Source organism: Nerophis lumbriciformis, linkage group LG26, assembly GCF_033978685.3.
Source record: "Nerophis lumbriciformis linkage group LG26, RoL_Nlum_v2.1, whole genome shotgun sequence".
Classification (NCBI taxonomy): Eukaryota; Metazoa; Chordata; class Actinopteri; order Syngnathiformes; family Syngnathidae; genus Nerophis; species Nerophis lumbriciformis.
In genome coordinates this window covers 21,946,586-22,018,674 of record NC_084573.2, presented here as the reverse complement: position 1 = coordinate 22,018,674, position 72,089 = coordinate 21,946,586, and the positions used below count along the sequence as shown (strand labels likewise).

Genomic DNA, 72,089 nt, shown 5'->3' with positions numbered 1-72,089 from the left:
GTGGTGATCCGCTCCACTCAGTGCAATTCATTTGGCAGGAGCAATCAACTGTCAGCGCATTTAATTCATCTTACCTCACTGAATACCACTGATTATCACGCGGTTTTTTTTGTCATACGTGTAGCTATGATAAAGGACACATGTTTTGGCGTGTTTTATTAGTCATAGTTTGCTTAACAGTAATAGAATATTCTTATATGCTATAAGTGACCAGACGTCCGAGATTAAAACTGGGAATATAATCCCAGAGAAGGGGGAAAAAAACGGTCAGCTATTTTTGAATTGAAGAAACAATATGATTAGGTTATATAAACATGCCTTTATCCTACATAAACAATGTATGAATACATTAGATATCTATATATCTTAGGGATCTACCATTTACCATTTCCATGATCACTAGTGGTAATGGTGTGGCTATGTATGTGTGTAGTGTGCATATGTATGTATATATATATCTATAATTTATGTATATACAAGTTCATTAAGTTTGTACATTGAGTGAACAGGTAGTTCTAGCTCAGAGTAATTAATGATTTAAAGAAAAGGGGTGGGATTAAATAAGTGTAAACTTCTTCTCACTCCTTTTCAAATATGTAAAAAATAAAAATAAAAATAAAAAAAGAACAATGCTCATTTGTTTTTGTTTTTTTCTTTTCCATTGTTTTCATTTTGTTATAATGTCTGTTAAGGCTATAGCACTGTATTGGATCAGGCTTGCTCTTGTTTTTATGCATATTTGAAATAAAATATATCAATCAATCAATCAATCTATAGCATAACCTTGAGACCTCCGAATTCGGGAGACGGGGGGTTGGGGGGGCGTGGTTGCAGGGGCGGGTTTGAGGTGCCGGCAGCATACCCCTTCCCCTTCAAGCTTTTCTGGATGAAATGAAATTCTTTTTTCCAATCATTTTGGAACTTGCAAGCGTATTTCTTCTTCTTACTCATCATTGCCATGTCTCTTCTTCGTTCTTCTGCTTTGTCTCCTTCTTGTTGTGTGTGCAGTTGTGCACAGAGCTCCAAAAGCTGTAGATGTTATTGTAGCGTCCCGGAAGAGTTAGTGCTGCAAGGGGTTCTGGGTATTTGTTCTGTTGTGTTTATGTTGTGTTACGGTGTGGATGTTCTCCCGAAATGTGTTTGTCATTCTTGTTTGGTGTGGGTTCACAGTGTGGCGCATATTTGTAACAGTGTTAAAGTTGTTTATATGGCCACCATCAGTGTGACATGTATGGCTGTTGACCAAGTATGCCTTGCGTTATCATTAAACCAGTTAGAAGGTCGTACAACATGTCAGCATTTCTTGACATCTTCGAGTAAAGACTTTTGTTAAACCCTTCCAACGCTACATTGTTATGTGACCGGGCCAGTACGCTGTTAAATGGAGGAAAAGAGGATGCCTGGACAGCATGCGGCTGTTAAGGGGTGAAGGTTTCAGGTGAGAGAGGATGTAAAAGGTAGTGTCTTTAAGGCACGCCCCCAATATTGTTGTCCGGGTGGAAATCGGGAGAAATTCGGGAGAATGGTTGCCCCGGGAGATTTTCGGGATGGGCACTGAAATTTGGGAGTCTCCTGGGAAAATCGGGAGGGTTGGCAAGTATGGGACCTCTAGACTGTATCGCTGTTGCTGCAGCAGCAGAGTTTATTCTGTCTTGACACTTTGTATTGATATTTTCTATTACATTCTTCCCTTAAATGATAATGTTTACAGTGATTGTTATATATGTATTTTTTATGTATGTCGCTTTGGATAAAAGTGTCTGCCAAATACTTAAACATAAACACCTGAAAGTCTTTATATCAGCTAAAACCACCAATCTGTTTCACTGGATTCAGAATAAAACCAAATTCTGTCTTACCCAACAATGTTAGTATTTGAATATTGTTACTTGAAGACTTATTCCTGGTTACAATTATACTGTTAAGAAAGTATTGTCTTATACTTTGTAACTTTTTGTCACCCACATCTGCGGTCCTCTCCAAGGTTTCTCATTGTCATCCCACTGGGTTGAGTTTTTCCTTGCCCTGATGTGGGATCTGAACCGAGGATGTCGTTGTGGCTTGTGCAGCCCTTTGAGACACTTGTGATTTAGGGCTATATAAATAAACATTGATTGATTGATTGAAATCTTACTTGTGAAAAGTAATCCCCCGATTCCTATTTTCAACAGTCCGCTCATTTGAGCAGGAAAACGCTGAACACCAGCCCGACATCTTTGTTTTCTACCTGTCAACTGTCAGTTTAGGCTGTAGCCTCCTCTCCAGTACACCTGAATAGGCCTTACCGGGAAGGCTGAGGAGTGTGATCCCACGATAGTTAGAACATACCCTCCGGTTCCCCTTTTTAAAGAGAGGAACCACCACCCCGGTCTGCCAATCCAGAGGTACCGCCCCCGATGTCCACACGATGCTGCAGAGTCTTGTCAACCAAGACAGCCCCACAGCATCCAGAGCCTTAAGGAACTTCGGGCGGATCTCATCTACCCCCGGGGCCTTTCCACCGAGGAGCTTTTGAACTACCTCAGCAACCTCAGCCCCAGAAATAGGAGAGCCCACCACATATTCCCCAGGCACTGCTTCCTCATAGGAAGACGTGTTGGTGGGATTGAGGAGGTCTTCGAAGTAATCCCTCCACCGATCCACAACATCCGCAGTCGAGGTCAGCAGAACACCATCCCCACCATACACGGTGTTGATAGTGCACTGCTTCCCCTTCCTGAGGCGGCGGATGGTGGTCCAGAATCGCTTTGAAGCCATCCGAAAGTCGTTTTCCATGGCTTCCCCGAACTCCTCCCATGTCCGAGTTTTTGCCTCCGCGACCGCTGAAGCCGCACACCGCTTGGTCTGTCGGTACCTGTCCGCTGCCTCAGTAGTCCCATGAGCCAAAAGAACCCGATAGGACTCTTTCTTCAGCTTGACGGCATCCCTCACCGCCGGTGTCCACCAACGGGTTCTAGGATTACCGCCACGACAGGCACCAACTACCTTGCGGCCACAGCTCCAGTCAGCCGCCTCGACAATAGAGGTGCGGAACATGGTCCCCTTGGACTTAATGTCCAGCACCTCCCTTGTGACATGTTCAAAGTTCTTCCGGAGGTGGGAATTGAAACTCTCTCTGACAGGAGACTCTGCCAGACGTTCCCAGCAAACCCGCACAATGCGTTTGGGCCTGTCCGGTCTGTCCGGCATCCTCCCCCACCATCGCAGCCAACTCATCACCAGGTGGTGATCGGTAGAAAGCTCCGCCCCTCTCTTGTGTCTCTCGTGTCCAAAACATGAGGCCGCAAATCCGATGACACAACTACAAAGTCGATCATGGAACTGCGGCCAAGTGTGTCCTGGTGCCAAGTGCACATATGGACACCCTTATGCTTGAACATGGTGTTCGTTATGGACAATCTGTGATGGGCACAAAAGTCCAATAACAAAACACCACTCAGGTTCAGATCCGGGCGGTCATTCTTCCCAATCACGCCTCTCCAGGTTTCACTGTCGTTGCCAACATGAGCGTTGAAGTCCCCCTGTAGAACAAGGGAATCACCCGGGGGAGCACTCTCAAGTACTCCCTGAGTGAATCCAAAAAGTGTGGGCACTCTGAGCTGCCGTTTGGCGCGTAAGCGCAGACAACAGTCAGGACCCGTCCCCCCAACTGAAGGCGGAGGGAAGCTACCCTCTTGTCCACCGGGTTGAACTCCAACATGCAGGCTCTGAGCCGGGGGGCAACAAGAATTGCCACCCCAGCCCATCGCCTCTCACTGCTGGCAACGCCAGAGTGGAAGAGAGTCCAGCCCCTCTCAAGAGAACTGGTTCCAGAGCCCTTGCTGTGCGTCGAAGTGAGTCCGACTATATCTAGCCGGAACTTCTCCACCTTGCGCACTAGCTCAGGCTCCTTCCCCCCCAGCGAGGTGACGTTCCACGTCCCAAGAGCTAGCTGCTGTAGCCGAGGATCGGACCGCCAAGTGCCCTGCCTTCGGCTGCCGCCCAGCTCACACTGCACCCGACCTCTATGGCCCCTGCTATGGGTGGTGAGCCCATTGGAGGGGGGACCCATGTTGCCTGTTTGGGCTGTGCCCGGCCGGGCCCCATGGGGAAAGGCCCGGCCACCAGGCGCTCGCCATCGTGCCTCAACTCCGGGCCTGGCTCCAAAGGGGGGCCCCGGTGACCTGCGTCCGGGCGAGGGAAATCTGAGTCTCGGTTCTTGTATTTCCATAGAAGTCTTCAAAATATATATATATATAAAAATATATATTTATCATTCTATTTTAGTTACTTTATTGAGTTTACAACCCCCTGGTGCTGATTTGTACTGTTTTTGTACTTATTCTGATTATTATTATTTCTCGATTGTTTGTAAATGTTGCAGTTTATAAATAAAGGTTTATAAAATTTAAAAACAATAAAAAATTCCCTCCATGTCCCTTTAGGGGCTCCGTATAAAGCAATATATAATAATGCACATATTAAAAAAAAAAAAAAAGTTGCAGGGGCTCCATAAAGGAAGGTGATATTTGGGGAAAGCTGCGCCGGTGTTTGTCTAATTCACGGCGGATGCTTGCATTTGCACCGCCGGGGAGTCTACGCTGTTAACGCAACTTCACACACAGACACTTCCGTTTAAAATGTATTTAAAGATTTAATTCTTCCAGTTGAAGCCGCGCTTGACTCGGGAGTGGATTATGCAGCCGAGCCTGTCACCGGCTGCAGGCGCGGGGAATATATATACACACAAAAAATACCCAAAACAATGTTCTACCGCCGAGGCAAAACGCCGCTCAAATGTAAATAGCGGGGGGAGAGACAGGCGAGGTTTTGTGTTTTTAAAGCTTCAAAAAAGCGCCTCCACCCTGCGAGACACCGGAGACACGCAGACACACGTCGACATGGCGGGCCTCAGCGGGGCTTTGATCACGCACCGGCTTTTATGCGGGATGACTGGCGAAGGCACCAGCTGCTGTCACTACAAATCTGCGCGTCGACTTCGGGGAGGCGGGAAAAAGAGGGGGGGAAGTAGGGGAGTCTGCGCTTTCATCTCGTCCTCCCCGGCCTGCGCGCGCACCTGCTCGGCTTGTGCGCCACCGGTGTTGGCGTGTTGCGCACCTGTTCTGCACCATGAATTGATTAACGTGGACCCCGACTTAAACAAAGTTGAAAAACTTATTGTGGTGTTACCATTTAGTGGTCAATTGTACGGAATATGTACTGTGCTGTGAAATCTACTAATAAAAGTTTCAATCAGACTTGCCAACCCTCCCGGATTTTCCGGGAGACTCCCGAAATTCAGCGCCTCTCCCAAAAACCTCCCGGGACAAATTTTCTCCCGAAAATCTCCCGAAATTCATGCGGACCTGAGTGACGTGTCGACAGCCTGTTTTCACGTCCGCTTTCCCACAATATAAACAGCGTGCCTGCCCAATCACGTTATAACTGTAGAATGATGGAGGGCGAGTTCTTGGTTTCTTATGTGGGTTTATTGTTAGGCAGTTTCATTAACTGCCTCCCAGCGCGGCAACAACACACAACAACAGCAGTCACGTTTTCGTCTACCGTAAAGCAGTTTGTCTGCCGTAAAGAGCAATGTTGTGACACTCTTAAACAGGACAATACTGCCATCTACTGTACATGCATATGGGACAATAACATCTACGGCTTTTAGAGAGTGCAGTGCACAACTGTGCACACAACAAGGAGACAAAGCAGAATGCATCATCAGAGAGGGTGTTCAGCATGGTTAGAAAAATAGTGTCAGAGAATAGAACAAGAATGGACAATTCAACCCTTAACTCAACAATGAGTAGATGAGTGTTATGTGTAAATAAATGAACACTGAAATTTGAGTATTTCTCTTAATTATATATATATATATATATATATATATATATATATATATATATATATATATATATATATATATATATATATATATATGTATATATATATATATATATATATACATATATAATAAAAAAAAAAAAAAAAAAAAAAATATATATATATATGTATATATATATATATATATATATATATATATATATATATATATAGCTAGAATTCACTGAAAGTCAAGTATTTCTTATATATATATATATATATGAAATACTTGACTTGGTGAATTCCAGCTGTAAATATACTCCTCCCCTCTTAACCACGCCCCCAACCACGCCCTCTCCCACCTCCCGAAATCGGAGGTCTCAAGGTTGGCAAGTATGGTTTCAATTAATCAAAGGTTCACTTCCTATCAGTTGGTAGCCTATTGGCTGTCTATCAGAGGCATCTTTCTTATTAGCGGTGCTTTGATGTCCGTGTAGAACAGACCTGGGCAAATTAAGGCCCGGGGCCCACATGCGGTCCGTTAAGCTTTTCAGTCCGGCCCGCCGGACATTCCCCCAAAAATTTTTTTAGATCTTTAAGATGGAAAGTGTAGCTGCCATTATGATGTGCAGTGATGTTTTCTAATGACCGTTAGTCTTCAACTATATACAAAGTATTTCAATGGTTGGAATCTACGCTTATGGATGATATATCAGTTAATATGGTAATCTAATTAGTTACTATGGTCATCTAATTAGTTACTATGGTAATCTATGTCACAGCAGCTCAGATGAGGCACCAAGCAGTGTGGGCGGGAAGCGTTTCCACAGAGGCAGGAGGAGCTTTTCACAACAAAGTTCTAAAGTTTAGTGATATATCAGATTTTAGGTGGGTTTATTTTGTACCCTTCGCGTTCATATTTCACTGTTTGTTGCATTTTTGTTGCATTTCACTTGATTGTAAAATATGTCGATCGAAAGGGGCTGTGACATTCATATTTTGTCAATATTCAATGTTTTATCATTCATAGAAAAATTTAAATTCCATTTATCCATCCATTTTCTATCGCTTATTCCCTTTGGGGTCGTGGGGGGCGCTGGAGCCTATCTCAGACCTGGGCAAATTAAGGCCTGGGGGCCACAAGCGGCCCGTTAAGCCTTTCAGTCTGGCCCGCCGGACATTCCCAAATAATTTTTTTAGATCTTTAAGATGGAAAGTGTATCTGCCATTATGATGTGCAGTGATGTTTTCTAATGGCCGTAAGTCTTGAACTATATACAAAGTCCCTTTTCGGGCATGATGTAAAATGAAATGATATGAAATTGTGTGACGTATTATGCTGTAAGTGTGTTCATGTTCGAAATAAACTAAAGAAAGAAAGAAAGTATTTCAATGGTTGGAATCTGCGCTTATGGATGATGTATCAGTTACTATGGTAATCTAATTAGTTACTATGGTCATCTAATTAGTTACTATGGTAATCTACGTCACAGCAGCTCAGACGAGGCACCAAGTGTGGGCGGGAAGCGTTTCCACAGAGGCGGAAGGAGCTTTTCACAACAAGGTTCTAAAGTTTAGTGATATATCAGATTTTAGGTGGGTTTATTTTGTACCCTTTGCGTTCATATTTCACTGTTTGTTGCATTTTTGTTGCATTTCACTTGATTGTAAAATATGTTGATCGAAAGGGGCTGTGACATTCATATTCTGTCAATATTCAATGTTTTATCGTTCATAGACAAATTTAAATTCCATCACGTTTTTTAAGGCGGTCTGTCATAACGTTTTTAGCATTCAATCAGACATTATTGTGAAGTTTTGTAGTATTAGTGTCCCTAAAAATAGATATACCAGCCCCCAGACACATTTTTTTCTCTAAATGTGGCCCCCCGAGTCAAAATAATTGCCCAGGCCTGGTGTAGAACCACCTCAACAGGCACAATGTGTTGATACAATGTTGATTATACATACAGTCGTGGTCAAAAGTTTACATACACTTGTAAAGAACATAATTTCATGGCTGTCTTGAGTTTCCAATAATTTCTACAACTCTTTATTTTTTTGTGATAGAGTGATTGGAGCACATATTTGTTTGTCACAAAAACCATTCATGAAGTTTGGTTCTTTTATGAATTTATTATGGCTCTACTGAAAATGTGACCAAATCGTATACATACAGCAATGTTAATATTTGGTTACATGTCCCTTGGCAAGTTTCACTGCAATAAGGCGCTTTTGGTAGCCATCCACAAGCTTCTGGCAAGCTTCTGATTGAATTTTTGACCACTCCTCTTGACAAAATTGGTGTACTTCAGCTAAATTTGTTGGTTTTCTGACATTGACTTGTTTCTTCAGCATTGTCCACACGTCAGGACTTTGGGAAGGCCATTCTAAAACCTAATTCTAGCCTGATGTAGATCGGACCACAGAACTTTCCTCTAGAAGGTCTTATCTTTGTCCATGTGGTGTCAGAAGAAACAAAAATGTAGCTGTTTGGCCACAATACCCAGCAATATATTTGGAGGAGAAAAGGTGAGGCCTTTAATCCCAGGAACACCATCCCTACCGTCAAGCATGGTGGTGGCAGTGTTATGCTCTTGGCCTGTTTTGCTGCCAATGGAACTGGTGCTTTACAGAGAGTAAATGGGACAATGAAAAATGAGGATTACCTCCAAATTTTTCAGGACAACCTAAAATCATCAACCCGGAGGTTGGGTCTTGGGCACAGTTGGGTGTTCCAACAGGACAATGACCCCAAACACACGCCAAAAGTGGCAAAGGAATGGCTAAATGAGGCTAGAATTAAGGTTTCCGAATGGCCTTCCCAAAGTCCTGACTTAAGCGTGTGGACAATGCTGAAGAAACAAGTCCATGTCAGAAAACCAATAAATTTAGCTGTACTGCACCAATTTTGTCAAGAGGAGTGGTCAAAAATTCAAGCAGAAGCTTGCCAGAAGCTTGTGGATGGCTACCAAAAGCGCCTTATTGCAGTGAAACTTGCCAAGGGACACGTAACCAAATATTAACATTGCTGTATGAATACTTTTGACCCAGCAGATTTGCTCACATTTTCAGTAGACCCATAATAAATTCATAAAAGAACCAAACTTCATGAATGTTTTTTGTGACCAACAAGTATGTGCTCCAATCACTTTATAACAAAAAAATAAGAGTTGTAGAAATTATTGGAAACTCAAGACAGCCATGACATTATGTTCTTTACAAGTGTATGTAAACTTTTGACCACGACTGGACACGTCCTTTAAAACTGACTTCTAAACAACGTTGAAATGTAGTTGTATTTGTAAATTGAGACAACTTTGATGTCCAATGTTGGATCCACGTTGTTGTTTGGGAAATGACCAAATTGTAATGGTCAAATCAACGTCACAACCTGACATTGAATAAACGTCGTCACAAAGCATGTTGTGTCAACGTTGTAGTTGTTCAGTATTGGTTGAAAAACGACCAAATTTCAATGGTCAAATCAACGTCACTGTGATGATCTGTTGCCCGGATCATGTTTGTTTAGTTTTCGATTCCCTCCATTCCTGTTTCAACACCCCTGGGTTTGTGTTTCTTGGTTGTCATGGGTGCTGATTATTTTCACCTGTCTCTGATTACTGTTTGGGACGCTCACCTGCTCCCGGGCACTAATCAAAGAGCTATTTATTTCTTGCCTTCTGCAATACTCGGTCTGGCGGTCTTATTTGCTTCCATGCGACACGTTACCTTTTCAATTTCTGCGCTTGTTTTCCTTTTGCTAAGCTTTAGCTTTGCTCCCTGTGATTTTGTTTGCATCCTGTCTGATTTCGTGGACAATAAATCATTGTCTCACCTGCACCATTACCTCCGGAGTTCCTGCTGCACCATTGAGAGAACAATCCACGCACCACCATGCGACCACGGCGTGACAGTCACAACCTGACATTGAATAAACGTCACTTGCACACGTCAGTTATTTGAAAACAACGCAGAAAAAGTTATGATGGTAATTTCAAGAACAGTCATCCAAGAACTGTTGAGCTGCTAAGAAACAGTAGTTTAAAAGTTTGCTCTAATCATTTTTCTTTTCCTTATTCATGTCAAGACGTGGACTCTGGCGGCGCAAATTACTGCACGGATTGCTTTCCCGAGATGCAAACGAACGTGACTGGACATGGCTTGGAGGTAAATACATGATTTAATTTTACTATACAAAAAAGGAACAAACAAAAAGCGCGCACAAGGTGGAGATACAAACTTGACTATGAAACAAAACGAGCACTTGGGCAAAACTATGGAGGTGAAACAAATAAACACTTACTTTGACAAGAGCAGAACAAAAACCTATGTGGCATGGCATGAAGCATACACTATGGAATAAGCAGGGCATGATAATGACAATGTCGCCAGGACGACCAACAGAAAATGACAGGTTTAAATAACAGTGACATGATTGGCACCAGGTGCGTGAGTCCAAAACGTGAAACAGGTGCAACTAACAGGTTGTCATGGAAACAAAACAAGGGAGTGAAACAGCAGGAACTAAGTGTCCAAAAACCAAACAGCACATGGCCAAACAAAAACATGATCAAAAGACATGACATTTCAGTGTTTGATTTGGTGAAGTGAAGTATATTTATATAGCGCTTTTCTCTAGTGACTCAAAGCGCTTTTACATAGTGAAACCCAATATCTAAATTACATTTAAACCAGTGTGGGTGGCACTGGGAGAAGGTGGGTAAAGTGTCTTGCCCAATTACACAACGGAAGTGACTAGGATGGCGGAAGCGGGGATCGAACCTACAAACCCCGTTTCCATATGAGTTGGGAAATTGTGTTTGATGTAAATATAAACGGAATACAATGATTTGCAAATCCTTTTCAACCCATATTCAATTGAATGCACTACAAAGACAACACATTTGATGTTCAAACTCATAAACTTTTTTTTTTTTTTTTGCATATAATAATTAACTTAGAATTTCATGGCTGCAACACGTGCCAAAGTAGTTGGGAAAGGGCATGTTCACCACTGTGTTACATCACCTTTTCTTTTAACACTCAGTAAGCGTTTGGGAACTGAGGAGACACATTTTTTAAGCTTCTCAGGTGGAATTCTTTCCCATTCTTGCTTGATGTACAGCTTAAGTTGTTCAACAGTCCGGGGGTCTCCGTTGTGGTATTTTAGGCTTCATAATGCGCCACACATTTTCAATGGGAGACAGGTCTGGATCACAGGTAGGCCAGTCTAGTACCCACACTCTTTTACTATGAAGCCACGTTGATGTAACACGTGGCTTGGCATTGTCTTGCTGAAATAAGCAGGGGCGTCCATGGTAACATTGCTTGGATGGCAACATATGTTGCTCCAAAACCTGTATGTGCCTTTCAGCATTAATGGCGCCTTCTCAGATGTGTAAGTTACCCATGTCTTGGGCACTAATACACCCCCATACCATCACAGATGCTGGCTTTTCAACTTTGCGCCTATAACAATCCGGATGGTTCTTTTCCTCTTTGGTCTGGAGGACACAACGTCCACAGTTTTCAAAAACAATTTGAAATGTGGACTCGTCAGACCACAGAACACTTTCCACTTTGTATCAGTCCATCTTAGATGAGCTCACGATTTTCGCCTTGCATAGGAGAGTTTTAACTTGCACTTACAGATGTAGCAACCAACTGTAGTTACTGACAGTGGGTTTCTGAAGTGTTCCTGAGCCCATGTGGTGATATCCTTTACACACTGATGTCGCTTGTTGATGCAGTACAGCCTGAGGGACCGAAGGTCACGGGCTTAGCTGCTTACGTGCAGTGATTTCTCCAGATTCTCTGAACCCTTTGATGATATGACAGACCGTAGATGGTGAAATCCCTAAATTCCTTGCAATAGCTGGTTGAGAAAGGTTTTTCTTAAACTGTTCAACAATTTGCTCACGCATTTGTTGACAAAGTGGTGACCCTCGCCCCATCCTTGTTTGTGAATGACTGAGCATTTCATGGAATCTACTTTCATAACCAATCATGGCACCCACCTGTTCCCAATTTGCCTGTTCACCTGCGGGATGTTCCAAATAAGTGTTTGATGAGCATTCCTCAACTTTATCAGTATTTATTGCCACCTTTCCCAACTTCTTTGTCACGTGTTGCTGGCATCAAATTCGAAAGTTAATGATTATTTGCAAAATTTTTTTTTTTTTACCAGTTTGAACATCAAATATGTTGTCTTTGTAGCATATTCAACTGAATATGGGTTGAAAAGGATTTGCAAATCATTGTATTCCGTTTATATTTACATCTAACACAATTTCCCAACTCATATGGAATCGGGGTTTGTAGAAACCCCAAGTTGCTGGCACGGCCACTCTACCAACCGAGCTATACCGTCCTCAAAAACACTTTCCAAAAAAAGAACGGTTGTCTTGTTGATAAGGTCAACGTTTATAATCATCATAAGAGGGCATCATGAAAAAAAGACATTTTAATGTCATGCATTTTATCTGCTGATTTTGACCAGGTCAGAAAAGTTTGTTTTGCAAAAAAGGTCCCCTTTATATGAAATTATTATTTTTTTCCTTTTAAAAGACATGACATGTTAATATTGTGCTGTTTTTACAAAATACCAGTTACAATTATTTTAATTATTTTTAATGGGAGACATTGCTTTGAGATACAAGCTGGTAAATTGAGGTGCTAGTGTATTATATATACACAAGTAAAACTAAAACAAATGTGAATATGATGCAAAGGTTTATACCAGTAATTAGATTTAGAAGGTGAAACTAATATACACGACATAGGCCAGGGATGTCAAACTCGTTTCCATTGAGGGCCACATCGCAGTTATGGCTGCCATGTAACAGCGAATAATATGAATATGCTTCTGGATTTCATTATTAATTATATACATTGTTTTAAGTAGATTTTACAGTAAAAACTTTACATTTACAAAATTGTACTGCAAAATATAGTGTTTTTTTTTTTTTTTTAAACATTTTACGGTAAATGGAAAAACACTACCACTGTTTTTTGGGGGTGGGGGGGTTTACCGAAAAAGCTGGCAGCTTAGTTGCCTGAATTTTTGTGTTAAATTTACATTGTTTTTTTGCAACATTATACAAGTTCTTTTTTTTATTCTGGCAACTTAGCTGCCAGCTTTTCTACCGCTAAAACAAATGTGCCGATCACCATTTACACTAATACGCCGTTAAAAACAACAACTGGTAGATTTTACAGTCAAAAACTGGCAGCTCAGTCAACAGAATTTTAACACAAAAAACAGCAGTCGTTTTTTTTTCAATTTACAGTAATGTGTGGTAAAGAACAACGTAACATTTATTGTCATTTTTATTAACTTGATGGGTAGTTTGCTGTAAAGTTAAGTATTTTTTATTGATTTTTATTTAGACAAAAACATGTTTGGAAACTATGAAAATATACTGTAATATGTGTTGCAATATTGGATACTATTAAAGTTTAAAATGCATGCAATTTCAAGCAGTACATATATTTTTTCTGTCAAAATGAAAAAAATCTATTACATTTAGTGAGAAAATATTAAGTACTTTATTGACACATATCATTTCCAGGTGTTTGCGGGCCAGATAAAATGATGTCACGGGCCAGATCTGGCCCCCGGCCTTGAGTATGACACCTGTGACATAGACTCATGACATGCAACTCAAGATATATTTTGATGATTGTGATTTACGCTTATCAAAATCTTGAAGTAAAAATTGCAGAAAATTTTGGGTTTTCAAAAACTGTAAACCATGATCACAAAAATGATATACTTGACATACTGTATTTCACGTTAGTTAATATCACATGTTAGTTTCACATTTGAAGTAGGGTTGTACGTTATACCGGTACTAGTAAATTACCGCGACACTAATGAATTATAATCGGTACTATACCGCCTCTAAAAAGTACCGGTTCTCTGTTTATTTTAAAGGGCACCGTCGTCACGTCGTGTCATTGCTGGTTTCACGAGCAGACGAGCATGTTCGGCAGTGCACACACACAGAGTACTTGCAAGCAGACACAGTGTGTAGACAGAAAAGGGAGAATGGACGCATTTTGGCTTAAAAACTAACCATAAAGGTGAAGTTATAACACTGAAACGCCCTCAGGAAGAGGTGCTTTAAAACATGGCTAGCTAGCTAGCGGCTAAAGTCCATCCGCAGTCGGCAGTGTTTTAGCTACTTCTAAATCACTAATCCTCGCCTCCATGGCGACAAATAAAGTAAGTTTCTTACAAGTATCATCCCTGCAGGACGAGGAATAGCTAAACATGCTTCACTACACACCGTAGGAGGATACACTGGCGTCATCGCTAACAAACAGGCGCACCTGAATGTAAACAAATGGGTGGATCTACACCTGAAATCCACTGTAATGATACCAAGTACAAGAGTGTATCTAGTCGATACTACCATGATTACATCGATTTAAAAAAAAAATTCATAATATAATTATACACTCAGGAAATATGTCCCTGGACACATGAGGACTTTGAATATGACCAATGTATGATCCTGTAACTACTTGGTATCAGATCGATACCCAAGTTTGTGGTATCATCCAAAACTAATGTAAAGAAGAATAAGTGATTATTATATTTTAACAGAAGTGTAGATAGAACATGTTAAGAGAAAGTAAGCAGATATTAACAGTAAATGAACAAGTAGATTAATAATTTATTTTCTACCTCTTGTCCTTAAAATTTTTTACAAAATAATAGAATGATAAATGACACAAAATGTTACTACATATGTCAGGAGCCTTTGTTTGTTTACTTACTAATAAAAGACAAGTTGTCTTGTATGTTCACTATTTTATTTAAGGAAAAAATTGTTCTTGGATTGCAATAAGACAGCACGGGGTTAGTGCATGTGTATCACAATACGAAGGTCCTGAGTAGTCCTGAGTTCAATCCCAGGCTCGGGATCTTTCTGTGTGGAGTTTGCATGTTCTACCCGTGACTGCGTGGGTTCCCTCTGGGTACTCCAGCTTCCTCCCCCTTCCAAAGACATGCACCTGGGGATAGGTTGATTGGCAACACTAAAAATGGTCCCTAGTGTGCATACTTGCCAACCCTCCCGGATTTTCCGGGAGACTCCCGAAATTCAGCGCCTCTCCCGAAAACCTCCCGGGACAAATTTTCTCCCGAAAATCTCCCGAAATTCAGGCGGACCTGAGTGACGTGTCGACAGCCTGTTTTCACGTCCGCTTTCCCACAATATAAACAGCGTGCCTGCCCAATCACGTTATAAATGTAGAATGATCGAGGGGGAGTTCTTGGTTTCTTATGTGGGTTTATTGTTAGGCAGTTTCATTAACGTCCTCCCAGCGCGGCAACAACACACAACAACAGCAGTCACGTTTTCATCTACCGTAAAGCAGTTCGTCTGCCGTAAACAGCAATGTTGTGACACTCTTAAACAGGACAATACTGCCATCTACTGTACATGCATATGTGACAATAACATCTAGGGCTTTTAGAGAGTGCAGTGCACAACTGCGCACACAACAAAGAGACGAAGCAGAATGCATCATCAGAGAGGGTGTTCAGCATGGTTAGAAAAATAGTGACAGAGAATAGAACAAGAATGGACAATTCAACCCTTAACTCAACAATGAGTAGATGAGTGTTATGTGTGTGTATATGTGTAAATAAATGAACACTGAAATTCAAGTATTTGTCTTATATATATATATATATATATATATATACATACATATATAAGACAAATACTTTATTTACACAAATACTTATATTATATATATATATATATATATATATATATATATATATATATATATATATAGCTATAATTCACTGAAAGTCAAGTATTTATTTTTTATATATATATATATATATATATATATATATATATATATATATATATATATATATATATATATATATATATATAAAATACTTGACTTGGTGAATTCTAGCTGTAAATATACTCCTCCCCTCTTAATGTACCGTAAGATTTTTTGGTAAAATAAAGCCAACAATGACATTTTATGTGGTCCCCTTTATTTAGAAAAGTATCAAAAAGTATCAAAATATATTTTGGTACCGGTACAACCCTAATTTGAAGTTGAATTGCTGACATGAATGGACTTTTGGGGCAATGTGGCTCAGGTGGTAAAGCGGCGGGCTCGCAACTCGAGGGTTCCTGGTTCGTATCCAGCTTCCGCCATCTCAGTCATGGCCACTGTGTCCTTGGGCAAGACACTCCACCAACCTTGTGTGTGAACGAATATGATGTATAATGCAAAAGCGTTGTAGGTATAGTAAAAGTGCCATATATTAGGGCTGTGAATCTTTGGGCACAATTCGATTCTTGGGGGTAACAATTCAATTCTCGATTCTAAATCAATATGTTTTTAATAACATTGTTTGCCAGTTATATGATTAACTACATTCCTATATAAAATAGATGAACAGCTTTAATACATTTCTACTTAAAAGAAAACTGTTTTTGTTTAATAAAATTCTACCCAAACATTTAATAAAGTATAATACAAATAAGACAACAAGAGAAGTATCCCACACTTCTCTTTTCCAAAGTAAATCTGTACAGTAGATGGGCATTTACATCAACAATATGATTTGCTTGAGTGGCTAAAGAGGACTGTTATGATCTGTTGTTATCTGTTGGAATTTTGCCTAAAGTTCACCATCATTAGGAAAGACATGACGACGGATGGATTTAAAAAAAATGATTTCTAAATATTAAATACATGTGATCAAAAGTCTGCTTACAATGAGCCTACGGGAATTGTTCAATTCTGCCTATAGAGCTCCTAAAAACATTCAAACACTTCAATTAGTGTTGTATATACATTATACGTATATAAGTATATATGATATGTAGTGACATTTATAATAACATTTAATATTTACGTGTTTTGATCATTTGAAGCATACGCGGCACATTCATTAAAACATCACAACGTTTCCTTTTTTTCCCCATCACTGATTATCACAAAAAACATAATAAAACATCACTTACTGTACAAGGTCTGCTGTCATTATGATGCAGACTGCTGGGATGTTCATATATTCCCATTTAGGTGAAGAATGTCTCATAATCCTCACTAGCGCTTTTGGGGTTGTTCTCGTCCTAAATGGCTGTCAAAGTGTACCAACTGGTTGGATTACCTACTCAGACATCTTCTGTCCAGGTGAGAGGCATGATTTACGATCTGCAATAAACTTGAAGGCAGCAAGGAATCGAGGAAGCAGTAAACCACTCAATGATGTAAACATCGGCACACGCCACTGTAAATAGTTTGTCTGCATTAGCACTTATAATACTGATAATTGGTCAACATTCAAGTCATGAAATGTAAATGGAGTATTGTTGGCGCTTTTTATCGGATTTTATGGGCGAAATCGTGGAGCTCCCATTGGCTCCGCTGTTTATGTTTATATATTATTTAGAATGCATTAAAAAAAATCTACCATAATGACTGTGAATGATAGGCATAATTCCCTTTTAAAATAAAAAATAAATAAAATAAATAAATCAAAATGTATTTTTAAATTTATTTTTGTTTTTTTTAATCGATTAAAAATCGTTGTTTGAAATGTTTTTGAGTTGTTTACGTTTATTTAATATTTAGAATGCATACAAAAATATCTGCCATAATGACTGTGAATGATAGGCATAATTCCCCTTTAAAATAAAACAATAAAATATATATAATTTTTTTAATTGATTTTTGATTTTTTTACACAAATAAGAATCACAATTTAGTTGAAAATCTATTTTTTTTGACAACCCTACTTTATAAATGCAGACTTTTTACCACTTACTTTGACACGATATTCACCTGAATTACATACTGAAGTTCTGTAATGTTATGCAAAAACAAAGAAAAAAAACAAGCGTGCACAAACAATGCTTTGTTTCAGCCCATCTGTGTCCTGCAAGACAAACACAATTAAATTTACATCGGTAGACCTTCAAGAACACAGAACCACAATCATTTAGAGTATCTTTGGTGGATTTTTCACCCTTCAAGCGCATCCTGATGCACTTTTTTTTTCCCCACACTTGAACGCATCCTGATGTGTGCGCTTCATTAAAAAGGCATTTCCTGCAGGGAATTTCGTCCTCTTCTGCACTCGCATGTGTTGCTGCCGCATCAGGTGGGTGTTGGACCAGGTGGATTATGAGGAGCGGTAATTGGCTGTCCAGAGAAGCTGTCCATGTACACAGTATGTGTGTGTGTGTGTGTGTGTGTGTGTGTGTGTGTGTGTGTGTGTGTGTGTTTGGAGTTCATCATGCTCCTATAACGGGCAGTTAGGCCCGCTGGATGGACCCGATCTCCCGTCGGGATTGTAAATGTTATTGATCAGTGTCATTAGGAGACGTCCTCATTAACCGTCTCATACACAAAATAACACACGTAGTGTTGGGGTGGGGGAGGTCACAAAGGTTGTGTGCAGCAGCAGATTGTTTTGTATGTATACCTGCGTGTGTGCGCCGCCGTGTGTGTGTGTTTGTGTGTGTGTGTGTCAGAGTCTGTCAGCCGTCACATCTCGTGTCAGGGCGAGAGGCGAGACATTAACAACTTCTGTCATTCTGCTGACAAAATGGTGGCAGAAGATTTCCCATGGTGCCCTGATGACTGCTGGCGTTTGTCAACAAGCCCTGTCACCGCCGCCGTGAGGGGAGGGTGGAATGGTGATGGCGGATGGGGGTAGGTGAGGGGTTGGGGGGAGCGGGGGGGGGGGGGGGGGGGGTCTGTGACAGGCCTTGGACCTGTTCCCATGAGCACGGTGTAGAAAAAGACAGAGTGTGTGTCAAGGTGTGCGTAGAAAGGGGGGGGGGCATACATCGACTGCAAGGAAACCAAAATGAGCTGTCACTGCAATTCCCAGGATGCTTTGCTGTTTAGCATAGCAGCAACAGCAGCTATGAAAAGTGTAAGTGTGTGTGTGTGTGTGTGCGTGTGTGTGTGTGTGTGTGTGTGTGTGGGGCGGTAAACCGATGAGCTAACGCTGTCTCTCTCTCTCTTTCACACACACACACACACACACACACACACACACACACACACACTCTCTCTCTCACACACCCGGATAATTAAGCAGAGCAGAAGCTCCCCCTGACGCCAGGCAGGCCTCATCTGCATTTTGGCCTCCGGCGCGCAGTTAGGAGCAACGCCGGATGGAGGGAGGGATGGAGAGAAAGAGAGGAGGAGGGAGAGAGAGAGGGTAAGGAGCCAATTAGTCAGCTGGATGGAGGAGTGACTGACAGCAGTCTTGACACAGCGCGCTCTGACATGCTGCTACACACACACACTCACACTCCTGCTCATGCACCTGCATCCGCCAACCGCGCCCCCTACTGGGTCAGGAAATGTCCCATGGCACTGTCCCATGGCACTGTCCAATGACGGCGCTCGCTGGGCTTGATGTCACGCCTCTTTAGGAGCTAAAAGGGTGGGAATGTTTCGCAGCGTTTTGGTTGGAAAAAATATGTGATTTGTCTTTTTTTCTTGTTGTTTACCTTTCGACTGAGAACTGTCAACATAAAGGGAGGTACAGCAGCTTGTGATGGGGTGACTGAAGCACCGTGAAAAAGTCAGTGGTGGGGTGGTCGGTCTGGACCGTCAGGAGCACTGACCTACACAACCTAAATTATATTATTTATTTATTTTTCACAAGAACAAGAAAGTTTGATCATATTACGCCTGTACAGGCTCACCTGCACTGGCTTTCTGTGCACTTAAGATGCGACTTAAAGGTTTTACTACTTACGTTTAAAATTCTAAACGGTCTAGCTCCATCCTATCTTGCTGAGACTTAGACTTCCTTTTTATTGTCATTCAAATTTGAACTTTACAGCACAGATAAGAACAAAATTTTGTTACATAAGCTCATGGTAGTGCAGGATAAAAAAGCAATAAGGTGCATACTGTGTGTGTGTGTGTGTGTATATATATATATATATATATATATATATATATATAAAAAAGAAATACTTGAATTTCAGTATTCATTTATTTACACGAGTTAAGAGTTGAATTGTCCATCCTTGTTCTATTCTCTGTCACTATTTTTCTAACCATGCTGAACACCCTCTCTGATGATGCATTGCTGTGTGGCACGCACACAGGTGCTTTCATCAAATGCACTAGATGGCAGTATTGTCCTGTTTAAGAGTGTCACAACATTGCTGTTTACGGCAGACGAACTGCTTTACGGTAGACGAAAACGTGACTGCTGTTGTTGTGTGTTGTTACTGCGCTGGGAGGACATTAATGAAACTGCCTAACAATAAACCCACATAAGAAACCAAGAACTCGCCCTCCATCATTCTACAGTTATAACGTGATTGGGCAGGCACGCCGTTTATAGACCTTAGTCCGCCTGAATTTCGGGAGATTTTCGGGAGATAATTTGTCCCGGGAGGTTTTCGGGAGAGGCGCTGAATTTCGGGAGTCTCCCGGATAATCCGGGAGAGTTGGCAGGTATGGCCATATCGCAGTTATGGCTGCCCTCAGAGGATCTGGTCTCACTTGAATGCCGACTGATGGGATGTTCATATCTTCCCGTTTTGATGAATAATTAATCCTAATCCTCACTATGGGTTAAAGAAATGTGGGTCCAAATGAGAATCTATTTGTGTCTTTATCGCCATTTCCCGGTCCAAGTTGACCAACTTGGGGAGGAGATCTTACCCCAAGTGGAGGAGTTCAAGTACCTCAGAGTCTTGTTCACGAGTGAGGGAAGAGTGGATCGTGAGATCGACAGGCGGATCGGTGCGGCGTCTTCAGTAATGCGGACGCTGTATCGATCCGTTGTGGTGAAGAAGGAGCTGAGCCGGAAGGCAAAGCTCTCGATTTACCGGTCGATCTACGTTCCCATCCTCACCTATGGTCATGACCGAAAGGACAAGATCACGGGTACAAGCGGCCGAAATGAGTTTCCTCCGCCGGGTGGTGGGGCTCTCCCTTTGAGATAGAGTGAGAAGCTCTGTCATCCGGGAGGAGCTCGAAGTAAAGCCGCTGCTCCTCCACATCGAGAGGAGCCAGATGAGGTGGTTCGGGCATCTGGTCAGGATGCCACCCGAACGCCTCCTTTGGGAGGTGTTTCGGGCACGTCCGACTGGCAGGAGGCCATGTAGAAGACCCAGGACACGTTGGGAAGACTATATCTCCCGGCTGGCCTGGGAACGCCTCAGGATCCCCCGGGAGGAGCTGGACGAAGTGGCTGGGGAGAGAGAAGTCTGGGCTTCCCTGCTTAGGCTGCTGCCCCCGCGACCCCACCTCGGATAAGCGGAAGAAGATGAATGGATGGATGGAAGTTGACCAACTTCTCGGTTTATGGCCACATCCTTCTACTATCCAGGTGAGGGGCATGATGTATAATCTGGAATTCACTTTCACCAGCTCAGATCAATGCGCCGCTAAAAATAGGTCCTGAATAATAACAATGTCGCCAATACTTGTTTATTATTCAGGTCATGAAGTGTAAATGGAGTATTGTTGGCAGTTTTTGGATGTTTATTTAGAGGGCTTTGTGAGCGGAATAGAAGAGCTCCCATTGACTCCATTGTTAGCAGATTTTCGCTAACTTTAATTTAAAAAAAAAGAAACATTTTGTGTATTTGTCTTACTTAAAGGATTGTGAATGATAGGCAATATTCCAAAAAATGAGCACTTCCCCTTTAAGGAGTGCACCAAACCCGGGAAGCTGAATACAAAATAACACATCGTCTACGTGGGCACTTACTGTGGTTACTTTTAGCTAGTAAATCTGTATGTTGCTTTTCTCTTGTAAATGTTAATGATGACAACATGTAACATTTACCTACGTCGTACGATGACGTCACATGCGATTTGCCCTCGTCATTTCACGTCACGTGACGTAAGGAAGTTGACAAGAAGCCTGACTGGGACGATTGAACGCACCTGCAGTCCAGCTCGATCATTTCTATATCCTTGAACGTAATTTCATGTATTTTATCATATTCAATATTTCATTATATTATTCAATATATGTATATTCAATATTTGACAACCGTTTTTGATTGTGTAAAACATAATAATCGAAAGGTTGCGTGACCGCATTGCTTACTAGCTAACCACACCGTGTTAGCGCTAGTACATTCTTCTAATTTCATATTTTACGGAATATTCAGAATTCTTACACTATGTAAAATATATAACCCAAACATGATAAGTTGTTATGGAAAATGGATGAATGAGTTTCTTGGCGCACTTTCGTCAAATCTGCCAGGCGGGAATTGTTAATAGAAATCATGTCCAATAATGTTTATTCAACCGTGTTCACACGGACACCTTTTCTATTAACCTTTTTTAGTTAAAACAATATAAGTTGTGTTGGGTTCGTTTCAGGAATCATCCTGTCCAAATTAAAATGACTCCACACTATGTAAACCAGGGGTCCCAAAACTATGGCCCTCGGGCCGGATTCAGTCCGCCAGCTTCCAAAATGCGGCCCGCGGGTAGTCCCAAGTTAAAAAAAAAAAAAAAAAAAAAGTTTTTAAATAATTACAAATATTTAAATATAATTTTTGTTAATCTGTCCTTTCTAATCCATTATCTACCGCTTGTTGTCTCGGTGTCTCCTAGCCACTCAGGCAAATCATATTGTCTAAAAATGCATTTTCCCATCGATAACGTGACATCGCGCTCAGAATATATATATATATATATATATATAACCCGGCCCCCGGCCACATTTTTTTTAACCCAATGCGGCCCCCAACTCAAAAAGTTTGGGGACCCCTGATGTAAACCCTCATTTATCGCTGTTACTGACTGTGGTAAATTAATTTCTGCGAGGTAGGAATTATTAATTATACAGACAAATATTTTCGTAGTTAGAGCCTGAAAAGCACGTTTACAACCCTTTAAATACATGCTTTAACATGAAATAACACCCTCATAGTTATCTATATACTATTTAATCTAATATAGTAATGCTTTTTGAGGCTGAGCCCTTCAGTGGCCACAATGCTGAACAGTGCCCTCTGATTGGTATTTATATTTTTATTTCATTTAGATATGTTCATGCTTGAATGCTTAATTTAGGACAGAAATATGTAGAATATGCTATTAAAAAAAACAATCAAGCTGGAGTTATGTAGTGCTAAAATGGAGAAGAACAGGTGTGCATATGATATGGCTGAAAACTATCGATAGTTATTGATATTTTTTTATGAAATATTGAAAAATATACAAAATGTAAGCATTTTAATTTAAAATGTGGGCTTCCTCTGATTATAATCCCCTCATCTATCAAGGCAAAGAGTGAAAGAAACAACCACGGAACACTCAAACATTGTAAGCAAAATGCTAAAATGACATTGAACACTTAACAATAATCTTCTAAAAATAGGGAATATATAAGAAACACTTAATAAAGCTATGGGGTTTTTCAGGGCTGCTGGATCGAACTAACATATTGAAATTGTTGATGTCACGATCTGTTTCATGTGTTTTAACAAAATAACAGCAGGAGCAAACCACCTTAACTTAACTCAAGCTGCAGAAAATGATCAAGACAAAAGGCGGCATTGCAGGAACCAAAATAAGAGTTTTGCTGGATTCACTAAATCAGGTACAGTCCAAGCTTTACACAATAATGGCCAAATACATACACAAATGTACAACATATAACTTAGAACGACATTTATTAACATTTCTTGATTATGCTGTAATTGATTGATAGCATTATTTCATTTATAGTTTTGAAAACATTTTCATCTTTTTCTACTCTTAATCCTGTTAAGGCTTGCAGGGAGATGGAGCTTATCCCAGCTGACTTCAGGTGAAAGGCAGGGTCCACTCTGGACTGTTACCAGTCCTTCACAGGACACACAGACAAGTAAGCATCCACACCGAGGACATTGGACAAGGTTCAGGTCACCATAACAATGCAAAGAATATACCATTGAGAATACATTAATGTATTTTCTTGCGTCTTATAGGAATATGTTGAAAATAGACCAGATGTCATCTGCTGCTTGATAAAGTATCTTGGAGAACCAACTGCTGAACAGAAGAAAGATTACCAGGTAGATTTATATTATTTTATTATAATGGCCCTTTTTTCACTTTTGTTTACTTTTACTGTATAAAACAACAATACAGAAACATTTAGAATCAAACATCAGTCATCATAGCTACCAGAAATTCAGCCAGTATGTTAGGTCTAGCTTGTGCAAGTACAAATCAGTGCATGATGAGCAGATTATTGTGGGGTGACATCATCTATGGCAGTGTTTTTCAACCACTCGTGTGCCGCGGGAGATGATGTCATTTCACCTAATTGGATTAAAAATATTTTTTGCAAACCAGTAATTATAATCTGCAAATATGTTTTGTTGAGTGTCTGTGCTGTCTATAGCTCGGCAGAGGAACCGTGTAAAACTCTTCCATATCAGTAGGTAGCAGCAGGTAACTAATTGCTTTGTGGATGTTGTGTTTGTTGTGATCACAATATGCAGACGACAGCGGGAGGCAGCGTGCAGGTAAAAAGGTATCTTATGCTTAAACCAAAAATAAACAAAAGGTGAGTGCCGCTAAGAAAAGGCATTGAAGCTTAGGGATGGCTATGCAAAACGAAACTAAAACTGAACTGGCTGCAAAGTAAACAAAAACAGAATGCTGGATGACAGCAAAGACTTACAGCGTGTGGAGCAGCAGACGGCGTCCACAAAGTACCTCCTCCGTACATGACATGACAATCAACAACAAAATAGGAAACACTACACACAGGAAAACACCAAGAAACTCAAAATAAGTCACGGCGTGATGTGACAGGTGGTGACAGTACACCTACTTTGAGAAGAGCTATAGTGATGCATGCTTGGTTATGGTTTGAATTTATATCCAACAATTGCGCAAATTACTTTTTACTGTCAGTAACCGCTGCTGAGTTTCATTTTTTTGTTTTCTGTTAGTGGTGTGCCTCAGGATTTTACCAATGAAAAAAATGTGCCTTGGCTCAAAAAAGGTTGAAAAACACTGATCTATGGGTCCATTCTTCCTCCCCAACGGTTATCATAGTGGACCTTTTTAAAGTACATTTTATTCAAACAATCTAACCAAATAGAGATGCACAGCTCTAAAGTTAACTAACTTTGCATCTACTCTGGTCTATTCAGGAAATAAATGTAAATGTGTTAATAAATGTATATTCTTGTGTTTACAGGGTGACAGCACTGAATCGCTCCAAGAGGAGTATTCTGCATTCAGTGGCAGGACATCAGCCATTAGCCTTCACTCTGCTACTTGGAGACATCACAATAGTGTTGGTATTTTCTTATCCTTGTGTCAGGATGGCATTGGTGCCTTTCTGACATCACATGTGAGACTGTGTGCTGACTGTGGTTAGAGAAGACCATCAAGTGTCCATCTCCTTGTTTTGAGTGGACACAGCAGGTAGACGTTGTCCATGCTGAGCCTCATTAAGCTAGACATACACTAAACCAGTGGTTCTCAAACTTTTCTCACCAAGAACCACCTCAGAAAACACTTGGCTCTCCAAGCACCAACATAATGACCAACATTAAAATACAGTAGCATAGTAGACCTAAATATGTATTAAAACAAGGCAGAGGTTTTATTCAACACGTATATTACCGTATTTTTCGGACTTACCTTTCGTTTTCTAAAAAATCGACCGTGCGCCTCATAACCCGGCGCGCCTACTGTACGGAATAATTCTGGTTGTGCTTACCGACCTCGAAGAAATTTGATTTGTGTACATGGAGTAATGATAAGTGTGACCAGTAGATGGTAGTCACACATAAGAGATACCTGTAGACTGCAATATGACGCCAGTAAGCAACACCAAAACTTTAAATGTTCCACTGAAAATAAAGAACATTACACACGGCACTCAAAAATCTGTCAAAATGTTTTAGTATGACTTTGAAGCCGCACCGCTTGATTGATTGTCGGCCCATTACGCCTACCGTAGTCAGAGATACAAGTATTACTATGGTGTGTGTATAAGGACCGCAAAATGGCACCCATTAAAAGACATATTTCACAATATTATGCAAAACCAACTTCTCTTACCTTCTGGTACCTGCTGATGTGTCTTTGAGATCTGCATAAGTCCTGAAAATGTGCGCACGTCCGCCACTGTAGTCTGTCCCGATGCCGTAGTCGATAAGCTTCTTCTTTTTCAAGTTCTAACTTCTATCTTGCTATGGAAGCGCTAAAAACTGCCAGTGTAGTGGGTTTGCATAATTCACAGACGGAACTTTAGTTATTAGAGCGTTCCGGTAGGACGGTTTTTCACGGGATACATTTCCGGCGATGTTGCACTAGTGAGCCACGGATGAGGAGCTGCTGCTCCGTTGTTGTTTTAAGTCAAGTCTGAATGTCATTAAAACAGTTAACTCCATCTTTTGACACTTCTTCCACTCCCGTCCTTGCACGCTTCACCGCTACAACAAAGATGACGGAGAGAAGACGCTGCCGAAGGTGAGCCACATAAATAAGACCGCCCACAAAACGGCGCATCCTGAAGCGACTGTCAGAAAGCGACTTGAAGATGATCTGTAAAACATAATCTATGCAACATTTTGACCAAGAAACCACCATTACATGTTATGTAGACCACAAGGAAGTGTTTTACATTAAGAAAAAAATCATAATATAACCCCTTTAATGCGCCTTACAATCCGGTGCGCCTTTTGCATGAAAAAAGACCTGAATAGACCCGCTATTAGCAGTGCGCCTTATAATCTGATGCGCCCTATGGTCTAGAAAATATGGTAGGCATTTTTGGCCACTGTGTGACTAATGCGTATTAGTCATTGACCATTAGTTTGAACAGTAACACTGTTTGAATATTTATTAAGTGATTCTTTGGGGTACCACTAGATGGAGCCCGTGTACCACTAGTGGGACGTGTACCACAGTTTGAGAATCCCTGCACTAAACATTTACATCTACTACATTTATGCATGTGTTTGCATCTTTAAAAGGTAGATGGATACATGATCATTCGGTGCACAGTTATCTGTACTTTGTGCACCCCTGCTTTTGTTCATCAGGGTACGGTGCGTGTGGCGGCAGACTGTGGGCAACCTTGAATTTATTTGAGTTACTTCACGTCGCAGGAAAGCGATGGCGGTTGAGGAAAGAAGGAGAGTGTTGTTAATCTTATCGTGTCGCAGCAATGCAATGATTTGTTTTTGGATGTGCACAACATGTGACGCAGATTTGCGGGCCGTGACGTTGCATTGGTTCATCAGTGGCCTAGTGGTTAGAGTGTAAGCCCTGAGATCGGTAGGTTGTGAGTTCAAACCCCGGCTGAGTCATACCAAAGACTATAAAAATGGGACCCATTACCTCCCTGCTTGGCACTCAGCATCAAGGGTTGGAATTGGGGGTTAAATCACCAAAAATTATTCCCGGGCGGGGCACTGCTGCTGCCCACTGCTCCCTTCACCTCCCAGGGGGTGGACAAGGGGATGGGTCAAATGCAGAGAACAAATTTCGCCACACCTCGTGTGTGTGTGACAATCATTGGTACTTTAACTTTAATCAGTGCAGAGCATTCCCAGGTTTCGGGGAACGAGCCAATGGGTGTGCGGGCGTGTTACAGGTTTACCTACTTATTGGTCACTCCGGGACAAAGGGGCACCGATGTGTGTAAAGTTGCCGATTAGCTAAGGAAGTGTGTGACACGTGACATACTGGCGGTCACTATAAAGGGGCGTTTTTACCTGCACTCAATGTTGGTGAGAAAAGTAAGTTGAGCTGGGTAACCATAATCTTTGTTGAACGCTTTGGACACAGCTATTGGATGCTTACTGTAGTAGTTATTTCCACTAATTAGTTAGTTATTGTCTATAAATCATAGTTTTAATACAACCACTTCAGAAGTGATGACACGGTAATGCGTATTAGTCATTGAGTCGGCTGGGTGTCAACTCACAAAGTAGAACCACCGTGTTGGTGCCCCGTCACCATCAACTTCTTTATTGATGTCACAATACAAATTTAGAGTAAACATTACTTCCTGTTCAGCTCGCATACCTTCAAATTAAAGTACAGTTACAATTACACCATAACTGTTCACTTATACTGAATATTCCTTGAAATTAACGTACACATTTCACATTTCTTGTTATAACAGACATTATAATAACACACAATGAATAATGCCTTTTGTAGCAAATTGTGCTTACACTTAAGACTAGGGATGTCCGATAATATCAGGCTGCTGATATTATCGGCCGATAAATGTTTTAAAATGTAATATCGGAAATTATCGGTATCGTTTTCATAATTATCGGTATCGGTTTCTAAAAGTAAAATGTATGACGTTTTAAAACGCCGCTGTGTACACGGACGTAGGGAGAGGTATAGAGTGCCGTCCGGGTCACATAATATCTACCGGCTGTTCTCATCACGAATTAATGCAATGCATAGTTGGTCAATAGCCATACAGGTCACACTGAGGATGGCCGTATAAACAAGTTCAACACTGTTACAAATATGCGCTACACTGTGAACCCACACCAAACAAGAATGACAAACACATTTCGGGAGAACATCCGCACCGTAACACAACATAAACACAACAGAACAAATACCCAGAATCCCTCGCAGTACTAACTCTTCCTGGATGCGGTGCGCCTTATATATGAACAAAGTTTTAATATAGGCCATTCATTGAAGGTGCGCCTTATAATCCGGTGCGCCTTATAGTGCGGAAAATACGGTACTCATGTGAAAATGACACAATCTAGTTTTCTAACCAGTTTGCTTCCTTTAAATTTCATATCTTAACACACTTGCCTGCTAACAAAATGTACAAATGTGTAAAATAACAGTATATTGTTTTTCTAGAATTGGTCTTTGTCGAAAAAAAGAGCATAACTATTGAGGCTTCTAGAAATATTGACATTCAAATTGACAGCAAACATGGGGAATGAAATACAAAAATGTTAAACTTACATTTACAATCATTGGGATATTTGTCAGAATGTCTATGTGGAAGGGGGGGCGTGGCCTGCGGGCCTGCAGCGAAGCAGGGTGTGCCAGGACCGGCCTCGAAATCAGCGACAGGTGCGTAGATGGCCCACCTGGTCCTGGTTATCTAATCACCTGTCGCTCTGTTATAAGCAGCGGCCAGGAAGACAGAGGAGGTGGAGTGGGAATTGAAGCTGGTGGAGAGCGAGAGCAAGACGGACAGTCACGAAAAGACGAGTGCTGAAAAGCAACAGAAAGGCTTTATTTGGAAAAATAAAACTTAATTGTGAATCTGAACTGGGCTCTCATGTCGATGCTTGGTGGTCCGAAGAACCCACTGGGGGGCAACCTCCACAGTCTAAAGTGGAAATTTTAGATGGAACAAACAACTTTTCCCGAGATAAGTTTTGTGTCCGTCTGTTCTCATAGGATGGAAAATTTCGGATGTCCGTGAACATATCATCCAATCACTGATAGGGATGCTATTCAGACTCCACCTCCTGTATGATGAGGTGATAGTCACTTGACCGTCCTCATTCGCAGTCTCTTTGAACATGGGTCCAGACACACACACGTGCGTGCACTCTGTGTAGCACCTAGATATCATAATTTAGCCTCTGGAGACGTAGGGATGTCAATCTTACAGTGCAGCTCCTCTCCTTTCCCGCTTACTTTTTAACAGACTTTTCTTTTCATCACTCAGCATCCTCTGTATTTATAGCTGACCACGTTCCTTTTGCTATATGTGTGTGTGTTATGTTACTATGCATTAACACTTAAGTCTTTGTGTAGCGCTGTTGATATAGTGGGGTTAGTTCATTTCTACAAAGATGAAGTCATAAGAGGCAGAGTGGGGATCACAGGAAGGGGGAAAAAAGTGCAAAGGAAAAAAGAAATTGAGTTTAAAGAGATGGATGGAGGGATGAGTAAAGACTTCTGGCCGAGTGTGCTGCTCTGAGACTAATTAAGGTGACCCACTCTTTCTCTTCTGGTCTTCTACTCCCATCTCCATCTTTACTCAAAGTTGCTTTCACACCAACTTAGGAGGTGTAGGGTCAACTGAAACATCAACATCATACAGGGATGAGAAGACCCTGGATACATTACGTGCATAAAGATGACACAATTTATTTTACAGCAGACATTTGAAACAATCTTAGCTTTTGTGCTATAGTTGACAAAGCAAATGGTTGTTGGTGCTATATCTAATATATCAATAATTATATGTATGTTGTTGGAATAATTGTTTGTAAGTTATCACAAAAGAAATGTTGTATTATGAATGCTGTATTTCGAGGCCTAACAAAAGGATGAATGCTCGTGAAACGCCACTGTGATTTCAGCACGGACAGATGGCAGGATGTGCTCAACTCCTGGAGGAACTCTCTTTGAAGTGTTAAACGAACTCTCTTTGAAGTAATTCACAAACTCTCTTCCAACTATTTGGTCAACGCTATTTACGACCCGCTGCCTTCTTGAAGTTGCTGTGGACAGGAGACGGGAGGGGTTGTCCATTGTCCTCCAACACCTGCCCCAGCTGGATCCAGGAAGAGCCAAGCCCGGGAAGTCCTCTTCTTGGACTTCAAAGCGACCAAAAACAATGACTGTTTTACATACCTCCCCATTCCTATTGTGACATATGTTGGTGCGTGAACATGGAACATCTGAATTAAAAGAGGAGACGAGAACCTTCTTCGTCAGAGCGTGCTAAGACACTGTAAGAGGTTACAGGTTGAAGCCGTCTCTCCTCAATTGAGTCCAAATTGAATTCTGTCTCTGTTTGATTCCTTGCCTTTTGTCTTGTGTAACAGATGTCCTGTATTTGAACCTGACATCTAATTGGTCCTTCGAGCCGGATTCCAACACGTCTGACGATTCCAGCATGAGTGAGTGAAACCAGAGGACCATGGCAACCAAATCCTGATTGAGGAACTGCTTTTTCTTCATTTCGGGCTGGAATTGAAAGACTGACGGAAAATCCGAGGACAAAAGGAAGGAAGGCAGAGAGCAGTGAGTACGTTTTAAATTGACGAAGAAAGAAACGACTAAGAAGAAGCGTGTGACTGAGGGTTACGACGCATAGACAAACCCTGTAAATCCTAGGCTCTAACAGGTAAAAAGGCCAAATTAGAGGGACGTCGGAGTCCAACGTCCGTGAGTATTAAAATTTTAAATAAAAACTGAATTAAGATAAAAACTGAAGAGGCCAAAAGACTGCAGGTAAACGGAACCGCGAAAACTGGAATCCGTAATATCCATAAACAAACATACTAGGGGGTGTCGGAGCCCACAATAATTTGAAATATCCGTGAACCATTATCCTGGGGACGTCGGAGTCCAACAGACCTAAAATGGTCTATTCAGGATAAAAAACTGAATTTTGTCCGTGAAAAAACAATAACCTGGAGGGCGACGGAGTCCCCATGTAATATACATTGAAATTTCCGTAGATCAATATACTGAAAGGTGTGAATGTGAGAGTGTGTGGGAGTAATCGCCATTAGGCTATCACTCCATATGAAAGTTGTGAGAAGTAAATAGTGGGTTATTGTGGATGCTCTAGGCAAGACACCTCCACTGGGGAACCATCTCCAGTAGAAGCGACGTGTACCACAATAATAAATTAAACCACTATCTTACAACAAAGACAAAAGTAATCCTTATAAGTTTCGGCTCTGTAGGGGGCGACGGATTACTCCAAATTCTCAAAATGGAAAGAGGGACACAAGGAAACGCAGATCTAATATGGTCTATTACAATCTATTTAAACCAAAATAGAAGACAACAACCACAACGTCAGCGGTTACATGTTGGCGTTGTAGCAGAGAAGGGCATTTTGCAAGAAACTGTCCTGAAAAAAAAAAAGAAAAAAAAAAAAAATTAACAATCAAAGTAACTCAGCATGACTGTTAAAAGACGACACCAATTAGTCATGTTGTCAGCGTATGCCATTGGTGGTAAGATCGCTGCAAACGTGTTTGTTTGTTTGTTAGTGTGTGTTTAAGTGTGTATCTTTCCAGGTACAAATTGTGTAAAAACCCTGGAGGTTCAAATAAAAATAAAAATAGGTTAAAGGAAAAAGCAAATAGGAGAAAAATCTCAAAGTGCTAACGTGAGAGAAAAGTAAAAATAAATGAAGAAATAGGGAAAAATCAATAAGAATTAATGCAAAATGAAATAAACTAATGCGAGAGAGAGAGATAATGGGGGTATTGAAATAAGAGATGAAGAAAAGGTAGACTGAAGATATACATGTATGTTTGGATATATAAAGAGCGCTTTTATATATACAAATATATATATGTATAATTAAATAATGGAATAAATAAAAACCTAGATTAATAACTATAATAAGAGTTGAGATGTATAGTATGATAAAATGATAAAGTGGGTTACATGTTTATTAGCTGAGGAAAGAAGAAAAAAAAAAAAAGGAGAGAAGCTCAAGTGTTGCTGACCTTTGCCCTAAGAAGTGCACTCACGCCCTCACACACCACCTTGTGTGTGTGTGTGTGTGTGTGCGTGGCGCAGTGGGGGAGGTGTGAAAGTGAATTTATTACATGTAAATTTAAAGTAGGTTTAACTTTGAAGTGTAGTATAACATTCTTAAGTTAGATTATGTTTTAGACATTTGCAACACCATACATCTGAGTGTTGAGCTAAGATAAGATAAGGACATAACATAAAATAAATAAGGAGGTATGGCAATCAGGAAAACTATCAGCTAGCGATAGACAACTGATTGCTTTAAATATTATTGAATAATAATTGCAAATAAAAATATAAACAATGGGAAGAATGTAAATTCAGAGTTTAAAAGTATAGATTAAGTGGCATATAGACAGTTAAGTGAGTTTAAAACATTACTTAAAAAATGCATAAAGTAATATGTATAACATTTGAATTAGGAGGAAAAATAACATTAGCGTTATTAAATAATTTACATAGTGAAAGACAAAATAAGCAAAATAAAAGTACAATTATGCAAAAGAGAAGTAAAGAATCTAGAACGTTCTCTAAACAAAAATGGACGCACTATTGTGGAAAATAGAAAAACAAAGTACGACAAGTACAAAAACCACAAATAAAGAAGCAAATGAAGTAATTTCTAGGATTAACTAATTATTGTAGAAGTTGAATACCAAATTATGCTGAAATAGTAGCTCCTTTAAGTAAATTAATGAAAAAATGTAATCATCTGTAGAGTGGAATTCAGAAGCTAAAGCAGCATTCTGTGAAATAAAAATAGAACAGAATGTGCGGTTGTTACAGTAACGAAAATTTTTAAAGCTATCAAATGACCATCAAATTGCTCAATGCAAGCGGCAGAACTAGAAGCACTAATAGAAGCATGTAAATTAATGAAAGATCAAAAGGTCACAATATATATAAAGATAGCCAAAATATCGGAATGATAAAGTCAACAGGAAAATCTGTAACACATTGGAGAACTGATAAAAAATAAATAAATAAATAAATAAAAAAAAGAGAGAAAAAAGAATTAGTAGAAGCAGTACAGCTACCAACTAAAATAGCAATATGCAAATGTGCGACACACACCAAAGGAACAGACACAGTATCAATAGGAAATGTGTTTGCTGACAAAACAGCAAAACAAGCAACAGAAAAGGAAATAGATATTTCAAACTACAAACTAGCGAATGATGTACTAAAAGATATGCAACAACAAAGTACTCCAAAAGAGAAAGATAAATGGATACACATTTGATTTTGATAATGAAGTGCATCCAAAGACTCATACATTTAAGCATATCAAGGATTCTTCCAATATTATACTGAGGAACAACTTGATGACGTAGGCATAGAAAATACATTTGCTTTGATTCATTTTAATTGTAGAAGTCTACCAAAACACTTTTCTAAAATCAAAAATGTTTTGGAGTCGCTTAAAGGTAGATTTAAGGTAATTGCTTTATCTGAAACATGGATAAAGAAAGGCAAGGAGGTTGATCTGAAATTAAAGGACTATGATCTGTATGTCACTAGCAGAGACAATAGGACTGGAGGAGGGGTGGCCCTCTATGTATATAATGAACTAAATGCAGACCAGTTAAATGTATGATAATGGCCATACATGTGTTAATGGGGTGTGTAGCTGTTGAGATAGAATTAGAACAAAACAGAAACATTGTTGTTACATGTGTATATAGAAAACCAGGATCAAAAGTGGAAATCTTTATGGATAAATTAGAGGAAATGATTAATGGTCTAAATAAAAATAGGACTATCGTAATTTGTGGAGATTATAATATTGATCTTCTAAAGGTAGATTCACATAAACAAACATCAGATTTTGTAGAGCTATTATATGAAAAAGGGCTGTACCCATTAATTACAAAGCCTAGTAGAATAAGCACAACTAGTGCAACCTTAATAGACAAAATCTTTACAAATGTTTTAGGGATTCACATCACTACTGGGTTAGTGATAAATGACATAAGTGATCATCTGCCTATATTTGCAATATTTGACGATCAATTCCCTAAAAGAGCATATCATCAAATACTTAAGAGGAAAAGAAGTGTCAATCATATTAACAACTTCAGGTATGACCTATTAAAACAAGAGTGGGAAGAGGTGTATACAGACGATATAAACACGGTCTATGATTATTTTCGTAAACATTATATAACTCTGTATAACAAGCATTGTCCTGAGGTTCCATGCAGATCTAAACAAAGGCAAAATAATGCACCTTGGATGATAAACCGTTTGAAAATTGCATGTAAAAAGAAAAATAGACTTTGTAAGGCGTTTATCAAATCAAGAACAGAGAATGCTGAAAAACGCTGTAAGAACTACAAAAACAAGTTGACCAATATATTGAGACAAGCAATGAAAGGAATAAAAAGAAATTATGAGGATGATGTTGAACAAAAAAGACATCTATGTATGTCCAGACAATAAACCAATCTTACAAAGAAAAATCGGTATAAGTGAGCAGCAATATTGAGCCAAGGTTGAACTCATGGCTCAACAGGAGGGATATGAATGCCCTTATACAGAAGTACTATACTTCCTATAGTTTAATTCTTATAAAAAAAAATTGTATAAAACATCTATGCAATTAACTAAATAAGAGTGAAGGAAAACATTATTGTCTGGTCATAGTAGATGCATTTTCAAAGTAGTTAGAAATATTTCCTAAAGGAAAAGCAGATGTGCTGACAGTAGCAAAAGCATTATGCAAATATTTAGTACATGATGTAAACTGACAAAGTGTTGTAGATCCAACTTATATTGATGGGTGTCCAAGAGGTGTATCTGACGACTATAAATTGGTAAATCAAGTTGCAGCTGAATTTGAATCATCCGTCTACTGGTGGTGTACGATTAACAAGAATGTTGACAGAATAAACTATGTCCACTACAACGTACAGAGATTGGGAAATTGGACACAGGCCGGACTTGAAGCAGTCGCTGATCAACGCCGCCACCTTCCTTATGGCCTTTCAAAACCGTATGGCGCTGGACATGTTGTTAGCGGAAAGAGGGGGTGTGTGCGCAATATTTGGTGAACAGTGTTGCACGTTCATACCAAACAACACCGATGCAGAAGGTAGCCTGACCAAAGCACTGGAAGGCCTTCGCACCCTCAACGGTAAAATGAAAGAGCACTCAGGCATAGATACATCTATGTGGGATGGGTGGATGGACGGTTTCGGCAAATACAAGTCTTTGGTATCATCAATTCTAGTATCTATGGCCGTGTTTGTAGCAATACTGACGTTGTGTGGATGTTGTTGTATTCCCTGTCTGCGTTCTCTGCTTAACCGTCTGATTACCACAGCGATTAGCCCAGCAGATGATAAAGCTGTTCAGATGCACTTCCTGGCGGACGATAAGGAAGATGAATCTGATGATGGGGATACCTACCTGGATGGTGTTCCTGATCTGTTTCCAGACCCGAGTAACGATGAGAAAAATTTATGTTGAACTCTGTGTCTTTGTCGTAAGGAAATTAACCATTAACTGAAAATTGCAAGAAGAAGTTATTAGGGATAAGGAGATTATGGGAACGTTTTTGCGATAAACAGGGGGGAAATGTTGGAATAATTGTTTGTAAGTTATCACAAAAGAAATGTTGTATTATGAATGCTGTATTTCGAGGCCTAACAAAAGGATGAAGGCTCGTGAAACGCCACTGTGATTTCAGCACGGACAGATGGCAGGATGTGCTCAACTCCTGGAGGAACTCTCTTTGAAGTGTTAAACGAACTCTCTTTGAAGTAATTCACAAACTCTCTTCCAACTATTTGGTCAACGCTATTTACGACCCGCTGCCTTCTTGAAGTTGCTGTGGACAGGAGACGGGAGGGGTTGTCCATTGTCCTCCAACACCTGCCCCAGCTGGATCCAGGAAGAGCCAAGCCCGGGAAGTCCTCTTCTTGGACTTCAAAGCGACCAAAAACAATGACTGTTTTACATACCTCCCCATTCCTATTGTGACATATGTTGGTGCGTGAACATGGAACATCTGAATTAAAAGAGGAGACGAGAACCTTCTTCGTCAGAGCGTGCTAAGACACTGTAAGAGGTTACAGGTTGAAGCCGTCTCTCCTCAATTGAGTCCAAATTGAATTCTGTCTCTGTTTGATTCCTTGCCTTTTGTCTTGTGTAACAGATGTCCTGTATTTGAACCTGACATATGTATATGTATATATATATATATATATATATATATATATATATATGTATGTATATATATATACTGTATGTATATATATGTATGTATATATATGTGTGTGTATATATATATATATATATATATGTATATATGTACAGTTGTGGTCAAAAGTTGAGAAGGACATAATTTCATGGCTGTGTTGAATTTCCAATAATTTCTACAACTCTTATTTTTTGTGATAGAGTGATTGGAGCACATACTTGTTTGTCACAAAAAACATTCATGAAGTTTAGTTTTTTTATGAACTTATTATGGGTCTACTGAAAATGTGACCGAATCTGCTGGGTCAAAAGTATACATACAGTAATGTTAACATTTGGTTAATATTTGACATCACATGGACAAAGAAAAGACCTTTTGGAGGAAAGTTCTGTGGTCAGATGAAACAAAAATGTACCTGTTTGGCCACAATACCCAGCAATATGTTTGGAGGAGAAAAGGTGAGGCCTTTAATCCCAGGAACACCACCCTACCGTCAAGCATGGTGGTGGTAGTATTATGCTCTGGGCTTATTTTGCTGCCAATGGAACTGGTGCTTTACAGAGAGTAAATGGGACAATGAAAAAGGAGGATTACCTCCAAATTCTTCAGGACAACCTAAAATCATCAGCCCGGAGGTTGGGTCTTGGGCGCAGTTGGGTGTTCCAACAGGACAATGACCCCAAACACACGTCAAAAGTGGTAAAGGAATGGCTAAATCAGGCTAGAATTAAGGTTTTAGAATGGCCTTCCCAAAGTCCTGACTTAAACGTGTGGACAATGCTGAAGAAACAAGTCCATGTCAGAAAACAAACAAATTTAGCTGAACTGCACCAATTTTGTCAAGAGGAGTGGTCAAAAATTCAATTAGAAGCTTGTCAGAAGCTTATGGATGGCTACCAAAAGCGCCTTATTGCAGTGAAACTTGCCAAGGGACATGTAAGCAAATATTAACATTGCTGTATGTATACTTTTGACTCAGCACATTTGGTCACATTTTCAGTAGACCCATAATAAATTCATAAAAGAACCAAACTTCATGAATGTTTTTTTGTGACCAACAAGTTTGTGCTCCACTTTGTCACTCTATCACAAAAAAATAAGAGTTGTAGAAATTATTGGAAACTCTAGACAGTCATGACATTATGTTCTTTACAGGTGTATGTAAACTTTTGACCATGACCATATGTATATATATATATATATATATATATATATATATATATATACATGCATGTACAGTATATATACATACATGTATATATACGTATATATGTATATGTATTTGTATATATACATATGTGTATACATGTATGTATATATACATACAGTGTATATGTATATGTGTAATCTGTTAAAATGCAAAGAAAATAAACCAATAATCCATCCATCCATTTTCTACCGCTTATCCCTTTTGGGGTCGCGGGGGGCGCTGGAGCCTATCTCAGCTACAATCTGGCGGAAGGCGGGGTACACCCTGGACAAGTCGCCACCTCATCACAGGGCCAACACAGATAGACAGACAACATTCACACTCACATTCACACACTAGGGCCAATTTAGTGTTGCCAATCAACCTATCCCCAGGTGCATGTCTTTACTAAATTTTAATTCACTCCCTCAGTTATTTGATAGAACAATATAGTTATAGTTTGCAGGGGTACATTGTTGTATATGTGAGGGACAAAAGATGTGACAATCATTGGTACTTTCACTTTCATATTAGGAACAGTAAAACAAAAGTGACTGTTGTTCAGTGTATGTGAAAAATGCTGAAGCCACAAGCATTAGCACTTTAAAAGTAACATCTAAGACACACACAGTGGAAGGGCTTCTCGGCAGTGCACTAGAAGAGAAGCACAACATACAGAAGTCGTGTGCTAAAAAACTAAGAAGGCCCACATATGAAGAGTTAATTAGTTTGGATATACCACTAGCTCTTCTCATCATGTTGCTTCCAGTTTAGAGGTTTGACATATAATAATACAGTACACAAGTGTAATTTTTACAGGGCCAAAAAAAACAACTAACCATGGGCCGAAATTACCCCCCAGCCGCACTTCGAACACAGGTTTTGGCACATTCACCTGACGGACATTTAACTACACTGTGTAATTGATTATTAATAGAAAATGGTGCTATTCTTTTTTCGTCCGTTTGTTTATTTGGTTGACTGTAAACTACACACTAAGCTAACACAATCAATTTTAGAATGTTGGACATAAAATATTTTTAGTTGCTGTTACTGATCTTCTTTGACATGTATGTTGATACCATACCATACCATACCAACTTTATTTATAAAGCCCTTTAAAAACAAGCACAGTTGAAAAACAAAGGGCTGTACACCACAAAGAAATAGAGGCAAAGGACAGACTAAAAAATAACATTTAAAACAGAAATAAAAATACACAATTAAAAAGCAAATATAAATTACCCTAAGAACAGTTTGTTAGATAAAAACAGTTTAAAAGTTAAAAACAGTTCAAAAAGTTAAAAGCTAAAAACAGTTCAAAGTCTCATGCTGGGTTAAAAGCCAGTGAATAAAAATGGGTTTTAAGAAGGGTCTTGAAAATAGCCAAAGAAGGGGCCTGTCTCACATGGAGAGGGAGATCGTTCCAGAGTTTGGGACCCGCAACAGAGAAAGCTCTGTCCCCTCTGAGCTTGCGCTTTGTTTTGGGTACCTCCAGGATCAGCTGATCAGCTGACCTGAGGGACCGGGTGGGGGCATACAGATGGAGCAGCTCAGAGAGGTAAGGTGGGGCAAGACCACGTAAGGATTTAAAAACGAGTAAGATAATCTTAAAATGGACTCTAAAAGACACAGGCAGCCAGTGGAGGGAGGCTAAAACAGGAGTAATGTGCTCTCTTTTTCTTGTGTTAGTTAAAAGTCGGGCAGCTGCATTTTGGACCAGCTGCAGACGTGAGAGGGAGGACTGACTAATTCCAAAATATAAAGAGTTACAGTAATCCAGCCGAGATGTAATAAAGGCATGGATTACTGTCTCTAACTGTTGCCTAGAAAGAAGGTTGATGCAGTGTGGTGTCCTGTGGGATGGAGGCCGCTGTGGCAGCAGAAGTGAATTTGCACTGGCAGCATGCCGTGTAAGGAAGCGTGCTGCCTTCAAGTGTCCCTGATGCTGGGAGGACAAGGTGAGATTTTCAGACTTTTCAATAGTCTATGGCAGGGGTGTCAAATGTACGGCCTGCAAGCAGATTTTATCCGGCCCGCGGGATAAGTTTGCTAAGTAGAAAAATGAAGCGAAATTTTTGAATGAAAGAAACTGCTGTTCTAAATGTGTCTACTCGATGTCGCAACAGCAATTACTTGTATCTTTGTAGATGATGCTACATATGTAAAAAAAAATAAACCACATGTTAGTGCACCAGTCGAGGAAAATGAGAAAACTACATAAATAACATACTGTAATTTGATTTTGATATTTTTTTATCTTGATAGATTGAAAATGAACACCAATGAGTTGACTGATGAACATTATCACATAATTTATTCAGAAAACGACAAATAAAAATAGAATACTATTAACTGCAATATATAACTATTGTTATATATTGTATATATGTTATAGACATAATATAATATATATGTATATATAATCTACTGTACACATATGTATATATTCGTATATGTTATATTTTACATCGCTATATTTAGTCTATTTATACCTGCATTGTTTTTTCCATCCTTACACTTTCCTTTTTGTAACTGAGCTACTGTGTTGAACAATTTCCCTTGTGGATCATTAAAATTTGTCTAAGTAAAATTGTAAAAAAAAAAAAACAACAACATTATGGTTTGTACATTTTCAGAATGTGCTTGTTCTATTTTTAAACCAAACAATCTGAAGTTGTCTTTATTTTTAAGTTATCGTGCCGTGATTTTACCAGTGCGGCCCACTTGGGAGTATTTTTTTCTCTGTGGCCCCTGATCTAAAATGAGTTTGACACCCCTGGTCTATGGTCTACTATGGTACATTTTTAGTCTACTTTATACCTTTTCTTTTCGCCCTCTTTTTGTTCCTTTGTGTGCATTATCCTTTCCATACTTACCCTTTCCATCCTTTGTAACTGAGCTACTGTGTGTAGGGATGTCCAATAATGGCTTTTTGCCGATATCCGATATTCCGATATTATCCAACTCTTAATTACCGATACCGATATCAACCGATACCGCTATATATACAGTCGTGGAATTAACACATTATTATGCCTAATTTGGATAACCAGGTATGGTGAAGATAAGGTCCTTTTTTAAAATAAATAAATAAATAAAATAAGATAAATTAAAAACATTTTCTTGAATAAAAAAGAAAGTAAAACAATATAAAAACAGTTACATAGAAACTAGTAAATAATGAAAATTAGTAAAATTAACTGTTAAAGGTTAGTACTATTAGTGGACCAGCAGCACGCACAATCGTGTGCTTACGGACTGTATCCCTTGCAGACTATATTGATATATATTGATGTATAATGTAGGAACCAGAATATTAATAACAGAAAGAAACAACCCTTTTGTGTGAATGAGTGTAAATGGGGGAAGGAGGTTTTTGTTGGGTTGGTGTACTAATTGTAAGTGTATCTTGTGTTTTTTATGTTGATTTAATTAAAAAAAACAAAAAAAAACAATACCGATAATAAAAAAAACGATACCGATAATTTCCGATATTACATTTTAAAGCATTTATCGGCTGATAATATCGGCAGGCCGATATTATCGGACATCTCTAACTGTGTGGAACAATTTTCCTTGTGGATCAATAAAATGTGTCAAGTCTAGTTCCAATAATGACAAATGAATGTGGAATTTGGGGAAAATGTCAAATAGAACCTCTTGCTAAAAAGTAGAAGATTTGATTCCAGTAGTAAACATGATTTTGTCGTTGCAAACATGTCAGAGGCTGACTTCCTGTGTTGAACCTGTAGTCAGTCCACTGGTCCAAAGCTGCCCTGAAGAGGAAGCGGTCCTCCAACGTCACACCTGCAGTGGCAGAGACACTAATACCTCCATCCCATAAGTAGACCTGCCAGTGGCGTCAGTCCTCCATCGTGTCCCACCGCCCCGCACCACTTCTCCATCTGAGCCAATAAACAATCCAGTACGTTTATCACCAAGTGGTGGACGACAAACAGAGTTATGTCTGGCTTCAAAAAGATTTTGGATCAAGTTGTTTTGTCAACATAACAAGCGTTTGACTTTGTTTCTGTCGTAGGTTCAAGAATGGCCGGGCGCGTCCGTATAGATTTGATCTTGGACACGTCGTCAAACAGAAGCTGTGGGAGCGTCAGTCTCGCCCCACATTTAAAGAGAGTGTGGATGAGAACAACCAAGTCAATATCACTCCATCGTACGGAGGTGGAGTCTTCCCACCTCTGTATGATGTTGACGTTTCACTTGACTTTAAATCTCTAAAGTGGAAGCAACATGATAAGAGTTAGGGGTTTATCCAAACGTATGAACTCTTCATATGTGGGCCTTCTAGTGCACTGTTGAAATGTGTGTGTGTGTGTCTTATGTTGCTTTTAAAGCGCTGACACTGCTGCTGTTTGCCTTAATTTCTTTAAGCATTTTTTTTACATACACTGAACAGCAATGACATGCGTCTGTTCCTGTTCCTAATATTCTGTCCCTCACATAAACAACAATGTACACCCTTGCAAACTGCAACTACAGTAATAAATATATTGTTTAGATCAGGGGTCCCCAAACTACGGCCCGTGGGCCGGATTCGGCCCCCCAGCATTTTTTTATTTTATTATAAAAAAGATTATTTTTTTAATCTTTCCTTTTTAATCCATTTTCTACCGCTTGTTACTCTTGGTGTCTCCTAGCCGCTCAGGCAAATCATATTGTCTAAAAATGCATTTTCCCATCGATAACGTGACAATGTTAAATGTTGATGAACATCAATTGATGTTAAATGACAAAACGGATTATAAAGACAATGTATATATATATATATATATATATATATATATATATATATATATATATATATATAACCTGGCCCCCGACCAAATTTTTTTAACCCAATGCGGCCACCGAGTCAAAAAGGTTTGGGGACCCCTGGTTTAGATAAATAACTCTCTGAGGGAGTAAATTAAAACTGAGCATTATTTTCGTTTCGCTTTGCATGTTAACAGATTGTGTAGGTGTACCTAATGCTGCGTCCCACTGTGTGCAAAATGAAAAATAAGTAATCTGTTAGAGTAGGAAGTTAGGTAAATTTTTTACTTAAAAAAGTTATGCAATGTCTGTTATTCCCTAAAAGAAATGTTTTGTTTTTTTCACTTATGCCATGTTATTTATTTTTGCCTTAACTGAAATTAATCCAATCCAATCCACTTAATTTATATAGCACATTTCAACAAAAATGTTTCCAAAGTGCTGCACAAAAATATTAAAAACAAGATTCAAATACAATTTGTAGTATCAATTAAAATAGATTATAATCGTTTTATATATGGATTTTTTTTCTCTAATTCCCAGTAATATTGTATTAGAGGTTTCCAAAACACATCATATACTGCATTTATGCTTGTCTTTTAGCAGATCATTGCAAGAGGGAACACTCATTAAAATACTTTGGTGAAAAAATCCCTAAAATCATTATGATTATTTTTACTGAAAGTATACTTGCATGATAAACACTAGTAATATTTTTTTTTGCCACAGTTAATTTTCCTTTGGTTACATATATAATCCATACAAGAAAATAAAAGCTATTGTGTTTCCTTGAAGAATCTGTATTAAATATTAAAACTGTCACTATTTACCTTGTGGTTTTCCTTTATTCTTTATGAAGTGCGCCGCACCCGGGAACATGAATACAAAACAGCACGTTGGTTTGTGGTACCCTGCAGCAGCACCGTTTGAGAATATCAAATAATATCTCCAATAAAAGTTCATATGATGACGTCAGATGAGATTTTCACTCAAGGCAAAAAGTTATCAAGAAGCCTGACTTGGATGAGTGAATTTAAGACACCTGCAGAATAACCGTGCCCGTGCACAGAATTGGACAACTGCAGTTACGCAGTCGTGGGTTGCTGTGGTACGACAGTGACGTGTGTTGCCGTAAAGCGTTTTTCCCGCGATGTGGCGAGATGATGACGCAGCGCAGTTCAAGTGGTTCGACCTTGAGCCCTCGTTCGATGTTTGTGCGTCGTTGGACATAACAGGAATTTCATGTAAGTAGTACCATTTTTCTCATCTTCATGTCATGTGTTTTACAACCGTGTTTGTTTGTGTAAAACATAAGAATAATATATAAAGGCTAATTGACCGCATTGTTTGCTAGCTAACCACACCTGGTTAGCACCAGTGCATTCCTCTTAGTCTAATTTAATATTTTCTGGAAGATTCAGAATCCTTACCTTATAATATAAAATACATAATTTAAACATAATTTGTTATGGATAATGGATTAAAGAGTGCACTTTTTTTCTTCTAAATCTGCCTGTCAGTGAAATCAGACTGCCTGGACATGTCTGCTAATGTTAGCTCAGCCATGTCTATTATGGTGGACATGTCCACAGGGACCTCTTTTTTTCTTACCCTTTTTGGTTAAAATACTTCAAGTTATGTGGGGTTAGTTTCAGGAATCATTCCGTCCAAACTAAAATGACTCCAAACAATGTAGTGTACAGAGACCATTGTTTATTGCTGTTAATTGGTTCTGGGCCTAACCCAGGTAAATTAATTCCTGCTAAGTACTTGGAAGTCTAACATTTGCATAGCTAGAGCAATACAAAGCCTGTTTAGAACTTTTAATACAAGTTTTAACATAAGAGCCTCATTGTCATTAAACACCCGCATGGTCACTTTTACACAGTGGCGGGCCGTGCGTTTCCCACCTAGGCCTTCAGTGATCTCCGACTTCAATGATTACCTCTCAAAATACCATAATTGATGTAACCACATGATCATTGCTGGAGAAATACTATACAGGAGCACATTTACACCCTACTCTGAATTGAATCTAGGGCTGCAACAACTAATCGATTAAATCGATTATAAAAATAGTTGGCGATTAATTTAGTCATCGATTTGTTGGATCTATGCTATGCGCATGCACAGAGGCAATTTTTTTTACATTTTTTTAAAATTTAAATTTTTTTTTTTTTATAAACCTTTATTTATAAACTGCAACATGTACAAACAGCTGAGAAACAATAATCAAAATAAGTATGGTGCCAGTATGCTGTTTCCCCCCCCAATAAAATACTAGAAAGGATAGAAATGTAAATTGTCTCTTTTATCCGATTATTAATCGAAGTAATAAGCGACAGATTAATCGATTATCAAATTAATCGTTAGTTGCAGCCCTAATTGAATCACATCAATAGTATACAAAACGGGTTATTTTCTGGCGCATTTAAAATAAATTAAAACGCATCAGCAATTAAAACATGTACCATAAATTTCTCTGCTTGGCTTAGACAACTTCCGGTCAATAAAGTTTGATTCAAAGTACACACTTCTCAAAGATATATTAACTGCCCTTACCACATAATGGCGACAAATACACATGTAACAATGACAAGCATGACACACATTAACAAGAGTTTACAACTTTTACTTGTAACCGAACAGCAACTGTCAATAACTTGTGATCTGATTGGCTATCGCAACTGTCTCTCAACTCTGTGTTCTCTAATTCATCCGTTAACGGTCCCGATGAGTATCCAATCACAGGACGTGTAAATATCACGTTCAACTTGAGGCCATTTAGAAGGCCTTACTGACAACAACTTGTGATCTGATTGGCTATCGCAACTGTCTATCACTGTATGTCCCCCTTCACCTACAGTGCATGGACGCCTGCATTGATGATTCTAAAGGTGTCTGGCAGATTTGGTACAGCATGGCAACATAAGCTAGCTGAATTCTAATTGGATACAAACTAAAACTAAAAACAACAGCATTGGAACGAGCATAATATGACATGAAGAGAATATGAATACGTTTAGATATTTAGGGAAAGTAAATAAAAAAATGTTTTATCTTTAATTATGATCATGATTTCTGGTTATGTTAGGCCAGCAGAGAAGGCCTTGCTGGCCCTGACGGCACACTGCTTTTACAATATTCATACCTGCCAACTACTCCGGTTTTCCCGTAATTAGTACGGTTTTCATCAACCTATTCCGGGTTACGGTTGCAGTGATAAAAAATACGGTTTTTCATTAATTAAAAAAAAAATGTTTTTAAAAATGCGCGAGGCTATTTATAGCACCGCTGCCAAGCACGAGGCATTGTTTCCAAACGAGCGAACGATCATGGAATCAGCCGGAGAAAAATCGCAAACGAGTCTTAAACCGAAAAGAAAACTGCAGTCATTCTGTGAAGAATATTCAAAAGCCTATCCGGGAATAATTATCCGTTCCAAAAAGGGTGAAAACTACGCGAATTGCACCTTGTGCAGACAAGATTTTTCGATCGGACACGGAGGAAATAGCGATGTAAAAGACCACGTTGGGACAAAAAAACACAAGTCTAATGCCGTTGCTAGCGATACAAGTGGAAAACTTTGAACGTTTTTCGGATTTTAGCCACAAAAAGGTAATGACACCAATGTTATCTATTGGAATTGTTTAGTACTGTTATACTGTTAAAAGTGTTTATACTATTTATGCTTTCAAGTCCAAGTTGAAGAAATCTTGTTAAATGTTGACAGCATAACTACCAAAATACAGAAGTATGTCCTTAATATTTTTGCAGTGCTATTTCTGTTGAAAAGTTAAAATGATTACATTAGAGATGTGATGTGCCACTTTTCAAGTGTCTGATGGCTTAAATTAATTTTCATTAATTTTTCATATTTTGAATTCTTTTGAAAGGCTTACAAAAAAACTACATTTGAATTGTAATTCCATGCTATTGACAGGACTATTAATTTTAATGAAGTTAGCTTACCATGTTTACAGTATGATAATTGTGATAGAAATGTGAATTTTAGGCACAGAATATTTTTTACAATTGAACAAGGCAGTAGATTATACAAGCTTGGACAGAAAGTTAATAATGACACCAATTTTTTTTTAATGGAATTGTTTAGTACTGTTTTACCATTTGTTTACTGTAAAAAGTGTTTATACTGTTTATACTTTCAATTAACAAATTGAAGTCTTGTGGAAGGTTGACAGGATAACTGGCATTAACTGTCAAAATAATTTCAAACTATTGAAGTTAGCTTACAGAATAAACATGTCACTCAACCCATATGATTTTTGCTGTAATATTTTTGTTTTGAAAAGTCACTGTGACTGATAGAAAAGTGATGGTTTTAGCAACATTTTAACCTGTCTGAATGCTAATAATCATTTTGCGTCGGGGGGCGAAGCCTGAACCCCCCACCAGGACTTTGTCCTGGACCTACCGGGGCCTGCGGCCCCTGGACCCTGGCTACTAGGTTTTTCTGATTTCAAAAGTTGGCAGGTATGAATATTTAACCCATCCATTAATTTTTTTACCGCTTATCCCTCTCCAGGTCGGGAGGGTGCTGAAGCCTTTCCCAGCTGCATTTGGGCAGGAGGCGGGGTACACCCTGGACAAGTCTCCACCTCATCACAGGGCCAACACAGATACACAGCCCCCGATATACTAATTGCTTGTATTCCGTCACGTGACTTCTTCCTGTAAGTGAAAAAACTGGTGGTCAACCAAGCCAAGATGGCATGTTGTGCAGCCAGCAGCGCGCAAACTGTCCGAGTACGCAAAGGGGCCTAGATCTTCCTGCAAAAAGAAGATGCAAGCTAAAAAACTCAAATTATACAGTGGAATAGATCCCTATACTTTATCAAAATACTATTTGTCGTGTGATCTCAAGGATTATCTGTCTGTCGCGTTCCCAGACACGTCAAACGTCATTCTCCACAACAAAACAGATGGAAACTTGTTGCATGCGCCATTTACGAGTACGCATGTTTTTCCCTGTCTTCATCAAAATATACCTATTAGGGCTTGGCGATATGGCTGAAAACTGTATAACGATAAAAGTTTTTTATGTTGATCAATATCAATAATTATTGATATTTTTATGACTTATTCAGGGCTGCCAAAAAATACAATTTCCAACTTACCAAGGGTGCTATTTAGAGGTGGGGTAAATAATCGATATTTAGATGCATCTCAATTCGGACATGGACGATTATATAATGTATTGGTAAACGTCTACAGTGTTTCCCACAGGACAGGCATCTATTTGTGGTGGTGTGGTCGGGGGGTGGCGGCGGCGGCAGCGCCGATGACCAAGAAGAACGCGGAGTTGGAATATAATTACAACATTTTATGTACATATTTATATACAGATTTGAACAATTAGTGATTCACTGAAATATATTTATTAATTGTGGTTCTTACAAAAAATATATCTTATAAAATATAAAAGCTAAAATGTCTCTTAAAGCTCTGCCCCTTTAATTAGTGAATACTAAATAATTTAACTTTAGCCTACTACTACAACCATATTATTTACCAGCAACATGAAGTGAAACAGAGGCAGAGGTGTCCTGCCACAGTCAGTCAACCTCCTCCTGCTGCTGCTGAACAGGTTGCACCTGTGGTCCGGACTGTAGGCCTACCTCCTCTCCAAGCGAGCCCTTTTCGGCCGTTGAAAATATTTTTCTATACTCATCTGTGTGAAGGAGTGAACATCCAACATTAGAATTTATTACTAACGAGCAGAAGCGCTCTATGTACAGTGCCGTCTAACCTTAAGCGGCAGCAGCTCAACACATGCAGTCTTCAACGTTAAGGTTTTTTTCTACTTGCCTGACTTCTCAAATCTACTTTCCCCAATATTTTTTACTTGTCCTGCCTAGGTTTTTTTCTGGCTGTGTAGTGCTCATGGCTTATATCTTACTAAAATTCTTCCCGTTGACTATTTACAACACTACACAGTAATTATTATTATTATTATTATTATTATCTATAATTACATTTAAATGGCATTGCATACATGTAAAATTAAATGCTATTTCACATTATTTGACCAGTAGCAGTTACACTCATCTGAACAGGTCAGCCACCTGTTTAAAGCCCGATCACAGTTGAAATCTTGAAATGAAGGGCCTTTAATGGCCAAAACATTAACCTGGACAACATTTTAACAACTGGTTGGCTCAGATTTTATTCTTTTCATTGCATTCACATGCTGCAGTGGACAGTGGACAATTTAGCTTCAGTCCATGTGTGTTTATTGACAACAGGGCTATAACCTGGACACGTTAGCTCGTCGGTGAAACGCTCGGTGAAATCGCGGATTAACGTTAAATATATGACGAGCCACGAGCGATGCAGCTATAACCTATCTACCTATAACACCTGTAAAAATGAAGCAATGCTAGCAAGCGTTAGCTAGCCGGCTATGAGCCACCAAGCTGCTAACTATCGCCAAAAGGCACCATTTAAGTTTTTCTCCCCATGGCATCCTGGATCAAGGCTTTCAGGAGCTTTTGGGCGTTTGAGGTAGAAACGTAGGAAGCGCCATCATTATGAAAAGTAGCCGGCGAGTATTTTGATCCCGTCCGTCCATCCGTCCCTCTTCTTCTTCTTCTTCTTCTTCTTTTTCTTCTTCTTCTTCTGGCCCACCAGGTGAATTACCGTATTTTCCGCACCATAAGGCGCCCTGGGTTAAAAGCCGCGCCTTCAATGAACGGCATATTTCAAAACTTTGTCCACCAATAAGCCGCCCCGTGTTGTAAGCCGCATCTAACTGCGCTAAAGGAATGTCAAAAAACAGTCAGATAGGTCAGTCAAACTTTAATAATATATTAAAAACCAGCGTTCTAACAACTCTGTTCACTCCCAAAATGTACGCAAATGTGCAATCACAAACATATGTATATCAACATGGACAGAGCTGCGTGAAAAAAGCCACCCGGCCTCTTCGCGTAAACTTAAACTTACCTTAACCACTCGCTCATCTTTTCTTCATCCATCCCTTCGAGTTAGCTTTTATGATGACGCCGGCTGGAAAGGTCTCTTTTGGCAAGGTCTTCCTTTTGAATATCACCATGGGTGGAAGTTAGCATGGCAAGCTAGAACCACAGTGAAGGATGACTTCTCATTCCCTGTGGTGCGAATATTCACCGTACGTGCTCCCGTTCCACAGTGCGGTTCACAGGAATATCAGTTGCTGTGAAATACGGTAGTAATCTGTGTGCGGATGGAGAGATTGCGTCTTTTCATGAACCGGATCCTTGTCGCTTAGTAGGAGCCATTTTGTGGTCTTTACAGATGTAAACAGGAAATGAAACGTACGGTGATATCCGCGCGTTTTTTCTTCTTCTTCCGGGGGCGGGTGGTTGCTTACAGTAGAAGAAGAAGCGCTTCCTGTTCTATGGGGGCGGGTGCTTACCTTGGCGGTTGCTTGCGTAGAAGAAGAAGCGCTTCCTGTTCTACCGGGAAAAAAGATGGCGGCTGTTTACCTAAGTTGCGAGATCGAAACTTTATGAAAATGAATCTTAATATTTATCCATATATAAAGCGCACCGGGTTAAAAGCCGCACTGTCAGCTTTTGAGTAAATTTGTGGTTTTTAGGTGCGGCTAATGGTGCGGAAAATACGGTAAGTGCTATTGGCGGAGTTACAATGCATAGTAGGCTACCGCCACCTACTGCACCGGAGGTGTAACTACAAGCAACATTCACAGACAGTCCCATTGCTTTTATGAGCGGTCGAGCGAGTCAAAAGCCGAAAAATCCATTTGTGGCGGACGTAATTCTTTCGTGGCGGGCCGCCACAAATAAATGAATGTGTGGGAAACACTGGTCTATAATCGATTTATTTATTGTAAATAAAGTAATGCAGACAGGAGTAACTTTTGGCTAACTGCAATGAGCCACCTCACCGAGAGATCCGACCAGCTCATTTACTAACGGGCACTCATGGTCCAATTTTGCACACATTTTCATAAATTTAATAAGTAGGGAAATTAATTTAGCTGTTTCTTATTCCAAATGAATTGTTTTTTTTAAAGTTGCAAGTGATAAACGCGTATTTAGTGAAACGAAAAGAAATGTAAAACTGCAAAATATACATGAATTGAAGATGCATCAGTAATCGATTTTTTAATCGTGAGGTGTAATTAATGCATTACTAACAATAAATTAGATGTCTGGATTATGTAATTGAGAGACATTGTATTCTATTATATTTGGGTGTGCGTTAGTGTGTCTTTAAAAGGCAATGCCTGTTGCCTTGTGACGTGTGATGTCAGTGTCCAGAGAGTGCAGCAGCACACTTGTGTGTTAGCTATAGCAGTCGCAGTTTGTTGGCAGTTTCAGCAGCTCTGATGAATGTTTTTACTGGATTGTATTTCCCGCATTCTGCTGTTTTTTGTGCTGCTGCCTTTTTTTAAACACTTTGCAGTGTGCAGTCATTTGTTCCACACCTGTTGCTGCAAAACCAAAGTACTGACAACACTTTTATTGTATTTGAAACAAACGTCTTGTTCTCGTTAGCATTAGCCATTTTTTTAATCTCAGCTAAGAAAGTAAGGGGGCGGGAGAGGGGCAAAGGTATGCCGGTGTAAGAGGATAATTTTTTTGTATTTTTAAAATCATCTGCAACAAAAAAATTGAATATATTGATAAAATGGACTTATCGACCAGGTCTAGTCTTCTTAATGTTATACTTGATTATTTATTTGCATACGATGTATGCAAATTTTATTTACAGAAGTGTTTTATTCAAGACAGAAATTTTAAAATTTCTCTTTATTGATAATTATTTGCATGCAATGTGCAATGCTAAATTTTTCTTTACAGAAGTATTCAATACGCAAGAATTGCTTGCCAGAAAGCTCTTAATTTATAATTTTTATTCAATGGATTCTTTAAAAAAAGTAGGGGAAAAAATCGTTAATCAATTTTTTGGGTGAAACAATCTGAGATTTTATTTTCAGGCCATATCGCCCTAACCTGACTCTCGCCAGACCCTTGTAGTTCGCTGAGCTCAACACAAGGCTCTGGGCTCGAAGGCATTGCAAACTCCTTCCAGATAGCAAAAAATATTGAAGCAGTCAGGATCGCCTGGTGAGATTTCATAGATGTGACGTAACGCCGAAGCGACTTTGATTCAAACAATGGCGGCACGCAGCCCTCGCTGCGTCGTGTGCTGACATTGATTCTGCTATTGCAACTGTCTTGTCGAATCTATTGAATGTTAATTCTTTAAAAGATGAACAGAACGGTTTTGAAGGCATTTATTGGTGACAAGGATGTTTTGGCTTTTCTTCTGACCGGGTTTGGATTTCCCAGTGTCGCTCTCATCAGCGTCACGGTTTGATTTCGATGTGAGTGGTTGAAGTAGTACGTCATTCAAGATAACGGACAAGTGGTTTATCCAATCACATACAATGATTTTTTTTACAAGGCCCCGCCTTCTGGTAATGAGTCAATCAGGATCGTCGGGCGGGATTTCATAGATGTGACGTAGCGCCGAAGCAACTGTTTGATTCAAACAACAATGGCGGCATGTAGCCCTCGCTGCTATTGAAACTGTTTTGTCGAACCTATCGAATATTAATTCTCTAAAAGATGAACAGAGAACTTTTCGCTCTGTTGTTATATCCAATATGTCGGCTGTTCTGTTTTGGATTTCGCAGCGTCGCTCTGTGTCACGGGTTGATTTCTATGTGAGTGGTTGAAGTAGCACGTCATTCAAGATAACGGACAAGTGGTTTATCCAATCACATACAATGATTTTTTTTTACAAGGCCCCGTTTTCTGAAATACCTCTCCTATTGAGAACTCCCAGATCCTTGCGTGGAGCTCAGCCAACTACAAGGAACTGACCAGAGTCAGGTTAATATCGCCCAGGCCTACTCTCATTTACCAACAATAATTACCGCTATAGATCGCTCTCAACAGTTCACAATGCTGTTACTGTGCGGAAGGAAATGTGTTGGAACATAAATGAATGTTGAAGATGGACAAACACTTATCACGCGTAAAATGAACAGGGCAAATATCTGTAACTCGTGGTCGACAGACCAGACAGCAGACGATAAAGAATAATTATTACTAATAGTACTTATAATTAATCAAGACAGTACGACAATTTGACTAATATCTGAATATGTGATTTTACTGGCTTGTGGATTTTTGCTGCTTGTGACTACTTTTTGGTCTGCTTGGCAGAGGTGGGAAATCTGGCACCTTACGATTCAGGAGCTATGATTCCATTTAAAATTGATTATTGATGCGTCTTTAATTTATGTACTGTATATTGATAACATTTTACATTTATGATATTTTCGATTCACTAAATAAGCGTTTATCACTTGCAACTTTAAAAAAAACAATTAATTTGGAATAAAAAAACAGTTCAATTAATTCCCACGTGTTAAATTAATGAAAATCTGTGCAAAACTAAACCATAAGTGCCCGATAGTATAAAAGCTGGTTGGATCTCTTGGTGAGGTGGCTTGCTGGAGTCAGCCAAATTTGAGAACGGTCTGCAATACTTTAATTTACAATAAATAAATAGATTGATTATTCATGTTCTATAATCATCCATGTCTGAATTGCGATGCATCTAAAAATCCATGATATCCCCCACCTCTACTGCTTTGTATGAAATGAGTACAATACAGTAATTGTTTTCCAATTGTTGTTGCAATCGTGTGCCTTTTGAGGTTACGGTTTCAAGGAACACTTAAAACATTGATAATAAATTCATAAAATCACAAGTCGATTTAATGTTATTAGAAATCAATAGCATCGTAATTTTGCCGTAACTTTTTGAAAAAGCTGCCGCAAATTACAGGAATTTTAAACCACCAAAAAAGCCTGCTAAATCATGAAGGCACTGAAAATTAGTTTTTTCAGGGCTGCTGGATAGTACTGATGTATTGAGATTGTTGATGTCACCATCTTTTTCAGAGAGGAGCTTGACAACATAAAAGAAGGAGTAAACCACATTAACTTAACTTTTACAGACTACAGTTGCAAAAGATGTTCAGGACAAAAGGCGGCATTGCGGGACCCAAAAAGGGACCTTGTTGGATTCACTAAATCAGGTACAGTCCAAGATTTACACACTATGGGCCAAATACATACACAAATGTACAACATATAACTTAAAACAACATTTACTAACATTTGTTGATTAAATTGGAATTGATTGATAGCATTATTTCAATTATAGTTTTGAAAAAACAGTATCTTGTTGCATCCTTTTTCTACTCTTAATCCTGTTTAGGCTTGCAGGGAGATGGAGCCTATCCCAGCTGACTTCAGGCAAAAGGCAAGGTCCACCCTGGACTGGCAACCTTCACAGGACACACAGACAAGTAAGCATCCACACTGAGGACCTTGTAGTCAGCTTAGACACGGTTCAGGTCACCATGACCATGCAAAGAATTAACCATTTAGAATACATTAATGTATTTTCTTGATTTTTATAGGAACATGTAGAAAGTAGACCAGATGTCATCTGCTGCTTGATAAAGTACCTTGGAGAAGCAACTACTGAATGAAAGAACGCTTACCAGGTAGATTTATACTATTTTATTATAATGGACTTTTTTTCATTTTATTGTACAAAACAGTACAGCAACAATTAATAACAAACAATAGTCGTCATAGCTACCAGAAATTCAGCCAGTATGTTAGGCGTAGCTTGTGCAAGTACAAATCAGTGCACGATTAACAGATTATTGTGGGGTGACATCATCTATGGGTCCATTCCTCCTCCCCAATGGTTATCATAGTGGACCTTTTTAAAGTACATTTTATTCAACAATCTAACCAAATAGAGATGCACAGCCCTAAAGTTAACTAACTTTGCATCTACTCTGGTCTATTCAGGAAATTAAAATAAATGTGTTAATTCATTCATGTATTTACAGGATGTCATCACTAAATTGCTCCAAGAAGAGTATTCTGCATTCAGGGGCAGGACATCAGCCATTAGCCTTCACTCTGCTACTTGGAGACATCACAATAGTGTTGGTATTTTCTTATCCTTGTGTCAGGATGGCATTGGTGCCTTTCTGACATCACATGTGAGACTGTGTGCTGGCTGTGGTTAGAGAAGACCATCAAGTGTCCATCTCCTTGTTTGAGTGGACACAGTAGGTAGACGTTCTCCATGCTGAGCCTCATTAAGCTGGACATACACTTAACACTTACATTTACTCCATTCTTGAATGTGTTAGTTTTTTTCATCGTTATTTTTCTCAACAACTTTGGAGGTTTCGGCTTAAGTGAAATATCAACATCATACGGCGGAAGAAAGACTCCATATTTGTATGATGGAGTGATATTTACTTCCACGGCTGCTGCTTAATACGACGTCCATGCTCAAGGCTGGATGTACTTTTGAACTTAGGACAAAAACAAGGGTGACGTCAAATTAGAGCTGCGGTATTTACCGGTATTTTAGAAAGCCATATGTATTTGGGACAGTATCGCTATAGCGGTATATAGTATATTTTCACGCTACGTTACAGCGTGAAAACAGTAATACCCTGAAACACAACTAACATTAACACGCTAACCATTAGCAAGTGTCACATACCAAATTATATGACTTTGGGGTAAGTGGTTGCAAAATTACCTCAAAAAGTTAACATGTTATGTTAGCATACTAGCATGCTAACAGTTAGCATGTGTCACATTCCAAGTTATATGACTAAGGTGAAAGGCTGCGGAATTAGAGAAAAAAAAAAGTGTAAAACTAGCAGAAAAAGTTAGCATGCAACATTATAAAGCTAGTACATGACGGGGAAAGAAGAAATACCAAAATGCATTATTTGTTGGCGTAGACATAGAAAGTAGCAAAAAAGCTAGCATAAAACGTTAGTGTACGGGAGCGTGTAAAGGACTGTACGTTACCTTAGGGGATGCTCGAATTATTCACTATTACCAAATAAATCTAGTCTAAGAGAGAGTGAGAGGAGACGACTTATATAGTTTAACAATTTACTATATACCACATAAACATACAATAATAAACACACATTAATTACACTCATACACTCATCCCCACTCACACACTGCCTCCCCAATAGAACCTCCCGCTCTAAACCAATCACACAACACACACACAGTCCAACCTGGGCCCCTAGGCTGGGCCAGAAGATTGTTCGTTGTGGTCCTGCTGAATCGGTGGTGCACGTAGGGGTGGGGTTGAAACTGCTGGTTACAAAGGGGGCGTTGGAGAGGGGGGACACCTCCCGTTGTAGAGAAGAGAAGGGGAGGGGGGCTCGGCCGTGCTTCCTTTAGCTCGCCTCATGAGCCTAGTCTGGAGCGAGAGGAGAACCAGCCTCTTCCTGAGCGTGTGCAACTAACACTCTAACCTCGCGCTGTCCATGTCCCTCGCAGTGATGTAGCCACGATAACACACAACTAACTCTCTAATGGTCCCACACTCGCTCTCCAGCTTACCGTATTTTCCGCACTATAAGGCGCACCGGATTATTAGCCGCACCTTCAATGAATGGCATATTTCATAACTTTGTCCACCAATAAGCCGCCCCGGACTATAAGCCGCGCCTACGCTGCGCTAAAGGGAATGTCAAAAAAACCAGTCAGATAGGTCAGTCAAACTTTAATAATATATTAAAAACCAGCGTTCTAACAACTCTGTTCACTCCCAAAATGTACGCAAATGTGCAATCACAAACATAGTAAAATTCAAAATAGTGCAGAGCAATAGCAACATAATGTTGCTCGAACGTTAATGTCACAACACACAAAATAAACATAGCGCTTACTTTCTGAAGTTATTCTTCATTCGTAAATCCTTCGTCTTCGGTGTCCGAAGTGAAAAGTTGGGCAAATTTACGATCCACTGGCAGATGTTGGCGTCGTCTGGCGCTGCCTCCTCGTCTTAGTGAAGGTGTGTTCGCCTTCTGTCCTCCATTGTTCCCACGCAGTTAGCAGTCTAGCTTCGAATGCCCTGTTGACACCAATATCTAGCGGCTGGAGGTCTTTTGTCAATCCACCCGGAATGACGGCGAGTATTGAATTAAGCGCGTAAGCGTGTCTCTCAATGTGCTGTTATGAGCTAGCAAATATAACAACTACACTACCCAGCATGCAACGATAGTTACGAGCATGCGCGGTAGCCCTGAGAAGTTCCCACGCAGTTAGCAGACTAGCTTCGAATGCCCTGTTGACACCAATATCTAGCAGCTGGAGGTCTTTTGTCAATCCACCCGGAATGACGGCGAGTATTGAATTAAGCGCGTAAGCGTGTCTCTCAATGTGCTGTTATGAGCTAGCAAATATAACAACTACACTACCCAGCATGCAACGATAGTTACGAGCATGCGCGGTAGCCCTGAGAAGCTCCCACGCAGTTAGCAGTCTAGCTTCGAATGCCCTGTTGACACCAATATCTAGCGGCTGGAGGTCTTTTGTCAATCCACCCGGAATGACGGCGAGTATTGAATTAAGCGCGTAAGCGTGTCTCTCAATGTGCTGTTATGAGCTAGCAAATATAACAACTACACTACCCAGCATGCAACGATAGTTACGAGCATGCGCGGTAGCCCTGAGAAGCGTTGTTGTATGCTGGGAGTTCGAATGTGGTTATGAGCACGCTGTGAGAAAACGTTGAGAACTCAGTTAACACGCCTCGTCTGCATTATTTATAATTAGACAGACAACACACTTAATAGGAGCCATTTGGGGTCTTTACATAAACACACAAATGGAAATGAAACGTCACATATCCCAGCATGCACCGCGCGCTTCTTCTACGGGGAAAAAAGATGGCGGCTGTTTACCGTAGTTGCGAGACCTAAACTTTATGAAAATGAATCTTAATATTTATCCATATATAAAGCGCACCGGGTTATAAGGCGCACTGTCAGCTTCTGAGAAAATTTGTGGTTTTTAGGTGCGCCTTATAGTGCGGAAAATACGGTATACACAGTCACAGGGGAGAGGGTCTCTTTAACAAACTTAACTCAAACGTGACTAAACCTGCCGTTCGTGCAGTCACTGTGCAGCAAACAGAACACATGTGCAAGCTGCGGTTAGCATACACGTCACATCCACTGGCAGCGTGAAGCGCCCAAACGTCCTTAAACTTTTAACTACTGCACTTTATCAACTGTCACTTAGGACACACTGAAGTAGGAAGCCTACAGTAGTTACTTCTCTGAGCTGCAACCGTGGTGAACTATCTCCCGTGTAGTATTACCGACGCGACCTTGCTTGTTAATGCCGGAGCTCCTTTAACACTTTTTCACCTGCCGGCGGAAACGAAACTGCCCGTAACCATACCAACCGCAACGGTTAAACAACTTAAAGAAACACATTTTACCTTCCCAAACGACACATATGAAATATAAATAAATAATAATAATAATTAATACTTTAACATAAATTATTTCCTATCTGTAGAACTAAAGGGACGATTACACAAATATGCAAACCTTCAGAACAGTTAGCGTGCTAATATAAGAGACGCTAGCAAAAAACGTTAGCATGCTAGCGTTCTCACAATGTTCTCCCATCCACTACTGCTTAGCAGAATGTGAATGGGCGCTTGCATTGCAGCAGGCCCATAATGTATACTGAACAAAAATATAAACACAACACATGTGCTGATCATGTGTGCAAATTTCCAGCGAGATTTTGGCAAATTTTTTGTGCAAAACCCCTAAAAGATTTTGTTGGCAAATACTAATAATTTATTAGTAAAGCAAATATTAAATTATTAAAATAATACAGACAAATAATGTATACGATAAGTATAATTAACAATAATAATCATTTGAAGTATTAGTTGGTGGAATAAAAAAGATAATTTATTAGTCAAGAAAATAGTAAATAAATAATACATGGAAAAGTAGGCTCCAGCACCCCCGCGATCCCGAAAGGGAAAAGCGGTAGGCAATGGATGGACATAGAAAAAATATACAATATAAATAAAATGAATACAGTAATACATTAGATACAGTGCACAATTTTTTATTAGCTAAGACAACAAGTAAAGTTGTTTTGTTGACATAGTGTATCATACTTTGGACAAACATGAAGGTAGGAGTCAAGAGGCAGAATGGGGGCAAAAAAAGATGGTGGATAAAGGGATGGGGAGGGTAATTAAAGTAACCCCTGTTAAATGTAGGTTAATAAACACGTTTATTCTCTTTCAGAACATTTAATCCGCTCAGCACAGAGAAAAACTTGTAACACACAACCCCCACTTCCCTCGCCAAAACACTGTACATGGAGAAACTGTTAAAGGTACAGTACGGGAGACATGTTAACAACCCCCACCTCCTCTTCTGGTCTCCTACCCTTTCCTTCATATTTACTCAAACTAGTTTTTTAAAACAACTTAGGGGGTTTGGGCTCCAGGCTAACGTCGACATCATACAGAGGTGCGAAGACACCACCTCCGTATGATGGAGTGACATCCACTCTTCCCTTCTCAGCCATAGTTTCGGTAAAGGTGGGGCGTGAATATTGTTCCCACAGCTTTTGCTTGACGACACGTCCCAGATCTAGGCTGTAAGGACGTGGCCGGCCATTCTTGAACCTACGACAGAAACAGTAGATGTGTCCCAATTCAGGGTCTGCATCCTTCGGAGGACCCGGCCTACGCACCACCGAAAGATACGTCACCCGTTGTTAAATGGAACAGTCTAGCCTGCGGATGATACTTACATTTGAAAGTGTATTCGCTGCCGGTGCCGCTGCTTGTATTTGCCGCCATCGTCAAAAAGATACGGGTTGTACAAAGGCGCGCAAAGCATCTTGGGATATGGGAGGCCACGAAGGATAGTCGCGGTGCATCCTCCAAATACAGGGAAAAGGAGGGTGCATTCGTCGACTGCTTTTGGAGGAGCCTTCGAATTTGAATGAATTGGGACAGCCTTCCCGCAGAGTTGTTACGTAAGCGGCCTTCAAATTCGCCCTTCGAAGGATGCAGACCTTGAATTGGGACACAGCTAATGTCACCGTCAGATCAATCAACGCTGGTGATATTGACCTAAAGTTGAAACCCCGTCGTGCATCTTCCATAATTCTAGCTTAGCGTTAGCGGCGATGCAGGCTGCAAAGCTGTGGTTGGAATGTGTCGTTGTGTTGTTGCGCCCAGAAAGTAATTTTTTTTTTTAACTTTTATTTCCAATCTTGTGTTAAAAACCGGTTATATAAGGCACGGTATATCTCCCAATGTGAGCTCTAAACATTAACACCAGCAGGTCGTTACAATAGTTAACTGTTGTGTTTATTTTTAAATACATCGCTCTCTCTTGTTTAATTAATCGGACAGTCGATTAGTGTCACAAATTCGTCCGTCCTCTGCCGCGACTTAATCAGGGATTCACAGCCACATTGGCAAACGTCTTCTTACGGTTTAGAAGTAATGTGAACATTCAAAGTGACTGTTTTAAAAGTGCATGTTGCTTCAGACGCCATCGTTTGTGTCAAATAATAGTTTTTCTAGCGTTTGTCTTCGTCGAAAGGAAGAGAATAACCGTTGAGGAATGTAGAAGCATTGTCGGTTAAATGGACAGCAAACACGGCGAATGAAATAAAGAGTTAAAGAGTGTCGAACTTACATTTGAACTCATCGTCAAAATGTCTAAATGTGACATGTTTGGAGATGTGACTAATAACCGTCCACTCTGTTCGATGTTCTGATGGGATTTAACATTTCGGTTGCACGTGAAGGTATCGTCCAATCACTGATAGAGATGCTGTTCAAACATTCTGATTGATGGAAGAAAGTTGGGCTTTTTTATTTTATTTTGTAAATTCAGTTTATTTAAAGTTATTATTTTTGTTCGTTTTAAGGTTCCATACATCCCATAATGTTACTAAATTAAAAATACAATAATACATCCTCATAATGTTGCTGTACAGTTAAGTGACACGTGACTGACCTCTGACATCACAGGTTCTTGTCGAAACATTGTCGATTAAAAAGGGTCAAATTTACATTTACAATAATGGGAGAATGTCTATTTGTCAGAATGTCTGATGTGGATATTTTCGATAAAACTAACAACTTTTCCCAAAACTTAAGTTTTGTGCTGTCTGTTCGATTGTGATGGATTCTGTTGGAATTCCAAAAATGTTGGATGTCAGTGTACCCGTTTCGCAAACGCACATGACGTGCAATCGTCGACAGGAAATGACCTACACACAATTTTTTGTGTGCTGGTCACGCTGTCACGGTTGACGAGCCACGGTGTGTGGCGGAAAAGAGTGCTCTTCCAAGTCGGGTGCGAGTCTCTCTCAGCTCACATAGATTGGAGATCTTTCGATAGGCCGACACCAGGTAGTGGTCCTGCTGCTTCCCACTACTCTCCACAAAGGCCTTAAAGTTATTCTTGACCTTTCTGGCGACCTGTACGGCCGCAGGAGAGTAGGTGGTGATGAGAGGAATCATGGATGTTCCGGGGGGCGGACCCTTCTGGTCCAGGAAGACCTTAGTCTGTCTCCTGAGGCAGGACCTGGAGTAGCTCCTCTTCCTCGGCTGAAAAGAGGGCCCTCGTGGCTACTGTGAAGTCCTCCCGCCTGGTACAGATCCTATGAAACCTCAGCAGTTGAGATTTCACCAACCCCGCAAAAGTGTGCTTGGGGTGGAAGCTGCTTTTATACAGGAGGGTGTCAGTCTACTTGGAAAATACCTTGAAGTCCAGGTGGTGTGTTGGAGACTTGATGGTGATGTTTTTATTATGGGTGTTCAGTGTGTTCAGGAATACACTGAACTCCTCCCTGGAGTGGGTCCACACACCACAAATGTCGTCCAGGTACCAGGTAATCATCCAATCAGAGATGCTGTCCAGACCCTCCATATGATGAGGTGATAGTCACTTAGCCATCCTCATCCACAGTCTCTTTCAAAGTGGGGCGAGACAGACGCTCCCCCTGCTTCTCCTAAGCTCAAGGCTATTCGATGACCTGATTCAATGGCCTGCGACCATTCTTGAACTTAACACAAACAAATTCAAATAAAAAAATGCTTGTAATATTGAGCAAACACCTTGTTTCAAAATCTTTTTGAAGACAAACATACCTCAGTTTGTCTTCACCACCTGGTGATGAACACGCTGGTTTTGCTCCACTGGGTGGTTATTGGTTCAGATGGAGAAGTGACATGTGGTTTTGGGACACAGGAAGGAATGGGTGCCTCTGCTACTGCAGGTGTGACATTAGAGGACACACAGCTTAGTATGATAGTCATATTTACCTGTACTTGGCCATCCTCATCAACACTTTCCTTGACCACGGGGCAAGACACACACACCTGTGCCCTGTGTAGCACCTAGATGTCCTAATTTAGCCTGTTGGAGAGCAAAGACGTTGGGGTGTCAATCTCACAATGCAGCTCTGTCCCCCACTTTGCTTTTTTAACAGACTTTTCTCCATCACTCAGCATCCTCTGCATTTATAGCTGATCAACTTTCTCTCACTTTATCTGCGTGTTATGTACCAACACTTTAGTCTCTGTGTAGCTCTGCACAGCTGTTGAGTTAGTGGGGTTAGTCTAGTTCTACAAAGATGAAGGCAGGGGCCAAGAGAGGCAAATTAGGGGTCACTAAAGGGGGAAAAATTGCAAAGGAAAAAAATTAATTGATTTTCAAGGGATGGTTGGAGCGATGAAGAAGACTTATGGACAAGTGTAATTAAGGTGACCCACACTTTTACCTCTGGTCGTCTACTCCCTTCACCTTTACTCAAAGTTGCTTTCACAGCAATTTAGGAGGTTTAGGCTCAACTGAAAGGTCAACATCATACAGAGATTGAAAGACTCCACCTCCGTATGATGGAGTGATATTCACTTGGATATATCTTCACCTACAGTGTCGTTAAACGTGGAATGAGACTGATGCTCCCACAGCTTTTGTTTACCGACGTGTCCAAGATTAAGACTATACGGACTCACCCAACCATTCTTGAACCTACGACAAACAACGTCAAATCAATAAATGCTCATAATATTGACAAAATATATTTTTTAAGCCAAACATACATCTGATTGTCATCCACCACCTGGTGATAAATGCTATGCTACTCCTCCACTGAGAGGACGTGAATACTTATGTGTAGGGATGATGTTTGTTTAGAAATTATCGAGTTCGATGCCATTATCGAATCCTCTTATCGAGCCGATTCCTTTTCGAATCTCTTATCGAATCCAGATAGGTTGTTGTGTGTGCACTGAGTTCCAAAAGCCATAGATGTTATATGACTAGGCCGGCACGCTGTTTATATGGAGGAAAAGCGGACGTGACTGAGGACATCATACGGCTGTTAAAGGGTGAAGGTTTCAGGTGAGAGAGGACGCTAAAGGCACGCCCCCAGTGAGCATTAAGGCTGAAACGACGCGTCGACGTCATCGATTACGTAAATATGTCGACACCATTTTTGTGCGTCGATGCGTCGCATTCCGTATTTCCTTGAATAGCCGCCGGGGCGCTAATTAATTTAAAACCTCTTCTCACTCCTGCGCTTACCAAAAGGCGTGGGGTAAATTTAGGCCTGCGCTTATAAATTTGAGTGATGTAAGGATACCATCATGAAAAGCACATTTAATAAAAAAAAACGTTATTATGGTCTTACCTTTACTTATGAGTCCATGCGCAGCTGCTTCTGATCAAAAGCATCGATAACTTGTTTATAGAAGTCTTCCTTATCTTTCTTCAGTTTTAAGTTTCTCTGTCTCGATGGAGATATTCCTTTAAGTATTACCTCATGCTTCGATTGAAAGTCCAGTTTAGAAAACTGTTTTATTTTAGATATGTAATCCTCCATGTTAAAAGTGCAAGTAAACGATCATTGCTCACTCTTGTGGCTTGTTGTCTTCTTCTGCAGCACCGGTCTTCTGCAGTACCGGTAGTCGTAAGAAGGATCACTAGCGCCCTCTACCACCAGGAGGCGGGAGTCTTTTATTGACTCATATTTGACACACGCATCTACGGTATATTAATAAAACATAGCTGCTTCCTGTTCTTTTTAGCATATTCAATAGCTTGGACCTTAAATCCTACTGAATAGCTCTTAATCTTCTTCGCTTTATGCGATTTCAAATTATTGAAATCAGCCTCCTCCATTTTGAAAATGATGACAGGTGAAGTGTCACTCATGACGTGACGAGTTTGACCCGGCGGAAGTTCTAGACATATGCTAATTATTTTGCGAAACGAGTTTGACCCGGCGAAAATTCCAGACATGCGCTAATAAAATTAATAATTTGCGAAACGAGTTTGATCCGGCGTTAATCCTGAGCCGGCGGTAAGGCCAAGCATGCGCTAATTATTTTGCGAAACGAGTTTGACCCGGCAGTAATTCGAGGCATGCGAATACTATATACCCGGCGCCAATTCAAGGAAATACGCACTTTTTTGTGTTGGATGTTTATCTTTATTTTTGCACATTTTAAAGCAAAATAAGCAATACTTTTACTTTTGAAATGCTTATACTATTGCAGAATATTAAGATTTGCACTATTTTATTTTATATTTGCACATTAAAAAGCAAATAAGCTACTTTTAATTTTGTTAGATGTTAAAAGTTTTAAATGTTTACATTGTTACAGAATATTTTGTCATTGTTAAGGTGTTTGAGCTTAATGGGAGTTCTTTGGGCGTGCACAAGAATGACACTTTCATCGAGTCTGTTGATCAACGTCCTCTCACCACGAGGATTCTTTATTATTCTTCTTCTTTAACATAACACACAACTGCACCAGAGCGCCCCAAGTGGGGAACATGCGCTATAACATTCAACCTCCACAACAAGCCACACAGAGTAAGAGCGCAGATCAATCTCAACACCCCCACTCACTATTAGCTCACTGTGTTAAACCAATTTTTAAACAACATTTCAAGAACATCCCTCACCATCCTGTTTTGCCAAACATATTCTGTGAAAAACATTTCAACTTCTGTTTAGTAGCTGGTTTTGTCAGGATATCAGCAACCATTTGTTCTGTAGGGCAATATTCCAGTAATACCCTACCAGTAGCAACAATGTCTCTTATGAAATGGTATTTCACATCAATGTGTTTGCATCTTTGTCTGTTAACAGGATTTTTAGTGAGTGCAATCGTACCTTGGTTATCTTCGTACACTTTTGTTTTAACATATTGATAGTTATCAAGTCCTTTTAGTAGCTGTTCAATGTAAAGACACTCCTGTATAGCTGAAGCTAACAAAATGTACTCTGCTTCACAGGTAGAAAGAGCTACTGTTGGTTGTTTTCTTGTCTTCCATGAAATGAATGAACTGCCTTCACACAAAGTTGCACAATAGCCTGATGTGCTACGTCTGTCTGTTTCATTTGATGCCCAACTTGCATCACAGTAAACTGTCAGACCGAGTCTTTCAGTTACATTCTTCTTGAAGTTAAGTCCTTGTTCTGATGTACCTTTTAGGTATCTGAATACATGTTTCACTGTATTCCAATGTTCCATAGTAGGTTCATTAAAGTGTTGAGATAGTTTACTCACAACAAAGTTTATGTCAGGTCGAGTGCATGTTGATAAGTAAATTAAACTTCCCACTGCTTCTCTGTACTGTCTTGGTTGTTTCAACTTTTCAGCATTTTCTGCGTAATCAAGTTTTGGTTCACAAGGAGTTTCTCTTGGTTTACAATTTTCCATATCAAACCTTTGTAAAACCTTTTTCACATATCTCTCTTGTGACATTTTGACTAGTCCATTTGTTTGTGCAAAGTCTGTTCCTAAGAAATGTTTAGGATTCCCAAATCCTTCATTTTGAATCTCTGAGTTAACATTCTTTTTACATCCTGCATTGATTTTTCACTTGAAGCAGCTAAAATAAGGTCATCTACCCAAATAATAAGTATTACCTTTTGACCATATTTTTCTCTTGTGTACACACAATGATCTGCTTCATTTTGCACAAAGTCATTTTCACATAAATGTGTGTGTAACACTGTATTCCAGTTTCTGCCCGACTGTTTGAGTCCATACAATGATTTGTTCAGTTTACATACCAGTTTTTCACCAGTGTTAGAGTTTTTCTCGTATCCTTGTGGTTGTTCTAAATAGATTTCACAGTCTATGGGTGCGTGCAGATACGCGGTCTTCACGTCCATCTGATGTAAGATTAGGTCCTCATGTGCCGCCTTCTGCATGAGAATTCTTACACTTAACATGTCAGCTGTCGGTGAAAATGTCTCTTCGTAATCAGTTCCTACTTTCTGGTCGTATCCTTTGGCAACAAATCTCGCCTTATATTTATTAGATCCATCTGTGTCTGTTTTGAGTGCATAAACCCACTTCGCTTTTAAAGTTCGCTTACCTGGTGGTAAGTCAGTCAACTGGAATGTGTCATTTTCCACTAGTGAGTTCATCTCCTCATCCATGGCGTTTTTCCAGTGCATTGACTTGGATGATAACACGGCTTCCTGATAAGTTTCTGGAATGTCACAAACTGCTCGATAACAGAAATCAACGCATGTTTGTAATCTGTCCAATGAATCATCAGTCTCAAAATCTTGTAAATAAGCTGGCTTTTGTTTTATCCTGAATGGATTCTTTCTGATTTCTGTTTCGGCATTTGCCGCTGACTGTTCCACATCTTCCTGCTCATTTAAATCCTCAGTTCTGTTTTCAGGTTGAACTCTGTCCTCATCCTTCTGGTCACTGTCACAGACTACATTGTCTCTGTTTCCAATGTCATGTCCTGCGTATGGCTCCAAAGTTTGTGTCTCTCTCACTACACTTGTTTTGGTTGCGAATCTCACCAGTCTGATCTTTTGGACCTTTTCCATTTCTGGATAATATACAAGGAAGGCTGGGCTGTTTTTATCATATCCTATGAAAATGCCCTGCTCACTTTTGGAGTCTAGTTTTCCTTTTTCTTGTTTGTAACTAAAACATGTAGACCCAAACTTTTGCATTTGTGACACATTTGGTACTTTTCCTGTAAGTAACTCATATGCTGTTTTCTTTGTCCGTCTATTGTAACACCTGTTTCTAACATGAGCTGCTGTTTGAATGGCATAGTTCCACAAATAGTTTGGTAGTTTGCTTTCTATCAGTAAGCATCTAGCCATGTCAAACAGTGTTCGCCATTCTCTCTCTGCTGTGCCATTTTGGTGTGGCGAATAAGGCGCTGACGTCTCATGTCTTATTTTGTTCTTTGTTAGTAACATTTGGAACTCTCTGTTTGTAAACTCAGTGCCGTTGTCTGAACGTATACACTTCACATCTCCATAGGGTGCTACATCTGCTAAGAACATTTCTGTTGCAGCTACTGCATCACTTTTTGACTTAAGAAAATATACTAATACAGCACCTGAATAGTCATCTGTGAAACATTGTGCGTATTTGTGTCCTTCTATGCTTTCAGTTTTCATTGGCCCTGCTAGGTCTGTATGGATTAACTCCAGGGGTTTATTTGCTTTAGCATCTAGCTCCCTAGTTCTCGTTTGGGTAAACTTGCCTTTTGTACATATTTCACACATCTGATCTGGCTTAACAACATTTCCCTTAATTACCATACCTTTGACCACAGTTTGGAGTTTGATTACATCATCATAGTTGCAGTGCCCTAGAATCTCGTGCCATGTTTGTACGTCATGACAAACTTTACACTGATCTTCATTTGCATCAACAGTTGGTAGATAATATAGCTTCTCATTTTCGTTTATGTTAAATCTGTTACCATCTTTAGTGATCATGTGGCTCTCTCCTTTCTTGAAAGTTATGGTTGCTCCTCCGTCGGCTGCTCTCGCCACTGAAAAGATGTTGTGGGGATATGAGGGCATGTACAGAGCCTTTCGTAGTTGTGCCCTGTGTTGTCGTCCATCGCTGTCCACTAGATGTATCGTTGCTGTTCCTCTTCCTTGGGCCATTCCACTGCATCTTGTCCCATCAGCTAGTTCCACTGAATGAGTCTCTGGTTGAAAAGTGTTGTCAAAGCTTGTAAAGTTATTTACATCATTTACAATGTGGGATGTCGCTCCTGCATCCACCATAATGCCTTTCATCTTTATTTTGGGTGCTGACTCACTTTCTTCTTGTGCTGCTTTGAAGAGGTAATCACTGGATTGTTCATCAGTAACCTTTCTGACATTGTCTCGTTTATCTTTCTTTTTGCATATGGTTTCTTGGTGTGTGTTGCTCTTACAAAAGTTGCACCACACTTTTCGGATACACATTCTTGCTCTGTGTCCTTTTAATCCACATTTGAAACATGTCAGATCTCCATCTTCACTTCTACTTTGAGTGCTGCTGGTGTACTTCTTCTGGATATTTCTATCCTGTTTTGTGAACGTTTTCATCACATTGTCTGTTGGCTCAGCAGTACTAATTTTCTCTGACTCTTCGTAAATACGTAATCTTCTTTTGAAATCTGTGAATGTCACATTGTCTTCATTTTGCGTTACATGTACAGCTAATGGCTTGTAAGAGTCAGGTAGGCCTCCAAGAATCATGGCTATGATCAGACTATCACTGAGAGTCTCACCGGCATCACGAAGTGCTGTAATCAGGTTTTCTGCTCTGATGATGTAGTCCGTAGTTGACCCTCTATCTGCTTTCCGTAGTTTTGTCAAGGACGTGTACAGGTTGATTATTCGTGGCTTGCTTTTTCCTGAGTAATGGTCCCTCAGTATTTTCAGTGCTTTCCTGCCATCGTATGCAGCATCATGTCTTATTAAAGACAAGCTTTTATCATCGATCAACCTGATGAGCTCTGCATAGCAGTCTGGATTCTTTATTCTGTCCGCTGCTGCTTCCTCTTCTACTGGTTCATTTAGAACAGTGTCTTTCAACTTTAAAATATGTAAGTGTCCCAAAAATCTTGCTTCCCAAAGGTCATACTTGCTTTCGGATCCATCAAAGTACAGTTGCGGGGATACTGCTCCAGTAGTACGAGCCGCCATATTTGTTTAAGCTCCGCACTTTAGCACTATGCTATGCTAATTAGCTCAAACTTTACCGCGGTTACTTCTTCTTCGAGGGTACACGCTACTTTATTGGCTAAAGTCACTTTTATGCTCCGTGTAATACTTCACGTTTGCAATACCTTTATCCTTGGTCAAGCAGTTCTCCTCTGTTAGCTCAAGTCCACACCTGCAAACTTTCTTGGCTTCTCTGTCCGTGTGTCAACTCAACGCTACCTGGCCTTGTTTGCTTGAGTTGGCTGGAATCTCTGGGGTTCCTGGGCACCATAACCTGTTAAGGTGTTTGAGCTTATTGGAGTTCTTTTCTGCGTGTACATGAATGACACTTTCATCGAGTCTGTTGATCTACGTCCTCTCACCACGACGATTCTTTATTATTCTTCTTCTTTAACATAACACACAACTGCACCAGAGCGCCCCAAGTGGGGAACATGCGCTATAACATTCAACCTCCACAACAAGCCACACAGAGTAAGAGCGCAGATCAATCTCAACAGTCATGTTGTTGTCAATGTTGACTGAGTGGCCATACTTTTTTTTTTGTAAATAAAAGCCATGCCTTTTGAAAAAACTGGCCTACATTTATTTTTTCATCTTCATTTTAAATAAAAAAATAATCGGTAAAAGGAAAAATAATCTATAGATTAATCGAAAAAAAATAAATCTATAGATTAGCCGATTAATCGAAAAAAATAATCTATAGATTAATCGATAGAAAAATAATCGTTAGCTGCAGCCTTAGTGAGCATATAGTGCTGCTATGTGCGTTGTAAATAAAAACACATCACCAACATTGACGAGGTGCCGCTCACTTTCAACATCCCGGTGAAGCACACTGTGGAGAAGAAGGGGACCAGCACGGTAGCGAATCGATACGCACAACGGGGCAAGAGAAGTCGGCTTTTACTGTTGTGCTAGCTTGCTATGCTAATGGGCAACTAGACTGACTTTGAAAATGAGGAGAGGGAATCTGGTGTGTTTGATGGAGAACTTGCCCAGTTGTTCATGTCAGACACAGAAGATGAGGACTTTGATGGGTTTGTGGATGAGGATTGATCAAAAAATAATGTGAGTACATTGATAAATACTTCAACAAAGTCCAACCGAACTCACCTTTGCTCCTGCTGCCTTTTTAAAACAGCGTCCATGCATGCTAGCGTATATTTTAAGCTAGCGTATGTTTAACTATGCCTGCGCCTAAAAATACGCTGCGCCTCATTTATGCGTTAAATACAGAAATAGCCCCCGTAACTGACACGGCGCCTTTTAATACGGTGCGCCCTATGGTTGCGAAAATATGGTATAGTGGCTTCGATAACGGGAACCGGTTCTCAAAAAGGGATTCGAATCCAAGGATTAGGTTTTCTTATTGAACAATCGGGAGAACCGGTTTCGAACATCATCCCTACTTATGTGGTCAGATGGAGAATAAATGTGAGGCAGTGCTACTTCAGGTCTTTTCTATCCACAGCCATGACAATCTAGAATACATAAATGTAAATCAATTTTTGTGTGCAAAATGCAATATGGATGTCAAGTATTTTTATTACATGTATATAGTATATTTCCTGTGCAATATGGGTATTACATTATTTTCTGCAATTTGTACAATATTTTGGTTTACAACACTTATTCTAAAACTGTGGTATGCCAAATAAGTCTGTAAATATGTACTGTATATGGAGGAGTATTGTTTGTGCATTGTGTGTAATGCTACAGTGATCCAAAATATTAAATATACTTGTTAAATATAACCTGCCTTGTTTTACTGAATACTTAGGTCTACTGCACTACTGTATTTTAATGTTGGTCATTATGGTGGTGCATGGTGAAAAAGGTTTGAGAGCCACTAGTTTACTATACTAGTGTTATTGTATTAATAATATTTTAGGCTTTTCTGCAAGTAAAATCTACACTGCAACTGTGGAATTTGCCCATCGTGGAATGACTAAAGTATATATTACTGTAGGACTGACACCACTGGTAGGTCTTTATATGGGATGACTGAGGGAGAAATGGGTGCCTCTGCTACAGGTTGGATGTTGGAGAATTGCTTCCTCTTCAGAGGAGCTTCTGACCAGTGGACTCACTACAAGTTCAACACAGGATGTCCTGTTTACTACTACAACATTATGTTTGTAATATTACATGTGAAGATCTGTCTTTTTGACATTTTTGTTCTAATGTTCATATTCATTTGTAAGGATTGGACCTATTAATAGGTTGAAATGTCTTACCTTGTCCTCCCTGCAGCAGGGACACTTGATGAAGGCGGCACGCTTCCTTACGACAGTGCAGATCCACTCCTGCTGCCACAGCGACCTCCAAATACATGTCAGAGAATATAACTAACAGCAACTGAAAACACTGTTCATCATTTTAAAGTGTTCAAAATAAGTGTATAAACTGATCACAAGTCCAAAACACAAAGTCGGTATGGTATTTCTAACACCGGGTGCCAAAATCCATCCATCTTCTGCTTATCCGAGGTCGGGTCGTGGGGCAGCAGCCTAAGCAGGGAAGCCCAGACTTCCCTAGGGAGGCGTTCGGATGGCATCTTGACCAAGAGGAGCAACGGCTTTACTTTGAGCTTCTCACCCTATCTCCAAGGGAGTGCCCCGCCACCCGGCCGCATACTTGCCAACCTTGAGACCTCCGAATTCGGGAGATTGGGGGGGCAGGGGGGAGTATATTTATAGCTAGAATTCACTGAAATTCAAGTATTTCTTATATATATATAAATAAAATAAATACTTGACTTTCAGTGAATTCTAGCTATATATATATATACCTGTATATATAGATATATATATTTATTTTATTATATATATATATATATATATAAATAAAATAAATACTTGAATTTCAGTGTTCATTTATTTACACATACACACACATAAAAGTCTGTTCTACAAAATGTGCAGGCAGCATACTCCTTCCCCTTCGAGCTGTCCTGGATGAACTGAAATTATTTTTTCCAATCATTTTGGAACTTGCAAGCGTACTTCTTCTTACTCGTCGTCACCATGTCTCTTCTTTGTTCTTCTGCTTCGTCTCTGTTATGTTTTTGGACATTACTACTTGCCGTAGTTTTGAAGTAATGCATGATGGGAATCCGGATGTTGTGTGTCAGTATATTAACGTGCTGGCTGGAATAAACACATGCTGAGAAATAGCTCCGTGCCTGCCTACTTTATGGGTTATATATACACTTATGGATAACGACACATATATAATAGTCTCCTTTTCAGGTGAGAGAGGACGCTAAAGGCAGTGCCTTTAAGGCACGCCCCCGATATTGTTGTCCTGGTGGAAATTGGGAGAAATTCGGGAGAATGGTTGCCCCGGGAGATTTTCGGGAGGGGCACTGAAATTCGGGAGTCTCCCGGGAAAATCGGGATTGTTGGCAAGTATGCCCGGCAGAGGAAACTCATTTCGGCTGCTTGTACCCGTGATCTTGTCCTTTTGGTGATAACCCAAAGCTCATGACCATAGGTGAAGATGGGAACGTAGATCGACCGGTAAATTGAGAGCTTTGCCTTCCGGCTCAGCTCCTTCTTTACCACAACAGATCGATACAGCCGCACCGATCCGCCTGTCGATCTCACGATCCACTCTTCCCTCACTCGTAAACAAGACTCCGAGGTACTTGAACTCCTCCCCAACCCAAAGATTGCACTCCACCCTTTTCCGGGCGAGAACCACGGACTCGGACTTGGAGGTG

At 39.9% G+C, this 72,089-nt stretch overlaps 3 long non-coding RNA genes across 3 annotated transcripts; all 3 read left to right on the top strand.

Annotated features, from left to right (window-relative positions):
* The first annotated feature begins 21,696 nt into the window (after nt 1–21,696).
* Nucleotides 21,697–23,683, top strand: LOC133623551 (uncharacterized). Its single transcript, XR_012051178.1, has 3 exons — nt 21,697–21,774; nt 23,309–23,413; nt 23,586–23,683. It is a non-coding gene; the product is annotated as an uncharacterized lncRNA (long non-coding RNA).
* Nucleotides 23,684–39,526: 15,843 nt separating this feature from the next.
* On the top strand, nt 39,527–42,109 carry LOC133623553 (uncharacterized). The gene is made up of 3 exons (XR_009817902.2): nt 39,527–39,634; nt 41,429–41,601; nt 41,716–42,109. It is a non-coding gene; the product is annotated as an uncharacterized lncRNA (long non-coding RNA).
* A 1,493-nt stretch (nt 42,110–43,602) lies between these two features.
* On the top strand, nt 43,603–55,622 carry LOC133623794 (uncharacterized). The gene is made up of 6 exons (XR_009817938.2): nt 43,603–43,693; nt 46,996–47,143; nt 53,452–53,532; nt 53,715–53,805; nt 53,920–54,006; nt 54,364–55,622. It is a non-coding gene; the product is annotated as an uncharacterized lncRNA (long non-coding RNA).
* Nucleotides 55,623–72,089: the final 16,467 nt, after the last annotated feature.